This window comes from Ornithorhynchus anatinus, chromosome 2, assembly GCF_004115215.2.
Source record: "Ornithorhynchus anatinus isolate Pmale09 chromosome 2, mOrnAna1.pri.v4, whole genome shotgun sequence".
Lineage (NCBI taxonomy): Eukaryota > Metazoa > Chordata > Mammalia > Monotremata > Ornithorhynchidae > Ornithorhynchus > Ornithorhynchus anatinus.
This window is the reverse complement of record NC_041729.1, coordinates 137128932-137198503: the sequence shown is the minus strand read 5'-3', so window position 1 is coordinate 137198503 and position 69572 is coordinate 137128932. Positions and strand designations below refer to the sequence as shown.

The 69572-nt window shown below is 47.5% G+C and overlaps 1 protein-coding gene and 1 long non-coding RNA gene across 3 annotated transcripts; one reads left to right on the top strand and one right to left on the bottom strand.

Annotated features, from left to right (window-relative positions):
• Positions 1 to 20714: 20714 nt before the first annotated feature.
• LOC103166088 (immunoglobulin alpha-2 heavy chain-like) lies at positions 20715 to 35133 on the bottom strand. The gene is made up of 9 exons (XM_029046615.1): positions 35130 to 35133; positions 34835 to 35026; positions 33263 to 33564; positions 27950 to 28010; positions 25216 to 25491; positions 24757 to 24819; positions 22932 to 22994; positions 21078 to 21191; positions 20715 to 20823 (listed from the first exon to the last, which is right to left on the bottom strand). Exons 1-8 carry the CDS (start codon positions 35131 to 35133, stop codon positions 21079 to 21081), a joined length of 1074 nt encoding a protein of 357 aa, XP_028902448.1. The 3' UTR covers positions 20715 to 20823; position 21078.
• Positions 35134 to 36127: 994 nt separating this feature from the next.
• Positions 36128 to 42424, top strand: LOC114809063. 2 transcript variants are annotated; one of them, XR_003756819.2, is made up of 3 exons: positions 36128 to 36544; positions 38944 to 39034; positions 39858 to 42424. It is a non-coding gene; the product is annotated as an uncharacterized LOC114809063 (long non-coding RNA). The 2 variants fall into 2 exon arrangements; XR_003756818.2 differs by lacking the exon at positions 38944 to 39034.
• Positions 42425 to 69572: the final 27148 nt, after the last annotated feature.

Here is a 69572-nt window from a genome sequence, read left to right as displayed (position 1 = left end):
TGGAACACTTTCCTGCAGGCAGCTTCCTGCAGGCAGCCCTGTGAATAGGATAGTCCTCGATGACCTTTCACCTTCTGGGAGAACCCCTAGAGTTCCATCAAAGGGTGGTACAGTAATAGTGGTACTTGGGGAACACGGAGCAGTATGGCCCTGTACCTGTGTTAGAAGAGTGGGAGAACTGGAAAGCTTTGGGACAGAGTGGGAACTGACCAGAGTCCAGACACTCTTAAAGGGACTCCCAGGACTCCTCTGCTTGGGATTTAGTGCTGAGAATCCACAAAGATGTCACAGTCCATATGTTGGGCATCCCCTCCATATATGTAGATCTTGGGAAGAATGGCATTGGGTCCAGGTGTTTGCCATTTTTCTTGGCTCTGACTGGTGCTAGGACTTCTCCAATAGCTGGTAAAAAAGAAGGTCATGTCTTTCCATCTCCGGAGGCTTTGTTTTGCATAGTCTGGTTTTCAACAGTATAAGGCACATGGAGGAGGATGTTGAAATGTTCTTGACATCTTTTTAGGATTTTTTTCTTATTCTGTGCTGAGATGGGGGCCATTTTTACACTTCAGAGGCACTACGTTGGCATGAACAGGACCATACAATTCTTTTAGTGACCAACAGAGTTCTGGTTCATGGTGATCTGCTTAGACCTGGATGTCTTCTGTTTCATCTCACCATGAGTCATGCCTGTCCCTAACTTGATTTACAAGTCACAGAGTAGATTTCTGAAAACATAACTTTAGTGTGAGTGCTAGGGTACCACAAAGTGAAAGAGAAGCAGCACAAACTTGTATAAAGACCACGGGCCTAGGAATTAGAGGACCTGTTTTCTAAACCCGGCTCTGCCACTTTCCTGTTGGGCAAGTCACTTAAACTCTCTGTGCCTCAACTTCCTCAACTGTAAAATGGGGATTCAATACCCATTTTCTCTTTCGCTGAGACTGTGAGCCATTTTTAAATGGTATTTTTTAAGCGCTTTCTTTAATGGTATTTTTCAGACACTGTACTAAGTGCTGGGGTGGCTACAAGCAAATCAGTTTGGACACAGCCCATGTCCCAGAAGGGACTCACAGTCATAATTCCCATTTCACAGATGAAGTAACTGAGGCACAGAGAAGTTAGGTGACTTGTCCAAGGTTACACAGCAGATAAGTGGTGGAAACAGGATTAGAACCCAAATCCTTCTGACTTCCAGGCCTGTGCTTTATCTACTGGGTCATGTTGCTTCTTTAGCCATCTGTGAGAATGTGACTGTGATTTGGGCAGCAGAATGAAGTAAGACTGGAGTGAAGAGAGAGGAGGCAAGGAGGTCAACAAGGAGGCTAGTGCAGTAGTCAAGGCAATCGGTAGTTGATAAATGCTTGAATCACCATAGTAGCAGTTTGGATTGAGATGAAAGGGCAGACTTTAGTGATGATGTGAAGGTAGGACTTACATGATTTAGTGGAAGATGGAATATATCAGTTAAATGAGAGAGATAAGGATACTGGAAAAGTTATGGGGTTGTGAGTCACAGAGAAGAGTAGTGTAATCTACAGGGATGGGAAAGAAAGGGGAGAACATGTTTCCCTGCCTCTGTACCCTTTCTAATTCAATTATTATATTTGCTTCCCAGAGGTATTAACCAAAATTGTACTCAGCAATTCATGTGTGGGAAGACCTTGGAGCCCGTTGTTGGGTAGAGATTGTCTATATCTGTTGCCAAATTGTACATTCCAAGCACTTAGTACAGTACTCTGCACATAGTAAGTGCTCAATAAATACGATTGAATGAATGAATATATTCAAACCTTCAAGCAAACCCAATGGCAGGATAAAAGATGTTTTGCACATGTGCATTTGTGGACAGGAAAGAGGGCCACGCAGTAGTCTTTTCGGCCACACACACATAAGTGAACGTCATGAACGTCTAAACTGCCTCCTTCAAAAAGTACCCATTCTTCCTCTAGTGTGGAAACTGTTTTCTTGTAAAATCCCACGTTGAATAACTCACTTTGTATTACTTACCCCAAGTTCAAACCCACATTCATGCTCAGACCTGGTTCTCTAAAGATTGATTGCATTGTATGTTTCTGAACCAGTCAATTACTGGGAGAAGATTTCTTAAATTCCTAAAAGCATTCCATCTATAATGCAAACTGAGAAAAGGTACGTTAGGGTTAGGACCAAACGAGTGTGCAAAGAACTATTTTATATTCAGCTACAAGTTGGCAACTTCCACTAGGTGTCACTTCTGTTCCAAGTATCCTCATTTGCCAAAATCCAGTTCATTCATTCATTCAATAGTATTTATTGAGCGCTTACTATGTGCAGAGCACTGTACTAAGCGCTTGGAATGAACAAGTCGGCAACAGATAGAGACAGTCCCTGCCGTTTGACGGGCTTACAGTCTAATCGGGGGAGACGGACAGACGAGAACAGTGGCAATAAATAGAGTCAAGGCGATGTACATTTCATTAACAAAATAAATAGGGTAATGAAAATATATACAGTTGAGCAGACGAGTACAGTGCTGAGGGGATGGGAAGGGAGAGGGGGAGGAGCAGAGGGAAATGGGGGGAAAAGAGGGTTAAGCTGCAGAGAGGTGAAGGGGGGTGGTAGAGAGAGTAGAGGGAGAAGAGGAGCTCAGTCTGGGAAGGCCTCTTGGAGGAGGTGAGTTTTAAGTAGGGTTTTGAAGAGGGGAAGAGAATCAGTTTGGCGGAGGTGAGGAGGGAGGGCGTTCAGGGACCATGGGAGGACGTGGCCCTGGGGTCGATGGCGGGATAGGCGAGACCGAGGAACGGTGAGGAGGTGGGCGGCGGAGGAGCAGAGGGTGCGGGGTGGGCGGTAGAAAGAGAGAAGGGAGGAGAGGTAGGAAGGGGCAAGGTGATGAAGCCTAGAGTGAGGAGTTTTTGTTTGGAGCGGAGGTTGATAGGCAACCACTGGAGTTGTTTAAGAAGGGGAGTGACATGCCCAGATGGTTTCTGCAAGAAGATGAGCCGGGCAGCGGAGTGAAGAATAGACTGGAGCGTGGCGAGAGAGGAGGAAGGGAGGTCAGAGAGAAGGCTGACACAGTAGTAGTCTAGCCGGGATGTAATGAGAACCCGTAGCAGTAAGGTAGCCGTTTGGGTGGAGAGGAAAGGGCGGATCTTGGCGATATTGTAAAGGTGAAACCGTCACATTTAGTAGGCGTTGTATTCTGTGAAAGCCTATCAATTTCCAGGTAAAAAACACTATTTTAAAGTCCCTCCATCCACTTTCCCACCCTTTCCCTCTCCTTTGTCCCCATCTTGCATTGCTCGTAGGCTGGAGGGAGGAGACTGGAGTAAGAGAAAGGGAAACAACGAGGCCCAGTGGTGAGAGACGGGGCCTGGAAGTCAAAAGGATGTGGGTTCTAACTCCAGCTCTGCCAATTGCTTGCTTTGTGACCTTTGAAAAGACACTTACCTCTTCTGTGCCTCAGGTTTCTTCAACTGTAAAATGGGAAAACCTGTTCTCCCTCCTGCTTAGACTCTGAGTCCCATGCAGGACAGGGACTATGTCCAATCTAAATAACTTGGGCCTAGCTCAGCATTTAGAACAGTGTTTCATACACAGTCAGTACTTAAGAAGTACCATAAATAAAGAGAAGGTGTCAATTCCAGCAGTGTTGAGAGAGGGATTCATTTCATTCCTATTGGGTTTAATCTGTCTAATTTGTTTCAATCAGTCCATATAATAATAATAATTTAGGTATTTGTTAAGTGCTTACTATGTGCCAAGTGTTGTTCTAAGTGCTGGGTAGACATAAGGTAATCAAGTTGTCCTACGTGGGGCTCATATTCTTCACCCCATTTTCCAGATGAGGTAACAGGGCACAGAGAAGTTAAGTGATTTGCCCAAAGTCACACAGATGATAAGTGGTGGAGCCGGGATTAGAAACCACGACCTCTGACTCCCAAGCCTAGGCCTAGTGTACTTAGCACTGGGTGGATACAAGCAAATCAGCTTGGACACGGTCCCTTTCCCACATGGGGCTCACAGTCTCAATCCACAATTTACAGATGAGGTAACTGAGGCACAGAGAAATGAAGTGATTTGCCCAAGGTCATAAAGCAGACAAGTGTCAGGTCAGAATTAGAACCCATTACCTTCTGATTTCCAGACCCATTCTCTATCCACTACACCATGCCCTCCTCCAACTTTCCGAACCATTTCATCCCACTTACACATACATTCCTTTTTCCTTTCTCCAACCCTACATTGCTTCTTGGGGACTTCAATATCTCTGATGACCTTTCTACTGCCCATTTCCTCTCACTGCTCAACTCCAGTGACCTCCTGCCCCACTCCACCTCTCCCTTAAAACAACATGGGCACACATTTGATCTCATCTTCTCTAGTTACTGTACAATATCTTCCCTTACTGACTCTGAAATTCCATTATCAGACCATAACTTCCTTACTAGCTCTCTCTCACATACAAACATCCCACAGATCTGTCATGTTCCCTCACAGAGACCTCCATTCTTTTGAGTCCCTCCAATATTATAAAGTCATCATGCTCCATTTGATCTCCTTAGCAAACCACTTTCTCACCGCACAAAATGATACCCTCAACACCACCCTCTCTGCTGAACTCAACTCTCTGGCTACCCTACCTCTCCACCAAACTTATATCACTAACCCACACCCTGGATCGCTTCCACAGTTCCGTTTCCTTGGCTCCTGTGCTCATACAATGAGCACTGCTGGCAGAAATCCAGACCCCTGGCTAGCCTCATTGATCTCAATTTATCCTCATCTGCTCTGATTCTACCATCTCTTCCACCTGTCAACAGTACTTATCCATCATAATTTTTATGGCATTTGTTAAGGGCTTACTATGTGTCAAACACTGTGCTAAGTGCTGGAGTAGATATACAATATAATCAGGTTGGACACCGTCACAATTCTCATTCCCATTTTACAGATGAGGGAACCGAGGCACAGAGAAGAGAAGTGAGTTGCCTAAGTTTACAAGGTAGACAAGTGGCAGGGCTGAGATTAGAACCCAGGTCCTCTGATTCTCAGTCATGTGCTCTTTCCACTAAGCTTCTCATCACTCTGACTTTCATTCCTATTGTCACCTCAAGTCATTCCAGACATTTAACTGCCTCCTCAAATGTGCTGTCTCCCTTCCCCTTATCTCTCCCCTAGTGACCTAGCCACATTCTTAATTGATAAATTGAAGCAACTAGACTGTGAGCACATAGTTGGGTAGAGACTGTCTATATCTCTTGAATTGTACTTTCCAAGTGCTTAGTACAGTGTTCTGCACATAGTAAGCCCTCAATAAATAGAGAGTGAATGAATGAATGAAGTCCCAGCATCTTGCCTGCTCTTCTCCAATCCCTCCCTCCTCCTGTGCCCTTTTTGACTGTCCCAATTTTCCCAGGGTGTCTCAAGAGGAACTTTCTCATCTCTTCTCAAAATCTAGTCCCCCCACCAGGGCCCCTGACTTCATGCCTTCATGCTTTCCTAAACACCTCTCCTACCTTCTTCTTTCCCTAACCACCATCTTCAACCATTCACCCTCCAATGGCTTCTTCTTCACTACTTTCAAACCCTATCCTAAAAAACTCCTCCCTTTTTTCCATGGCTCCCTCCAGTTATTTCCTCATCTCCCTCCTACCATTCCTGTCCAAATTCCTTGCTGCTGTCTCCTCTTGCACTCCTCCAAATGTCTCTGTGATTCCCTTTAATCTGGTCCTGCCTCCTGCCCCCTTTCATTCTGTGGAAACTGCCCTCTCTAAATTCACCATTGATCTTCTTCTTGCCAAATTCTATGGCCTTACTCCATCCTGCTACCTTTGACACTATGGACCATCCCCTTCTCCCTGAAATATTATTGAACTGTAGCTTCAGTGACAACGTCCTCTCCTGGTTCTCCTCTTATCTCTCTGTCCACTCCTTCTTATTCTCTTTTACAGGCTTCTCCTCTGCCTCCCAGCTTCTGATGGTGGGGATCTCTCAAGACTCATTTCTGGATCACCTTTTATTTTTCACTTAAACTCACTACCTTGGAGAACTAATTAGCTCCAATCAACAGGATGGCAACAAAACATCATCAAGCCAGGCAATCAGAAAGGAGAGGATCTTTTTGAGCTGAATCTCCTAGAAGAATGTAAGCTAATGTGGAAACAACATCAATCCTTCAAACAAATCTAACGGCCTGACAAAAGATGGCCTTTGTGTGTGCACAGTGTGGACAGGACAGGGGGACACACATTGGCCTTTTCAGCCACACAAACACTCCTAAGTGAATGTCACTGTCTAAACCACCTCCTTCAGAGAGAACCCATTGTTCCTCTAGTGTGGGAGCTGCCTTGTAAAATTCCACTGTTCTAGTGTGGGAGCTGCCTTGTAAAATTCCACTGTAAGAATAACTCACTCTGTATTACTTATCCCACGTTCAAACATACATTCGTACTCAGACCTGATTCTCTAAAGATTGATTGCATCGCATGCTTCCAAACCAGTCCATTCCAGATGGCATTCCATCCATAATGCAAAGTGAAAACATGCATTAGAGCTAGGGCAGAACCGAGTGTTCAAAGGAGAACTCTATGTTCAGCTACAAATGGGCAACTTTCAGTAGGTGTCACTTCTGTTCCATGTAACATCATTTGTCAAAATCCAATTGTATATTCCAAGTGCTTAGTACAGTGCTCTGCCCACAGTAAGTGCTCAGTCAATATGATTGAATGAATGAATTTAGTAAACATCTCACTTTATGAAAGCCTATGAGAATCAGTGTGACTTAGTGGAAAGAGCATGGGCTTGGGAGTCAGAGGAAGTGGGTTCTAATCCTAGCTCCTCCACTTATTAGCTGTGTGACTTTGGGTGAGTCATTTAAATTATCTGTGCCTCAGTTACTTCATCTGGGCATTAAAACTATGAGCCCCACGTAGAACAACCTGACTACCTTGTCTCTACCCCAGTGCTTAGAACAGTTCTTGACACATAGTAAGCACTTAATACATGCCATCATTATTATCACTATTATTATTATCAATTTCTAGCTAAACAACATTCCACCTACTTTCCCACCCTTTCCCTTTCTTTGTCCCTATTTTGCATTGCAGGTAGCCTGGAATAAACTGAAGTAAGAGAAAGGGAAGCAATATGGCCTAGTGGAGAAAGCAGAGGGCTGGGGGTCAAAAGGATGGGATTTCTAATCCCATCTTTGCCAATTGCTTGCTGTGTGACCTTTGACATCTCCCGGTGGCATAGAGGTCATCAGGGGCTGGTCTAGCACCCCCTTTCTAGCACCCCCTTCCTGGAATTGGCAGCAGGAAGCACATGGGCAAGGCACTCCTTCCTGCCCACACTACCCAGGTCACATTTCTTCCTGAAACTCAATTCCTAGCCACTACTGCAGATCTTGGTGCCTTTACAATATTCAATATATACCCAATTTAGTGTAACTACCAAAACAAGTTCAGGTTAAACCTCATCTCCCTGGATCTAACTCTGCTCCTCACAGGCTTCTCTTTACTTTCCAGTAGGTGTCCCAAGGCTCACATTCTTCTCCCCCTAAGGGCAGAAGCCTCAGTCTTCCAGAGTTTTGATTGCTGGATTCCAAACCCCTAGAGGTCCTCTCTGATTCCTCCATATGTCTTATATCTACCCAGGGTACCCAGAACAAGTTCTCACCTTGTACTGCTGTCCAAGGAACACTGCTCACTTATGCTTTCTCCTTTTTTGAGGTTCTCCTTTTTTTCCCAACCTGCTTCCTTCCCAATACTAATAATAATAATGGCATTTCTTAAGCGCTTACTATGTGCCAAGGACTCTTCTAAGCACAGGAAATCAGGTTGTCCCACATAGAGCTCACAGTTTTAATCCCTATTTTACAGATGAGGTAACTGAGGCACAAAGAAGTTAACTGGTTTGCCCAAGGTCACACAGCAGACAAGTGGCGGAACCGGGATTAAAACCTGCGTCCATTGACTCTCAAACCAGTGCTCTTTCCACTAAGCCATGCTGCTTTTCTGAATGACTCATCTTACGCTAAAGGGGAAGGGCACAGAAGAGTGATTCTTATGGCATCCTCCTTCCATCCTAAGCATGAGAACAAGTAGAACTGGTCACCACATCCTTCCCCACAGCTTTCAAACAAACCCATGTATCCCCTTTCCTACAAGAACTTTCCCTTTACCACACAACACCTACAGTTATCAACCCATCTCCCCCCTGCCATTTCTCTCCAAACTCCTTGAATAAGTTTGTGCCTGCTGCTTCCACTTCTCCAATTTTCTCCTAAACTCCCTGAATCTTATTTCTGCCCCTTCCACTTCATATAAACTGCCCTCTCTAAAGTCACCAATGACCTCTATACTTGTACTCTTTTTGACATTAGTGATGTGAAGGTTGAACCAACAGGATAGATTGAATATGTGAGTTGAATGATAGAGATGATTCAAGGATAGTATCAAGGTTATGGGCTTGTGAGAAAGGAAGAATGGCAGTACTGTCTACGGTGATGGGAAAATCAAGGGGAGGATAGGTTTGGGTGTGAAGATAAGGAGTTCTGTTTTGGACACATTAAATTTTAAGTGAGAGTAGGACATCCAAGTAGAGATGTCTTGAAGGCAGGAGGAAATGTGAGATTGCAAAGAGGGAGAGAGAGAGGGAGAGAGAGAGAGAGAGAGGGAAATCAGAGCTGGAGATGTAGATTTGGGAAACATCCACATACAGGGGGTAGTTGAGCGAGTGAGCTCTCCAAAGGAGTGGGTGTAAATGGAGAATAGAAGGGGATCCAGAATTAAACATTGAGGGACTCCCACAGTTAGTGGGAGTTAGGGACTAGGGATGATGAATTGGAGAGGGTAAGGTAGACAGAAGTTTAGTGGAGTAGAGGAGAGGAATCAGGCAGAGGAAAGGCCATCGGGAACAACCACATGGATAATGAAGTCCCCAGGGGATCAACTTAGGGATTAATTAAGAGAGAAGGAATTTGAGAAAGGGATCAAAATGTTTCAGAAAGTTGGATGTCGGGCCTTGAGGGTGGTAGCTGATCATGGCAAGTACCTGGAGTGGGAGGTTGAGGTATATGTGTGGACTTCCAAAAAAAGAGAAAGACATAGATGAGGGAGGAGGGATGGGGCGAAAGTGTCATTGGAAAATAAGAAGGAAACCAACTCCTCACTCTTTCCCAATGAGTCTTGGGAAATGGAAGAAGATGAAATTCCCTCTGGTGAAAGTGTCAGCAGAAATAGTGTCATCTGGCGTGAGCCAGGTTTCAGTAATGACAAGAAGGAGCAGTGATTGTCAGGAACAGCTCAAGGACGAAGGGACCATTTCTATGATGGTGAAGGGATTCCACAGACAACACTTGGCTGAGGCTGGGGTTGAGATGGGGTGGGGGTAGGTATGCAAAAGATGGGTATGCAAGGGGTGTGGAGGGGTTTGATAGGAGTGAAATGAAGGGGGTGGCACAGGGGGAGGGCAATAAGGAAGGATAGGGATGGGGCCCGGGAGGGGGTAAGGGATGTTGGAGATGGGGGAGGGGGTTAGATAGAGGGAGATAGGGGTGCTGGGAAGGAAAGACAGAGATGGGTTGATGAGAGAGAAGGTGCTGAGGGGATATGAGATCAGAGAAATTTAAGAGTTATAGGAGAGGTTGTCAACAACAATAACTGCTTAATATGGTGGTGGAATAATGTGGGCAAGGGGTCAGCAGTGAAAGAGATGAGATTGAGGTACGGTGAGTAGGTTGGTGCAAGAGTGAAGAGGGTGACCTGGGCTATAGTAGATAGTAAGGTAAGGTAGGAGGGAGGGAGCTGGCTGAGTGTTTTAAAGCAGATAGTAAGGAAGAGGGAGAAAGGATTTCCATTAAACTCTCTAAGAGGAAGGAACACGTGTGGGAAGCGGACTGTCTAAGGGTGATGTGTGCACTTTCAGTTTCCTCTGAAACTGAAGTGTGTGGGGGTGAAGGGGAATTCATGTATGAGGTTTCCTCTCCTGGACAGAGAGGAGGCAGAGTGACTGCGTGGGTGAAGGGGAAAGTGAGTGATGGCAGTAATGGCTGGATCGGGGATAGAGGGAAAGCATTTCTGGCTCCTCATCATACCCCAAGAAGCTCATGTTTGTTTTCTTTCTATTTTAAAAAATGACAAAAAATAAATCTCCAGGGATCAGCAGCAGTCCATGGGAGGGGTGAACCCCTGGCTGATGTGCAATTCCTGGGAGGCCTCCATCATGGCTACAAGGGTGAAAGCAGAGGGTGAGTTCTAGGAGAATGTCAGGCTGTATCTTATTACTGGCAGGGTGAGGTGGAGTCATGCAAGAGAAGCAGCGTGGCTTAGTAGAAAGAACATGGGCTTGGGAGTCAGAGGTCATGGGTTCTAATCCCGGATCCACCACTTGTCAGCTGTGTGACTTTGGGCAAGTCACTTCACTTCTCTGTGCCTCAGTTACCTCATCTGTAAAATGGGAATTAATTAAGTTCACATGAGACAGCCTGATTACCTTGTAACTACCCTAGTGCTTAGAACAGATCTTGGTACATAGCACCTATTTTCCCCCCCTTCCCCTCTTCTCAGCACTGTCCTCATTTGTATATATTATTTATTACCATATTTATTCTGTTAATGAGATGTACATTCTCTTGATTATATTTATCATGATAATGTTGTCTTGTTTTTGTTTTGTTCTGTTTTGCTTTGCTGTCTGTCTCCCCTGATTAGACTGTGAGCCCATCACTGGGCAGGGATTGTCTCTATCTGTTGCCAAATTGTACATTCCAAGCACTTAATACAGTGCTCTGCACATAGTAAACTATTGAATGAATGAATGAATGCTGGGTCATAGTTCAACTCTTTCTCCTCGAGAGTGGTAGAACTCATAGGACACTTTGACAAATTAATAAGTTCAACAACCACCTCTCGTGCAAATTTCCTCCATGTCCCAGATCTATCTCTGACATTGAGCCCTGCAGACTTCCCAGTCCCAGGGAATTCCCTGCAGAACTACGTCTTTCATCTCAGGGGCCTCAGAGCACAGGCTGGGGCAGGATTTTTGTTATGCCGTGTACTACTGGGTTAGGAGAAAGACAATAATGTGAAACTAGTTTTCTGAACTGGAAAAGAAGTTACAGTAGAACCAAGTAAGTGACACATTTCATACTGTTTCTTCAAGATAAGAAAGTCACTGGGTAGCACATCAATGAGAGGCAAAAGCACTTTGCAGTCAGTTTTGAGCTCTTTATTTCATTCCAAGAGTACCTAGACTTCAGAAGACAGACATGGTCAGTCCCGCACAGACCTCTCTTCTATTCCCCCCTCTAGTCTTCCCAAGGAACCTCAACATTCAAGCTACAGCTGTGATATTATCCCCCTGCAGCCTGATTTTGTTCAGGTCCTAGGCCTGTGGGCCTGGGCTGATATGCTTGCCAGAGGATTTATTTGGCTTGACTAGAAAGTTTCTTTAAGAACCCATCCTGAAACTCCTTGAGGTCCAGGAGACACTGGCCAAGTGGTAACCAGTTTAATCTGGCTGCAGAAAGAGGGTCAGAGCGCCCCCTCTACCAGACTGTGGCAGCGGAACTCAATGTAGGGGCAGAGCTGTGAGCTGGGAACTTGGGGATGCAGCTTGGATTATCTTCTCTCCATCCTTCTCCTCATATTCCTTGCCACACCTGGCAGGGTGTGAACTGTCTACAGCAGGACCCTGGTCCCAGATTCCCTCTCCACAAATACCCTGGAGAGTTTTCTAAAAATCTTCCTTCCTTCCTAAACTACCCAAGGCAAAGGGCTGGAACTGAAATCCTGAGAGACCTTTCTCCTCTTCCCCTTCTCTCTGAGCCCCATCCCTCAGCTCCCTTCTCCTTACTGACTCTAATCACTGATTAATCTCCACAAATGCCCAAGAGATTTTTCCCAGGGAGAACCTGCAGCTCTCACTTCATAATGCCTGACACAGTAGTTCTCCTCCCTCCACCATTATTATCATCACTGTCTTCACTCTCACCAGTACATACTGCATGCTTATTGTGTACTCTGTACTGAGTCCCTACTAAGTGCAGAGTTCTGAATTGGACTCCTACTGTGTGCAGAGCTCTGTACTGAGCTTCTACTGTCTACAGAGCTCTGAACTAAGCCTCTACTGTGTGCAAAGCTATGCACTGTGTACAGAGCTACGTACTGAACTCCTGCTATGTGGAGAGGTCTGTACAGAGCTCATACTTCATGCAGAGGACGGTACTGAGCTTCTACTGTGTGAAGAACTCTGTATCGAGTTCCTACTGTGTGCAAAATGCTGTCCTATATGGACTTGAGAATATGCAACTGAAGTAATATGCACAGTCCCTTACCCTTGAAGAGCTTACAATTCCCAGTGCCTAACTCTGGGATTTCCTCCCTGAAATTCAAGCTTAGCATCTTACAAGGTGTATCAGGAGAAATCACGAATAAAAAGGTAAAGAACTGAATGGTGATATGGGAGAGTACAGGGGAACTTGTCAGAGGTATTCAGCAACAAGGCCTAGTGGAAGGAGAGTGGGTCTGAGAGTCAGGAGATCTGGGTTCTAATCCTGGCTCCACCACTTGGCTCCTGAGTGACCATGGGCAAGTCACCTAAATTCTCTCTGTCTGAGTTCCCTCATCTGCAAATGGGGATCCAATACCTGTTCTCCCTATTACTTACTCTGTGAGCCTCATGCGGGACCTGATTATCTTGTTTCTACTGCACTGCTTAGCACAGGGTTTGGCACATAGTAAGCATTTAACAAATACCACAGTTTTTAGGGGGGCTTAAGCAAGCTTGAGATAGGGCAAACAAGGGGCTGTGGAGACGTTCGGTTCGTTTGCACCGTTACTGAAGGATTGCCACATCAGAGGGAAACCTCACCCAGCAGCTCCTGAGAAGAGCCTCGGGCTCAGGCAGCAGGGAGATAAAAAAGATTCCTCCCCCAACCCGGAAGCCACCCAGAGTCACAGGAGCCTTGAAACTGGCCTGTGGATGGCAGGAGGTTCAGGACTTAATCGGCCCCAGGTTTGGGCCCCAGGGATGGGACAGGCAAGGTAGGGTGGGGCCAATGGTCAGAACTGGGCTGGGTGGTGGAGTGGACAGAATGAAATCTGCTTCCTCCTGGGAACCTCTCCAAAATGACTATATTTCAGGAGCTCAAGCCAAATCCCAGCCCAAGGTCTTCATCCTGAGGAACCAGAGCTTCACCGCTTCCCTGGTGAAGGATTTCTACCCCAAGGAGCTGTGTTTGACTCTGTCGGCCCCCTGTCCCCCACTCATAGAACCTCCCTAGTCCACAGCCCCCTCCTCCCGGGGAACCTACAGCACTGTCGGGATCGGACAGTTCGGCAAGGAGGATACAATGACCTGCTCTGTGCGACATGGCTCCATGCAAATAAAGGTGACCAAAGGGCAGATAGCAGCCCCAGGTGTGGTTCGTGGATGGAGGGCTGGGGTGTGAGACTCATGGTCTTTCGGCTGTCCATGGTGGCTGGGCCTGACACAGAGCCCCAACAGACAACCTGTCGGGATCTCTGGAGCAAGGCATTGATGGGGGAGATGCTGATCACTGTAACCCAGAAATTAGGGAAGCTCCCAAGTGGTCACCTCCTCTCCTTCCTCCTCTTCCTCCTCCTCCTACTGTCTCCCACACCCCAGAGACACCTCCATTTCCTCACCCAGAGACTCTCAGGGACTGGATCCAGGCCAGTGTCTCAACGGGCTCTGACACAGGATTCCTTCCATTAGACTACTCTGGGCTGAAAGAGGGTCTCAGGCTGAAACCACCAGGAATCTGATACTTTTCTGGTTTCAGTGCACACTGGTTCAGAAAATTCCCTGAAATCTGTCCCTACCAGTCCAGGATATAGCATCACAGGTGAATTATAACAGAAATCTCTTCACGGATGGAGACTCCATCTCCTCCCTGGTCACCTGACTCTGGATTTTACCTGCTTGACAACTCGAAAGGTCTTCCTTTGTGTTAATTAAAATCTCTCCTGCTTCCTTTTCAACCAATTTCTGTGGTTCAGTGTTCTCTGGAAATGAAGAACGACTGGCCAGCCTCTTCCCCAAAGAAATCCTTTACATGTGTCTCCCCTTAGCTTCCTCATCTCTGGACTAACACTTCCATTTCCTCTCATCTCCCCCCCCAGCACCCTTTTTCTATCCCTTTCATGATGCCTCTTCTGACCTTCCCAGTTTCTACACATTCTTTTCAAAGTGATTCAAACAAGACCCAAGGGACACTCTAGGACTGAATCCAAGCCAGTGTCTTCTTGTTCTGAAGATCAGGAGGTCCCAGGGTCAGAGACAGGATCCAATCAATCAATCATATTCATTGAGTACTTACTCTGTGCATAGCACTGTACTAAGAGCTTGGGAGAGTGGCGGAGCTGATAGACACATTTCATGCCCACAACAGTTCCTAGCAGGAGGAAGCTCTGGGCTGGAAGAGGGTCTCAAGCTGAGAACACCTGGAAACTGATGATATTTTTCTGGTTTCAGCACATCTCGGCTCAGAAAAACTTCAGGAATCTATCTTGGCCTGTTTGGAACAGAGTTTCATAGGTGAGTTACACCTGAGGAGCAAAGATAGGTGTATTTTTTTCCCTTCAAGACATTCCCAGACGGAATCGCCATCTATTGTCCGGTCACCCATTTCTGGATTTTATCACTTGATATCCTGGAAATTTCCCTTGAAATCTGAAGGGAAATCTGAAATCTCTCCTGCTTCCATTTCAGCCTATTTCCTCTTCGCTTCTCTGGCTCAGTGGAAAGAGCCTGGGTTTGGGAGTCAGGTGTCATGGGTTCTAATCCCGGCTCCGCCGCTTGTAAGCTGTGTGACCTTGGGAGAGTCACTTAACTTTCCTGTGTCTCAGTTTACATCAGCTGTAAAATGGGGATGAAGACTGTGAGCCCCACATGAGACAACCTCATTACCTTGCATCTACCCCAGCGCTGAGGACAGTGCTTGGCACATAGTAAGTGCTTAACAAATACCAACATTATTAACATTAGTATTATTATTCTCAGTGACATATATTGAATGTTTTACTGGAGAGGAGGCTGAACAGTTGTTTTCCACCCATACACTGGAAAAACCCTTTGAGTAGAATATAGCCAGCTTAATGTATGTATTACACTTGAGGGGAAGAAGTTCATGGTCATAGAAATACCCCAGAAGGAAACCTCATTAGAACTCACAGCCTTCTGTTTATTTCTATGACCATGAACGTCTTCCTCTCAAATGCAATATATACATTAATTTTAAAGCTGGCTATATTCTACTCAGAGTAGACAGTTGACAGCTTCAAAGCTCCTTCTCAGCAACCCAGGGCGGGGTTTCCTTACTCAGATTTCAGTCCCTCAGCCCTTTCAGTCCTTTCATTAAGAATAATGAATGCTACTACTAGTTTTACTGCCTTATGTCGTAACCAAAGGAGAAATCAGGCCAGTGTCTGAAAACCAAACAGTTCTATTTTACTCCTTCTTTTTTTAAATATTAATTTCCTCTTTCTCTCCAATGGCTAAGTCAAACCCCTTTCCTCTGATGGGGCCTATCTCTGATTACCCAGAGCAAATAGGTGATAGCCAATGCAAGTTCTCATTTGTGGATTCTGTTCCTCCAAATCCTCAATGACCTGGGCCTGCCACTGAGTGTTGCTTTCAGGAAAGGGTTTTCTGGGATTTTTTATTTCTCAGCATGTTCCTCAATCAACATAACCCCCCTGTAACTAGGATGGAATTATTCCTTTCCCAGAGGTCTCAATGTGTGTGGGATGGAACTTCGTTTTTAAATCATTGTCCTAATTTCACTTTTTCAAAATCTTCTTTATGCATAGCCTTCAACTCTCACCCTGAGAAACAGCCTGAGGGAAGCAAGAGGCCTGGAGCTGTCCAATCATAGAGGGAAGGGTCAGGAACTGGGGGCTTGGGCAGAGAGGCCTGTTCAGGCTACAGGGAAGGGCTTGGTCAAGGTCTCAGAGGCCGGAGAGGCTGCTGCTGGTCTCCATCTATGAGGTGCTGGTCCGGAGGCTTCAATTCTGTTTGCAGAGAAACTGGGGTCTGAACTCTTGTGGTAAGCAGATGGAAAGTTCCCAGCCACCCAAGACCATCTATAGATTGGGGCCCCAGAACTCCCTGGTGAGGCCTGATGCTACTCTGCCCTCCACAGGAGACCGTGAGTGGGGCAACATGCTGTGTACTGTCATTCTGGCACTGAGAGTCCTGCTTGTGAAAAACATCGTACTCAACCTTCTCCTGACAGTCCAGGCCTCTTCTTGCTGAGGTAAGCTTTGGTCTCTACTACCTTATCTCTTCTGGGGAGCAGGCAGAGACCCCTACAGTCAGGGGAGATACAAACCATCCCAATCAACCAAACTGAATGCCCCATGGCACCCAATTCTTTTGGCTCAGGCAGTGGGTGGGGGTGAAGTTGCTGGGAAGACATGAAACAGCAATGAGCTGTGTCCCCGAGAGTCCCTGGGTAGTAATAATAATAATGATTCTGGTGTTTGCTAAGTGCTTACTATGTGCCAGGCACTGTATTAAACACTGGGGTGGATACAAGCAAATCGGTTGGACACAGTCCCTGTCCCACACAGGACTCATAGTATTCTACCCCATTTTACAGATGAGGTAACTGAAGCACAGAGAAGTGATATGGCTTGCACAAGGCAACAGAGCAGACAAATGGCAGAACCAGGATACAGGGCTGAGCCCTAGGAGCTGGATTGACCTGGATTATTTCTCTTCTAGCTGCTGGAGCCTCCTGTCCGGAGACCCTCACCTGCTTTCCTTCATTTCCTCTGGCCCTGAATTCATTACCTCCCCAGTATCTGAAACAAAGACCTTTTGCTGACACATTTCCTGGGCATCTACTATTTGGATTTGGTGGATTGGGAAACTGGGAATTATGGGACTGGGGCTTGTGGTTCTGCCTGGAACCAGATTCCTTGTCCAAGGATTCTTTTCTGAGACACAACCTTGTGGGCATCACAAGTTTCATTCTGTGGAGCCCCTTGTGCCTCTTATCAGCTAGGATTGGGGAGCATGGTCCTGAGTTCGGGTGAGTGCCCAGATCATAGCTCCAAGGATCTAGGTACGGTTAGGGGCATATCTAATCCATCCCTCTCTTCTTCCCACAGCACTGGCTGCAGATTTCGCCCAGCCCCAGAACCAGGGGATGACTGCCTTGTGCCCAAAGTCCAGGGAGCCCAGGACTGTCTGGTGTCCCTATAGTTCCTGCAATAGGGGAAAGGGACATGAACATTCCCCAGGGATCCTCTCCCCAGCACAGGAACATTCCCTAGGGATCCTCTCTCCAGCACAGTAGGGAGGAGTAACTTTCAGTCCACATGGGTCACATGATCGCTTGTTATGGAAGAACAAGGTTGGCACCAAACACCTCTACCCCAACACCCCAGCATTCTTCTTCCCACTCTCCCCAACACCCTCCATTCTACTCTCACTCAATCCAGCTCCCCTGACCTCCCCTACCAGGGTGACTTTACTCTTGGTGAAAAACTCCTTGTGGGCAAGGAATGTGTCTATTGTTATACTGTAATCTCCCAAGTGTTTAGTATAGTGCTCTGCACACAGTAAGGGCTCAGTGAATACAACTAATAGACAGGCTGACTCTGGGGCCTCAGAGCTCTCAGGGGGACCTTAAACACCATCCTGTAGTCTCCCAAGTTTCCCCACAACTCACCTCTTCCTTTGGTGACAGCCACTGCTGGGCTTCAAATACCACTGCAACATCAGGGAGAGAGTGTGTACAAGGAGGTGGGTGGGCAATGAACCAGGATTTGGGACCAAATTTCTTCTTGGGAGGCAGACCCAGGCCCACCACAGTGTTAATCTGGCCCTGCCTCATACTATACTGAGCTTTCCAAGATCTCCTCCCCTGCTATGGGGCCTCTGGCTGTCTCCCACTGCCCCTTGGTGAACCTCATTGTGCAGTGATGAAATACTGACCCGGGACAGGAGCAGAGGAAACTTTATGACATTTCTGTCCCCGCTCTCAGAGCAAATGATCTTCTCCCAGAATGCCTCTGTACTTGTTCTGAGGTTTCCCCTAGGGGAAGTAGAAGCGGCCTTCTCAGAATTCTGCCTTTCTTGATGAACCCTGGTGTTCACACTCATGGCGCTTTGACATTTTCTCTGTCCTCCCTTCCCTGGGTTGCTGTATGGGGGCACAGTCAGTGTCTGTGGGCTATTTCACCATGCGTATCTCTGCCGACCACCTTGAGGTCTGTCCTGAAGTCCATAATGATGTGGTTTACAGAGCCTTGTGAGGGCCATAAGTCTGGGTCTCTCACGTGAGATTTTGCAAGCCAAAGAGCCTGAAAAGAAGTGGCAATGGATGATGGGTCAGGGTGGATCAGGGTGCTGGGCTAGGATGTTCTGGGACCAAGCAGATTCTCCTAGGAAACACCTGTTGAGCCAGTCAGTGTGGGCAGGGATTGTCTCTATCTGTTGCCGAATTGTATATTCCAAGTGCTTAGTACAGTGCTCTGCACATAGTAAGTGCTCAATAAATACTATTGAATGAATGAATGAATGGTGATGTTCTGTTTGAACCGTTTCTGTGGGATTGCCACATCAGAGGGAAACCTCACCCTGCAGCTCCTGAGAAGAACCTCGGGCTCAGGCAGTTGGCCTTCCCTAACTAAGCACTCATTTCCTTTTTTCCCACTCCCCCTTTGGGTCACCTTGATTTGCTCTCTTTATTCAACCCCTACCCGACTCACCCCCACTTATGTGAATATCAGTAATTTATTTACTTATATTAATGGGGTGTCTCCCCTTTTAGGCTGTAAACTCCTTTCAGGCAGGGAATGTGCTTTCCAATTCTGTTGCATTGGCAAGTCACATAACTTCTCTGGGCCTCAGTTACCTCATCTGTAAAATGGGGATAAAGACTGTGAGCCGCACGTGGGACTCCTGATAAACTTGTATGTACCCCAGCGCTTAGAACAGTGAATTGCACATAGTCAGCACTTATCAAATACCATCATAATTATTCTCATTATTATTATTATTAATGTGGTAGCAGTTTGAATAGAGAGGAAAGAGCAGTCAAGGAAAGAGATGGAGCTGTGGTGGAGCTGTCTGGAGCTAACATCGCCAAGATCCGCCCTTTCCTCTCCATCCAAACCTCTACCTTGTTAGTCAAATCACTCATCCTATCCTGACTGGATTACTGCAACAGTATTCTTTCTGATCTTCCAACCTCCTGTATCTCCCCACTTCAGTTTATACTTCACTCTGCTGCCAGGATTATCTTTCTATAAAAATGCTCTGAGCATGTCACCCCCCTCCTCAAAAATCTCCAGTGGTTGCCTATCAACCTCTGTATCAAGCAAAAACTCCTCCCTATTGTCTTCAAAGCTCTCCATCACCTTGCCCCCTCCTACCTCACCGCCCTTATCTCCTTCTGCAGCTCAGCCCACAGACTCCGCTCTTCTGCTAAACTTCTCACTGTGCCTCGCTCTCACCTGTTCCGCCGTCCACCTTGGCCCACTTCCTACCTCTGGCCTGGAATGCCCTCCCTCCTCACATCCACTAAACTAGTACACTTCCCCTTTCAAAGCTCTACTGAGAGGTCACCTCCTCCAGGAGGCCTTCCCAGAATAAACTCCCCTTTTCTTCTGCATCTCCTTCTCTGCCTATTGTCCTGACTCCCTCCCTCTGCTCTACCCTCCTCCCTGCCCCACAGCACTTGTGTATATATGTATGTATTTGTTATTCTGTTTATTTTATTAATGATGTATATATCTATAATTCTATTTATTTATATTGATGCTATTGATACCTGTCTACTTGTTTTGATGTCTGTCTCCCCGCTCTAGACTGTGAGCCTGTTGTTGGGTAGGGATTGTCTCTATTTGTTCCTGAATTGTATTTTCCTAGCACTAGTATAGTCCTCTGCACACAGTCAGTTCTCAGTAAATATAATTGAATGAATGAATGCATGATTGAAGACAATAGAAGTCCTTAGAATGGCAATAAATACGATTGAATGAAATTTATGAATAAAGGGTTCTCTGAAGGCTTCTGTGCCCCAGAGAAGGTGCCTCCGGTAGCCCAAGGGTAAAGCGACCCTGGTAAGTGAGGTCTGGAGAGCTGGTTGCAGTAACAGTAGGATGGGAGAGTGGTGGGGGAAAGAAGAAAAGAGGTTGATGTTGGGGTGCTGGGCTCAGGTATTGAGGTGTTCGGCTCAGCCTTTGGTCTCCCATCACAAGTGACTATGTGGGTTGAAAGCCACCCCTCCCCTTGAAACATTGAATAGAAGATCCTTGTTGGGGGTGTTGTGCCAGCCTCTCCTGCTGCAGCAAGTATAAAGACATGCCTCATCTCTAGGCTCCCTGGACTTTGGGCACAGGACAATCATCTCCTGCTCCCGAGAGTCTGTAGTCATAGTTATGGGAGGAGGAGAGTGATGGATAGGATGTGTCTTCAGTCACACCTAGATAGTTGGAGCTATGACCTGACTGTTCACCCTGGCCTCAGGACCCTTCTCCCCAGTTCCTAGAGGCACAATTGGCCCCTCGGAGTGAAATTCATGACACTTTCCACCTTGTGTCACAGATTAGAATCTCAGGACAAGGGATCTGATTCCAGCCTGAACCATAAGCCTTAGTTCCCCAGTCCTTCCCCAGCACAAAAAGTCCCTACATGTGGTGATGAAACTTCTCCCAAACCCCAACCCGAAACCCAAATAATAACTGCCAAAGAAATGAGTCAGCAACAGGTCTTTGTTCCAGACACTGGAGAGGGAAGTGATTCAGGGCCAGTGGAAACAAAGAGTAGCAGGTGGTGGTGTTCCAGACAGGAGGCTCCAGCAGCCTAGAAGAAAAATAAACCAGGTTAACCAAGCCCCTGAATGCAGAAAACACAGGGCCCACCCCTACCCCCAGCCCTGAAACCAGGACTATCAGCGGAACTGCTCACTAATGCTTCATATCTTCCTAGCATCTTCACCTCCACCCGCTGCCTGAGCCAGAAGACTCATGTGACATGGGGGAAGCAGTTTGCTCGATTGGGGTGCTTTATGTCTCCCCTACCTGAAGGGGTCTCAAGTAGGAGGGGACAACGCTTACCTCAGCAGCACGAGGCCTGGACTGTTAGAAGAAGGTTGAGTGCTACACTTTTCACGAGCAGAACTCTGAGCGCCAGAATGAAAATGGACAGTGTGTTGCCCCACTCACGGTCTCCTGTGAAGAGCAGAGTAACATCAGGCCTCACCAGAGAGTGCTGGGCTCCCTATCCACACTTGATCTGGGGCAGCTGAGGACTCTCCAGCTGCTTACCTATAGGGTTCAGACCCCAGTTCCATTCCAAACAGAAATAAAGCCTTGGGACCCATGCCTCCTAGTTTGGAGACCAGCCTCTCTGGCCTCTGAGCCCTTGACCAAGCCCTTCCCTATAGCCTGAACGGGTATCTGTGCCCCAGTCCCTAGCCGCAGCCCCCAGCTCCTGTCCATCCCCTCGGATAGGGCAGCTCCAACTTCCTGCAGCACCACCACCACTACCCCCAAGGCTATTTCTCAGGGAGAGGAAAGCAGAGTTGAAGGTTGTGGGTAAATAAGACCTTGATGAAGAGCAATTAGAGGACAGTGATATTAAAACCTGATTTCCATCCCATATGCATCCTGACCTTGGGAAAGGAAGAATTCCATCATAGCCACAGGGGGGTTAAGTTGACTGAGGAACAAGCTGAGTAAAAGAAAATCCCAGGAAACCTTTTCCAAAAACAATACTCAGTGACAGGTCCAGGTCAAAGACCATTTAGAGGAATGGACTCCATAAAGGAGAATTTGCATTAGCTATCACATATTTGCTCTGAGTAATCAGAGATAGTCCCCATCAGGAGAAAAGTTTGTGAGATAGCCATTGGAGAGAAAAAGGAAAATAATATTTAAAAAGGAAAGCAGAAAAAAGGAATCTTTTGGGTTTCAGACTATTCTGATTCCTAATTTGATCTCAATGTTAAGGTAATAGTAGTTGTAATAGTATTTGTTACTACTAGTACCTAAAGAACTGACTCGACTTAGAGACTAAAGTCATGACAAGGGAACGCTTCCCTGCGGTGCTGCATAGAGACAGTGGTGCTATCAGCTGCAGCCTTGGATAGTGAAGAGAGGGAAAGTCATAGAATGGAAGTGTCTCTCTTATGCCTTCAAGTCGTCTCTGACCCATAGCGACATCAAGGATACATCTCTCCCAGGATGTCCCAACTCCATTTGCAATCTTTCTGGTAGTGGATCCATGGAGTTTTCTTGGTAAAAATATGGAAGTGGTTTACCATTGCTTCCTCCTGTGCCGTAAACCTGAGTCTCTGCCCGTGCCACTGCTGCCCAGCACAGATGAATTTTGACTTGTAGCAGATTGCTTTCCACTTGCTAGCCACTGCCCAAGCTAAGAACGGGATGGGTATGCCTCTGTTTGACTGTCCCTCCCATAGTCGAGACTGGTAGAGTACTGAAAGCTCTCCAGATGTGACCCTGAGAGAGAAATGGAAGTGAAAACCATGGGATATGGGGTGTAGCCAAACAAGATTGGGTCTAGGGCCAGGGGATTTAGCGGGATTTACTTCTGAATTGCTCCTATGACCAAGAACTGTTTCTACTCTTGTGCAATATATATGTTAATTTTAAAGCTGCCTATATTCTACCCAGGGTGCTTTTACAGACAAGCCTCATTATGAATGGAAAACACTGCTCAGCCTTCTAACCAGTGAATATTTAATAAATGTCACTGAGGATCGAATAATAAGAAATTGGTTGAAATGAAAGTAGGAGAGATTTCAGTAGGACAGAGAGGAAAATTTTCAGACCGTCTAGGTGATAAAATCTAGAAACAGGCTGCCACCATGGAGGAGAGGGAATCTCTGCACATGGAGATCTTTAAAGACAAGAACAGACACCCATTTTTGCTCCTCAGTTATAACTCACCTGTGATGCTTTGTTCTGAACAGGTGAGGACAGATTCATCAGGATTTTCTGAACCAGGATGTTCTGAAACAAAAAAAGTATCATCAGCTTCCAAGTATTCTTGGCTTGAGACTGTCTTTCAACTCATAGCTGCTTCCTGTTGGGACTACTGCCTCTGGGCCATCAGACCACCTGACCACTGTCTCATTTCCAGTCCCAGAAACCCTCTGGGAAAGCGGTACATGAAAACCTTTTGACTTGCAAAGTTATGATTCTCTCAGAAAGTCCCAGAATGAAGGCCAGTAGTAAAGCTTTAGTCTAGGACTGGGGAGTGGGGAGGGAGGATCTAATTGGATTTCTTTTTAGGTTTTCACCAGAGTCATGGCAGGCAGTCATTTTAGTATGATGTACATATTGATTTTAAAGCAGGCTACAGTCTAATCAGGATATTTAGAAATAAAGTAGAAAAAATGACACCAACAGGACTGTGAAGGCATGACTGCAGAATATAAATAGGGAAGGAAGACTGGCCCAGTCTCCCTGCTCTAGCAACAGCAGCCCCCTAGAACTGGATGTCCTGGCTATGCCACTGCTGACCCACTTGCCTGAAGGTGGGGATCTAATTTGATCCAGTCCAATGGTGGTGACAGTGATTTCATGTTGAGGGAAAGGGGTACCAAAGGACACGATATCTGGACTCAAATTCCCACTATGGTAATCATGTGCCTTTAAGAGGGGAGATGAGAGAAACTAGTGCAGAACAAAGTCAAAGGGCAAATGATTCAAAAACTTCCTCATAAAATTACCAGAAGACTCTAAATCTGATGGGTTTTGAATGCTTTGAAAGGCAGGGAAGGAGTTTAAAGAAACTCAGACAAAATGGATCAAGTGTTATAAATTACAGTGCCAAAAAGGGCACATAGGAGCAAAGGAAGAATATGACAAGTACAGGCTGGGAAGAGATTAGGAGGGCACAACTCATGACAATCAATCAATCAATCAGTGGTATCTATTGAGCACTTACTGTGTGCAGAGCTCTATATTAAACATTTGGGAGAGTACAATGCAACAGAGCTTGCAGACCTGTTCCCTGCCCTCAGTGAGTTTACAGTCTAGAGGGGAAGATGGCAAAATGAATTACAGATATGTATATATTTTGTGAGGATGAGGATGAGGATGAGGTGAATATCAACTGCTTAAAGGGTACAGATCCAAGTGCATAGGTGATGCAGAAAAGAGAAGGAAGAGGAGAGTAAGGGCTTAGTGGGACAATGTTTGTTGAAGGAGATGTGGTTTTGATAAGGTGAAGGAAGGCTTCAAAGGCTGTGATCAGGGAACCATGGTTGAACGTAAACTGACTTACATGCATCAGCAATGTAGGGTCCCTTTAAAAAGGCAGCAGAGTACCCAGAGAAGTTGGGCCAAGATTATTCCATTATGGTCTGTCTTGGTCAGACCCTTATTAGTTCCCTGGGTGTTGTTTTGTTTGTTTCGTAGAGGTTGTAGAGAAACCAGAAAGGTCAGAAGAAGAGTGACAGTTATATTGAAATGGGTGGAAAATAGATGCTACAAGGAAAGATTGAGATGAATTGGAGGTGCTTAATCTAAAAAAGAGAAGACTAAAGGTTGATGCCTATTAAAGATATTTATGAGGAGGAGGCTGGTCGGTTATTCTTCAATGTACTGTGAGTGTTAAACCATAAGAAACTGGTTGAAAAGAAAGCCCAAGACGTTTTGGTTACAACAAAGGCAGGTCTTGCAGGCTGCCACGGGAATAAAATCCAGAAGCAGGTAATCAAGGAGGCATTAAGCATCTTTGAGGAAAACCCCCATAGCTATAATTCACCTGCACATCTTCTTTCTGGATGGGAGGCGTCAGACTGCCTGGACTTTCTTGAACCGGGTTGTACTGAAACGAGAAAAGTATCATCAGGTTCCTGGTGCTCTTGTCCTGAGTCCATATTCTAGCCCAGAGCTGCTAACTGCCAGAAATCGTGTCTCTGGGCCCTTAGACTTCCTGACCTTCTGATCAGTGAGGAACTGCTTATCCAGTCCCCAAGAGCCTCTGGATGAGGAGAAAGTGGTACCCCAGGGGAGAAGGAGGAGAAGGAGGAGGTGATCACTTGGGAGTTTTCCTAATTCCCAGGTCATGGGAGCTCTCAGAGGTCGATGTTTTCCCCAGAACTGCCCTGCTATGAAGATCATATGACACGCTGTCTGTAGGGGCTTAGTGTCAGACCCTGCCACCATGGACAGCCTGTGCTCTCTGGGTCCCACATCCCAGCCTTCCATCCCCAAACCCCACCTGGGGCTGCATCCTGTCCTTCGGTCACGTTTATCTGCACGGAGCCGTGCCGCACAGAGCAGGTGACTGAATCTTCCTCGCTGAACTGTCCAATCCTGATAGTTGTGTAGGTTCCCTGGGAGGAGGAGGCCGTAGCCTGGAGAGGCTCAGTGAGTGGTGGGCGGGGCGCGGACAGAGTCAGGCTCAGCTCCTTGGGATAGAAATCTTTCACCAGGCAACCACCGAAGCTCTGGTTCCTCAGAATGAATACCGTGGGCTGGGATTCAGCTGGGGCTCCTGAAACACAGTTGTTTTGGAGAGGCACCTAGGAAGAAGCAGATTCTGTCCTGCCCCCTGCCCCCACTACCCCCAGCCCTCCTGCCCCCTGTCCCCACCCGCCTCTGCCTCCCCCACCCCTGCTGCCTAAACCCAAGGCCAGTTAGGGCCTGAACTTCCCTCTGTCCACAGGCTAGATTTGAGGCCAGCTGGCTCTAGGTGGTTTTCAGGTTGGGAGAGGAATCTTTCCTCTTGTCTCCCTGCTGCCTTTCAGGAGCTGCAGGATGAGGTTTTCCTCAGATGTGGCAAAGCACACAGTAACGGTGCAAGTGGAACATCACCGCAGCCCCTTTTCTGTCCTACCTCATGACTGCACAAGCCCTCCCTGACAAGCTCTCCTGCCCTCTCCCTTATCACTGTTCATTTCTTTACCTTTGTATTTAAGATTTCCCCTGACACTCCATGTAAGACCTTGGAACAAGCTCAGGTTTATTTTCACGAGAAAATCACAGTTAGGAGCAGTGGATTGTAAGCTCCTCGAGGGTAGGGGACTGGGTGTGTTACTTCAGTTGCATATTCTCAGGTCACCATAGGACAGCATTTTGCACATAATAGGAGCTTGATGCAGTCATTTCCTCAAAGTAGGGGCTCAGTATAGAGTTCTGAACACAGTAGAGGCTTAATAAAGAGCTCTGCACACAGTGGGGGCTCAGTACATAGCCTTACATATAGTAGAGGTGTTATTCAGAGTTCTTTCTACAGTTCAGGCTCAGTACAGAGGTCTGCACACACTAAGAGCCCAGGACAGAGCTCTGCACACAATACGCATGCACACAGTAAGCCTGCAGTATGTACTGGTGAAGGTGAAGACAGCGATGATGATAATGGTTAGGGGAGGAGAACTTCCAGGTTAGGGGCTCTGAGGTGGAAACTGCAGGATCTCCCTGGGGGACATCTCCTGGAAATGTGTGGAGAGACTTGAGCCAGAGAGGGGGAGGGAGCTGAGGGATGAGGGTCAAAGAGAAGGGGAACAAGAGAGAGATCTCTCAAGATTTCAGTTCCGGCCCCTTGCCTTGTTAGCTTAACCATTCATTCATTCATTCAATAGTATTTATTGAGTGCTTACTATGTGCAGAGCACTGTACTAAGCCCTTGGAATGTACAAGTCAGCAACAGATAGAGGCAGTCCCTGCCCTTTGATGGGCTTACAGTCTAATCGGGGGAAACAGGCAGACAAGAGCAATGGCAATAAATAGAGTCAAGGGGAATAACATCTCATAAAAACAATGGCAAATAAATAGGGTGATGAAGATATATACAGTTGAGAGGATGAGTACAGTGCTGAGGGGGTGGGATGGGAGAGGGGGAGGAGGAGAGGGAAAGGGGGGGAGAAGAGGGTTTAGCTGCGGAGAGGTGAAGGGGGGTAGAGGGAGCAGAGGGAAAAAGGGGGGAGCTCAGTCTGGGAAGGTCTCTTGGAGGAGGTGAGCTTTAAGTAAGGATTTGAAGAGGGGAAGAGAATTAGATTGACAGAGGTGAGGAGGGAGGCCATTCCAGGACCGCGGGAGGACGTGGCCCAGGGGTCGATGGCGGGATAGTCGAGACCGGGGGACGGTGAGGAGGTGGGCAGCAGAGGAGCGGAGTGTATGGGGTGGCCAGTAGAAAGAGAGAAGGGAGGAGAGGTAGGAAGGGGCAAGGTGATGGAGAGCCTTGAAGCCTAGAGTGAGGAGTTTTTGTTTTGAGTGGAGGTTGATAGGCAACCACTGGAGGTGTTTAAGAAGGGGAGTGACATGCCCAGACGTTTCTGCAGGAAGATGAGCCGGGCAGCGGAGTGAAGAATAGACTGGCTATTCCTAAGAATAGCTTAGGAAGGAAGGAAGATTTTTAGAAAACTATCCAGGCTGTTTGTGGAGAGTAATCTGGGACCAGGGTCCTGACGTCGACTGTTCAAACCCCGCCAGGTGCCCTGCGGTGAGGAGTCTGTGGGGAGGGAGGAAGAGAAGATGTTCCCAGTTGATTCTCTCAGTACCCCTGCTCACAGCTCTGCCCCTGAAATGGCAGATGGAGGGGTAGTTCTGACCGGATTTCTGCAGCCAGATAAAACTGGTTACTACTTGGCAGTGTCTCCTGGATCCCAAGGAGTGCCAGGATGGCCTCTTAAAAAACCTGTCTAGCCAATCCAAATAAATCCTCTGGCAAGGATATCAGTCCAGGCCCTCGGGTCCGGGGTCTGAACAAAATCAGTCTGCAGGGGGATAATACCACAGCTCTAGCTTGGATATTGAGGTTCCCTAGGAAGACCAGAGGCAGGGATTAGAAGACAGGTCTGTGAGGGACTGATCAAATCTGTCCTCTGAATTCTAGGTGCTCTTGGCATGAAATTGAGAACTAAAAACATACCACAAAGTGCCCGTGGCTCTCAGTGATGTGCTACCCAATGCCTTTCCTACCATAAAGAAACAATATTGAATGTGTCACTTACTTGGTTCCACTGTAACCTCTGTTCCAGTTCTGAAAACTAGCTGTGGACTATTGTCTTTCTCCTGTCCCAGTGACACATGACATAACAAAAACCCTGCCCCAGCCTGTGTTCTGAGGCTGCCTGAGTCAGGCCCCTGAGTTGAAAGACACAATACTGCAGGGGACTCATCTCTCTCATTCAAACTACTTATTCAATATAACACTAAATCCTCTTGGCTGAACTTGTACAACATCACTAAAATCTGCCCTATCTTCTCCATCCTAACTGCTACCATGTTAATCCAAGCACTTATCCTATCCTGTCGTGTTTACTGTTTCAGACTCCTTGCTGACCTCCATGCCTTCTGTCTCTCCCTATTCCAGTCTACTCTGGAGCCCAGTCCAGTCTTCACTGGGCAGCAGATCACTTTTATACAAAAACATTCAGTCCATGTTTCCTCACTCCTCAAAAACCTCCAGTGCTTGCCCATCCACCTCCCCATCAAACAGACATTCTTTACCATAGGATTTAAAGCACTCAATTACTGTGCCTCCTCCTACTTTACCTACTACAAGCTAAGCTGTACACTTCTCTCCTCTAATGCCAATTTACTCACTGTTCCTCCATCTCGTCTATCTCACTGCCAACCTCTTAATCCACGTCTTGTCTCTGGCCTGGAACGCCCTCCCTCTTGATAATCAACAGACAATTGCTCTCCCATCTTTAAAGTCTTACTGAAGGCAAATTTTCTTCAAGAGGACTTCTCTAAGTCCTCATTTCCTCTTCCACACTCCCTTCTCCATTGCCCTTATTTACTTCCTTTATTCACCACTCCCACTCACCCCCAAAGCGTTTATGTAAATACCCGTAATTTTAAAATTTATATTAATGTCTGTCTTCCATTTGTAATGGATTTCCCAGGTCTAGCAGATGGAAAACACCACCCTGCAGTACAAAGAACGCAGGCCAAAAAATGGTGGAATATAATCATTTAATAGGGGAGAATACTCACAACCCAAGCTGTGCAGGAAGATCCCGTGAAGCTGCACAGGAAAGCCATGGGAAGCACAAAAGATGGTCTGCATGTTTGGCCCATCATGGGTATCTTTTGGAGCCCCCCAAATATATAGTATGAAATAAATGAGCCTATGTATCATGCCATGATATTGGTGTGAGGGAAGAGCATAGCAAACTAATCTATCCACAACTCAAGGCCAACAAATGCTCCTGGGGCTTCGTGCTTCAGCAACTCCTCCACTCCTTGAAGCTGGTACATTTCACCCTTTTCACTGTTAGAACCTCTCAGTAACTGGTACGGAGTTCAAATGCTAATTCCTCACCTCCTCGTTGTTCTTCTACGCCCAACCCTGTAACACTCCTTGGGACTCTGAGCTCCCTGTGGACAGGGAATGTGACTACCCACTCTAATAATGTTGGTATTTGTTAAGTGCTTACTATGTGCCGAGCACTGTTCTAAGCACTGGGATAGACATAGGGGAATCAGGTTGTTCCACGTGGGGCTCACAGTCTTAATCCCCATTTTACAGATGAGGGAACTGAGGCACAGAGAAGTTAAGTGACTTGCCCACAGTCACACAGCCAAGTGGCAGAGCTGGGATTCGAACTCATGAGCCCTGATTCCAAAGCCCGTGCTCTTTCCACTGAGCCACACTGCTTCTCTAACTGCCAGCTGCTCCTCCGCTCCTTGAAGCTGGTACATTTCACCCTTATCACTGTTGGGATTCTTCGGTAACTGGTACGGAGATCAAATGCTAACTCCTCACCTCCTTGTTGTTCTTCTGTGCCAGACCCTGTAACACTCCCTGGGACTCTAAGCTCCTTGTGGACAGGGAATGTGACTACACACTCTGTGATACTGTCATATTGCACTCTCCTAAGGGCTTAGTATAGTGCTTTGACCACAATAAATGCTCAATAAATATGACTGATTTATCGATTGTTTGTCACTGCACAATCTGTACCTCCACCAACTCTGAAATTCGTCTATCTGACCACAACCTCCTCACTTACCTTCTCTCCCAAAAGCCTACTCCCAACAGATCTGTCCTGTCCCAATACAGAGACCTTCAGATGCTTTAACTCGCTCCAATTTTGTAAAGTCACTTTGCCCCATTTAGTCTCCCTAACCAAACTACCTTCTATTGACACACAAATCAATGCTCTCAGCAGCGGCACTCTCTCCACTGAACTCAACTTCTTCACTCTCTTGTCCCTTCCTCAATCTTGTACCACCAACCCACAACCCTGAATCACCTCCACAGTACTCTTCCTCCACTTCCTGTGCATGAGTTACGGAATGCTACTGATGGAAATCCAGACACCAGGCCAACGTTATGCATTCCAAGTTCACCCTCAAAGCCTTTAACTCAGCCTGGATAGTTTCCTAAAAATCTTCCTTCCTTCCTAAGCTATTCTTAGGAATAGCCAGTCTATTCTTCACTCTGCTGCCCGGCTCATCTTCCTGCAGAAACGTTCTGGGCATGTCACTCCCCTTCTTAAACACCTCCAGTGGTTGCCTATTAACCTCCACTCAAAACAAAAACTCCTCACTCTAGGCTTCAAGGCTCTCCATCACCTTGCCCCTTCCTACCTCTCCTCCCTTCTCTCTTTCCACTGCCCACCCCGCATGCTCCGCTCCTCTGCCGCCCACCTCCTCACTGTCCCTCGGTCTCGACTATCCCTCCGTTGACCCCTGGGCCACGTCCTCCCGCGGTCCTGGAATGGCCTCCCTCCTCACCTCTGTCAATCTAATTCTCTTCCCCTCTTCAAATCCTTACTTAAAGCTCACCTCCTCCAAGAGACCTTCCCAGACTGAGCTCCCCTCTTTTTCCCTCTGCTCCCTCTACCCCCCCTTCACCTCTCCGCAGCTAAACCCTCTTCTCCCCCCTTTCCCTCTCCTCCTCCCCCTCTCCCATCCCACCCCCTCAGCACTGTACTCGTCCACTCAACTGTATATATCTTCATCACCCTATTTATTTTGTTTATTTTGTTTAATGAGATGTACATTACCCTGATTCTATTTATTTGCCATTATTTTTATGAGATGTTCTTCCACAGTTGAAGATGGCTGATAGGGAGGGAAGCACGGAGGGAGCAAATGTTTTGATAGGCATGAAGAGGTGGGATTGGAAGCAGAGGTGGAGTGGGTAAATTTTGAGAGGAGGTGAGAGATCTCTTGAGAGACTGCCGGAAATGATTGGAGAATCCAGGAGGGAACAGGAGAAGAGTGGGACTGGCGAAGTCCAGGAGATATTTTGCAGAGATTTTAGGGTAAAAAAGGAGGGGATTGAGGGGACATGATAAAATCAGATCATTTTAAGAATGAATGTGCAGTGCAGTGGCAGCTTAACTTGTAGTTTCTGGTGATTAAGTCGGGGAATGAATTGCAGGTTCTTCAGGTGGGTGAGAATGACCACACCTATATCTGCTTCTAGAGGCCTTCTTTGACTAATACCTCGTTTTTCCTACAATTCTCCCTCCCTTCTGCATCACTACACACTTCGGTTTGTTCCACATTAATCACTTTAATTCTCTCTCCAGTTCGAACTTCTGCAGCTTTTATGCTTGTTTGGGATCTTTCTCTATTTTAGGGGCCTCTTACAGGATGCACCATGGCCCAGTGGATAGATCACAGACCTGAAAGTCAGAAGACCTGGGTTCTAATCCCAGGCTGCCACACGCATAAAAATAGTGGTATGTGTTAAGCGCTTACTATATGCCAAGCACTGTTCTAACTGCTGGGATAGATAAAAGGTTAACAGGTTGTCCCACGTGGGGCTCACAGTCTTAATTCCCATTTTACAGATGAGGTAACTGAGGCACAGAGAAGTTAAGTGACTTGCCCAAGGTCACAGAGCTGACAAAGTGACAGACCTGGGATTAGAACCACATCCTCTGACTTCCAAGCCTGTGCTCTTTCCACTAAGCCATGCTGCTTCACATGTATGCTGTGTGACTTTGGGCAAATCACCTAACTTCTCAGGTAACTCATCCATAAATGGGAATTAAGAAGGTAAACCCCATGTGGGACAGGGACCACGTTCCACCTGATTTGCCTACATCCTCCCAAGTGCTTAGTAGGAAGCCTGGCACATAGTAAGTGTTTAACACATACCATCATCATTACTATTACTATTATTATTATCATTAGGAACTCTGCTACACTGTTGTTATGTGGTAGTAGTCAGCAACTAATTCACTGATTAATTGGAGTGTTCCATTTTGTAATGGTATTTGTTAAGTGCTTACCATGTACCAGGGACTGTATTAAGTGCTAGGCTAGAAGCTAGATAATCAGGTTGGACACAACCCATATCCCAAGTGCTCGTTCCGGTAGGCCACATTCCTCCTTTTTATCATTTCTATCTATACTCTCAATCTTAAACCTCCTGAAGGCTTGTATTTTTTCTCCACCTGACTCCCTTAGAAGAATCACTCTAAGTATTAGCTTGTCCCACGTGGGGCTCACAGTCTTAATCCCTATTACAGATGAGGTAACTGAGGCACAGTGAAGTTAAGTGACTTGCCTAAAGTCACAGAGCTGACAAGTGGCAGAGCTGGAATTAGAACGCACATCCTCTGACTCCCAAGTTCATGCTTTTTCCACTAAGCCACGCTGCTCACTCTCACCCTCACAGATTTTTTGTGCAAATCCTCCCCTTACAAGTAAGTTATTTTAGTGTCCGATTTCCCTGCTAGCCTGTGTCTTGAAAGTAGGGCTTGAGTCTTGTTACTGTATTGTACTCTCCCAAACACTTAGTACAGTGCTCTGTATACAGTAGGCACTCAATAAATACTATTGATTGATTGATCCTACATATTACTTCTGTTGCTAATTTCCCAGTGCTCAGTTCAGTGCTCTGCACTGAGTAGTTGCTCAGTGGTACCCTGAATGACTCCCTGCCCTACTGTACTCTTCAGGGGAATGGTAGCATTAAGTACAGTTCTTGGTACCCAGTAGGTGGTCAGTCAGCAGTAGTGGTTATGAGGTTAATGATGATGAGGAGGAGGAGGAGGAAAAAGAGGAGGAGAATGAGATGGTTTGTTTTCAGGGGAGCAGAATCAGAGAAGTGGGAGGAGTCTGGGGACCTGGAAGCAGAGACTCCAATCCTTAGCTCTTCCTTTATGTTGCTGTTGCTGCTGGGCCTCCAGCTGCCACCAGACCTAGGCAGAGCCCCACCTCTCAGTCGTTGCTGTTGGGAAGATGGGTTTCCTCTGTGGTTTTGTGCCACAGCAGCCCAAGGCTCAGCTCTGCCAGGGTCGAGCAGGAACAGAAAGTGGTTTGTGTGGGGGCTCCCAGTCCCTTCCCCTCACTGTGAGTCTCACACAATAATACCGGCCGCTGTCTCCAACTTGCAGATTATCCATCTGCAGGTACAGTTGGCCTTTGGTGTTGTCTCTGGAGATGGAGAAGCGGCCCCTCACGGCCTCTGCGTACCACAAATTTGTCCCGGAGGGGTCAATGTGAGAGACCCATTCTGGTTCTCGCCCAGGAGCTTGCCGGTACCAATCCATCTCAGAGTTCCCAAAGATGAAGCTGGAGGCTGTGCAGGAGAGACGGAGAGATTCCCCAGCTGGTTTCACAGCTCCCCCAGACTCTACCAGAGACTCAATCCCTGTCAGGAAGAAACAGAGAAGCCAGAGCTATTACAGAACTGCCTGGAGGGTGGCCAAGCATTGCACATTTTGGAATCTGAATAGACCACTCTTCTAGCCCAGGACATCTCAAATAATGTCAGAAAAACATTAGGTAACTGATCCAAAAGAGCATCTGCCATGCAAGCTCACTTCTCTGGGATGGGTGAGCTGAAAACTGATGATCAGATCCAGCCTGTTGCCCACAAGAGCAGATAAATGTTCCTGCCAGGTTTCTGGTGTTTGGGAAGGCTGGTTCCTAAACCCAAGTGCAGCCATGGAATGGTGGACACTCGAGACTCTGAACACGGGATGGGGGTCAGCTTGTGAGCAGAGCAGACCCCAGGGCTTCAGTCTTTCACCTGGAGGAGACAACTGATGGTACAGAGAGGGATTTACTGTGAGAGCCACTCTGGGAGCCAGGATTGGGTCACCAGGAGGGAGCTGGGCTGCAGCAACTGGCTAAGGAGGTTGGGCAGAGGGATGGAAGAAGAAGACAAGAGGAAGGAGGGCCGTGACGGGACCAGAAAAGGGAAAAGAAGGGACCTGGAGAAGTGGGAGAGGCTTTTGGAGCTGGGAGGGAAGGAAAGAAATCAAGATCATTGAGTGTAGAGGGAGGCTGAGGGGGCAGAATCCCGGCTCCCATGATTCTGGGGTTGGGAAGAAACTGTTCTTCCAACCCTATTGAGGGAGCCACCTGGCCTTGCAGAGTGAAGGACTGAGGAAGACTCTGCGGAACTTTCTGATACAGAGGTCTTTTAGACCATTGAGTGAGTGACTGAAAGCCTCTCCTCTGAAGGTGTTAAGAAAAAATCCTAATCTGCCTGGGATGACTAGGTGTTGTTTTGTTGAGAGGCAGATGGCCCCTTCAGATGACCCCCTCAGTGTTCATTAACTGGCACAATCCCTCCTAAGAATCCCCCAAAGATGGGAGGGTTAAACACAAAACCAAACAGAAGGGATTAGAGCCCCACTATTACCCCAACCCTGAACTCTCTGGTTGAGAGTGACTGGTTCCCTCCACCCCTACAAGCACAAGACCCTGAAAACCTGCCTGTGGGACCCTCACATTGCTCCTAAACAGGCATATCTCCCCTAGGATGGTCACTGGCTCGTGAAACTACAGTTACCCTTGATCAACTTAATTCCCAACCTGGAAAGAACAAGTATTGCAATCTCCACCAAGTGAACAGAATTTTACCAATTTTCTTTCTCTCTGTGATGAAACAATGTAGTAAATTGGTTACTTACATGGTTTTACTGTGACTGTTGTCCCTTGTCCATAGATGTCTCGATAGCACAGTGACACATAACATAACCAAAACCTCCCAGGCTCCCCAGGCTCCTCTTCGTAGATGTTTGGCCAATGAGAGACACAAAGAACCTCTTCAAATGTTACTCTGTTCTGGGCAGCTCCTAAAAGTGCTAGTTTGGCTACCAATACTTTTGACACAACTATTTCTTTTGATTTTTATACCCTTCCTGATGTTGCTCACTATTGTCCTATTTTTTTTTTCTTGCCTTATTTTGCTCAGACAAATTGGACCCATGATTAAAAGACCAGTCTGGATAAAACACAGAAAGAGAGACTATTTGAAAGAAAGAGGAAAAAAAAGGGAGAAGGATATCAAGGGAACTGAGGATCAGAGAGAAGGGGAGAAGGGTAACGGGAAATTGGTGGAAAGAAACTCCTTACCATCAGTTTTAAAGATCTCAGCCACCTTGCCCCCTCCTACCTTATTAGTTCACTGCTATCCTACTATGTGGGAAGCAGCATGGCATATGGTGGCTAGATCATGGGCCTGGGAGTCAGAATATCATGGGTACTAATCCCTGCTCTGCCACTTGTCTTCTGTGTGGCCTTGGACAAGTCACTTCACTTCTCTGGGCTAAAGTGGTGATTAGGATTGTGAGCCCTATGCAAGGCAGGGACTTTGTCCAACTCGATTTGCTTGTAAGCACTTTACAAATACAGTTATTACTCTTATTATTATCTCAGCCCCCACACTTCAATCCTCTAATGTTAACCTGCTCGCTGTACCTCAATCTCATCTATCAAACCACTGACCTCTCACCTACCTCCTGCCCCTGGCCAGAAATGTCTTCCCTCTTCATATCCAAAAGATGATCACTCTCCCCACCTTCAAAGCCTTATTGATTCATTCATTCATTCTGAAGGTACACCTTCGCCAAGAGACCTTCCTGAGCAATGTCTTCATTTTCTCTTCTCCTACTTCCTTATGGGTCACCCTTACATTTGGATTTGCTCCTTTTATTCACCCTTCCCTCATTCCAAATTGAGTGGGATAAAATGGCTGACCATAGTGTTGAGGTATCCTCAGTTAGCTGAAAATGGTGAAATACTAGACTAAGGTTACATTCCCCCCCACCGAGACCACCTGACCATTGGAAACACAAACTAGGCAAAAATTCCCTAATAAGGAAAGGAATTCCGCCCAACCAATGAAAACAAAAACCAACAGGAGATGGGGGGGTGGGGGTTCTTCGTTTTTTCTCTATTTACCTAGCTGCTCTGCTTCTGTAAAACGGGCACTCCTTGTTCCGATTCGTCGGAGCCGGGAATGTCCCCACTTCTTGCAAGAACCGTAATAAAACTCTTTTGATTGTTACCTTGAGACGACTCCGAGCATTTATTTTGAATAAGGGTCTTGGTATCCCACACAGTTTTGGGGGCTCGTCCAGGATCGATTTCTCTTTGGGAGGACGGTCTGAACCCCCGCTGAGAGGCAGGCGACCCCCGCTGAGAGGCAGGCCATACCCGGGAATTTTACTCCTGGGAGCCTTTGATAAGGAGAGGTCAGGGACCTCCACTCTCTTCGAGAAGGTAACCCGAAGCGGAGGAACTCGGTAGCAATCAAAAGCATGGAGGCAGTGAATTGAGAGAAGACTGGCCGGCAGACGGGAGAACAGTCAGGTAACTTATGCACGTATAACCTGAAGGTAAGCGCTCTTTGGTCTGGGAAAGGGGGGAGAGCAAGTATCCCTTTTTCTGGGAGAAGAGACCTCAGAGTAGGCTTCCGGGTGACTGACGGTGAGTGGGTGACCCTCACCACCCTAGTAGAAGTAGAAGGGGGGAGAGCAAGTACTCTCTTCCGGGATCTAGGGACAGAAGGGGGGAGAGCAAGTACCCCCTTCTGGGATCCAGGGACAGAAGCGGGGAGAGCAAATACCCTCTTCTGGGATGCAGGGATCTAACATGGGAAAAGAACAGTCGAAATCGCAAGCCTCCAAGAAGGACGTAGATGTCCTGAATATCCCCAAAGATAGTCCTTTAGGTAACCGGTTACAGAATTGGAATTATTTACCAAAATATGTAGGAAAAGATTAAAAAAAAAGAGAGAGAAAGATTAAAAAAAGGATAAAATATTGTTGCTTTGTTTGGGGGGAGGAAGATTTGGGAGGAAGATTTGGCCAAGGTATGGCTCCTCCGAGGACTGGGTGTGCCAGAAACTGGTTCTTTATGTGAATGACAAAAAACCACCCAGTCCTGAAGAAAGCATGTATGCCTGTTTCTGGCTACCGGATATTAACCTTTTCTTTGCAGTGACAAAACCCTCAAAGAGTAAGGAAATCCGGGCGTTAAGAAAAGACGAGGAGAGGGATAAGCCCCCGCATCCATGGACCCCCAACCTCGTCCTACCTTCTCCCTACATCCCTCCCCCCCCCCCCCCCCCCCCCCCCCCCCGCGGTCGCGACCTGTTTCACAGGCGCCGACCGTCTCTCTCTCGATCCCGGGAGCGCCCCTCCCCCCCATTAATCTCGAAGTAACTGGGGATGCGCCGCCGACCGTCTCTCTCTCGATCCCGGGAGCGCCCCTCCCCCCCATTAATCTCGAAGTAACTGGGGATGCGCCCGCTGGAATTTTGAGCAAGGAATTGAGACAATTGAGAAGGGATCTCACTTTCCGCTCCCTGACCCTGTCTCCCCTGGGGCCAAAATGTACCCCCCCTCCGGGAAGTGCCCACTGCAACTGGGCATATCGGTTATGTAGGGGCTCCTGTGAGTGGTATGGAAGTAAGGAATTTCAAGAAGGATTTAAAATCCCTCCGAGAGGATCCCGCGGGAGTAGCAGAACAATTGGATCACTTCTTTGGCCAAAGTTTGTACCTGTGGGGCGAGTTAATGCACATCCTTAGTATGTTATTTAACCAGGTGAGAGATCCCAAATTAGAGCAGCAGCTATGACAGAACGGGGGTGGAATAAAAATGACCCAGCCCACCCAAGGCAGATGCAGGATCTGAGAGATTTGATGATAGCGGGAATTAGGAACGCTGTTCCCAGACCCCAAAATATAAAGAGAGCCTTTGAGATCACACAAGGAAAGGACGAGTCGCCAGCCGCGTTTTGGGGGCGGCTAAGAGAAGGGATCCGCAAATACTCAGATAGACTCAGAAAGTGATGAGTTAATCCCTAGCCTAAAGTTACATTTTGTAACTAACACCTGGCCGGTTATTGCCACAAGGATTCAAAAGATAGAGGGGTGGAACAGGAAGGAAATTAGAGATTTGCTAGATGAAGCCACCAAAGTCTATATGAGGAGAGATGAGGACAGTAATTATGGGATTTTTAAATGTACATAGGTCTGATAAGCCAATCTAGGAAAACAATGGGGTGAAATTGGAATTGCAGAATCTTATCATTTGACCTTCCTCTTTGAACCAAACTAATTGAATGTAAATGTTCCCAACTTTATAACCTTTGGAAGTACAGGAGTTGATTGAAATTGTACCCTTTTTTTAAAAAAAAGGTGCAAGTGCAGTTTCTTCAAGTTGTTTGTATAGCAAAATGTTCACTTCCTGAGCTTTGACAAGCCTGTTTATTCAGGAAGAGGTTGGGTACTGTCTTTAGTGGAATATTCACAAGGAGAAACTCATTTGCATTAAGCATCATTGTAAGTTTGAAATGTATAGTCTTACCACAGAGCATTTAGTTTAAACAAAGTTCATGTGGTGGTGGTAGAAAAATTCTTGAAATGCAAAGCTGGATAATTCTTGAAAGGCAAAGATGAGTATCTTAACCTGCAGTACTTTGTAGTTGTACAAAAAGCTGTTTGGGAAGATATGGGAGGAAAGAGGACTGGTTAATAGCCAGGGTAAAGATTTAGCTCATGGGACTTTAGTAACAGAAGTTCTAAGTAAATTTACTATTGCCCGAAGTCATTTCAGTGGTTCATGTAAAGGGACACCAGGCTGGGTCTTCCTTCAAGGCCCAAGGCAACCGATTGGCTGATGAGGAGGCTAGAAGGGCAGGGGAAAGGGAACTGAGGCAAGTCGAGACAATAATGGTGTTGATCCCCACCTTATCCTCTAATCTCCCTTCTCCATCCTTTACTCCTGAGGAACAACATAAAGCTACCCAGCTGGGTGCCCAAAGAAGGGAAGATGGTCATTGGTTTCTCCCGGATGGTCGAGAGGTACTAACCAAGGCAGGTATGAGACGTGTGCTGCAATATCTACATCAAGGTAGTCACTGGGATGCTCAGAATCTATGTGATGCAGTACTGATTAGGTACGTGTCACCTGGACTGCACACCCTGACCAGACAACTGGTGGAGGGTTGCCTAATTTGTCGAAGGACGAATAAGTCTGCCCTACGCCGAGTCAGGCCAGGAGGCCGACCCCCAGGTTACCGGCCTTTCCAGAATGTCCAGATAGACTTTACTGAACTCCCACCAGTAGGACGTCTCAAATACCTCTTGGTTGTAGTGGACCACTTGACTTCATGGGTTGAGGCCTTTCCGTTGCCCTGAGCTACGGCCCCACTGGTCAGCAAAGTACTCCTAGAACAAATAATTCCTCGGTATGGGCTGGTAGAATGGATAGACTTAGATCAGGGGACACACTTCGCAGCGAAAACCCTCCAATCCCTGTCCCAAGCTCTAGAAATTTCTTGGGGATACCATACTCCTTGGCATCCCCCGTCTTCGGGTAAAGTGGAATGGAAGAACTAGGAGATAAAAAGGCAACTGACCAAATTGGCCATTGAGACTCAGCTGCCCTGGACAAAATGCTTGCCTCTGGCCTTGCTAAGAAGAATAAGAACCAAGCTGAGGAGGGACATTGGGTTGTCGCCATATGAACTGATGTTTGAGCATCCCTACCCAGGAGTCAAGGAGGGGAAAGTGGACCCAGTATGGGAGACTAAGGATAGATTTATTAGAAAATATGTGTTAGCTTTGACTAAACATTTGAAAGAGTTGAAAATTAAAGGACTTATTACTCAGACCCCTCCCCTCGGATTCCCGATTCATAGGTACCAACCCGGAGATTGGGTCCTGATAAAGACTTGGAAGGAGAAGCTGACGCCCAGCTGGGAGGGACCCTTCCAGATCCTTCTGACATTTGACACCGCTGTCCAGACTCAGGAGCAGGGGTGGACCCATCACACTCGCACCAAGGGACCTGTGGACGCTCTGGAGGCCTGGACCGCAGTTCCAGATCCGGACAACGAACTAAGACTGCACCTCAGGAGAACGTAAGATCTCCCCGATGGACAATTCCTCACCTCTGCTTAGGAGGTGAAGGATCTTCGGTATTTCTCTCTCGATCATAATACCATAGTCACTCTTTTGTTTTGTAAGTAGTGTAATTGCATGTATTTCTAGAGGCCCCCACATCCAATCCATCCATCCCCGGCTGCACTAATGGTGTCACTCCTTGGGGTCGACCAAGGTGACCTAGGGGGCCTTAAGATGATGGGCTTGCTGGGAGGATCGAAAGGACCAACTCCGGTATTGGGGATGCTCCTGTTGGCCTCCAGCGTTTGCTCAGCCTTGCCCATCAATCCCTCTCCCATTGGAGAAAACTAGTTCCAGCAATTAATCCAGATGGTTGCTGTAACATTTAATCTAACTGCTGGATCTGTGGTGGGCCACAAGGCTCAACCCAATGGCCTTGGGTATCCGTTGCCCTCAGCCCCGCTGGGATTCTGAGTAATCGGTCACAAACACATAATGGGACAGGGTTCTGGAAAGCAGAGGAGGAACACGAATGGGCCTTAGCGGCATCCCCGGAGAATAAATATTGCCTAAATCAGATGGGAATAGGGAGAGGGATGGACATTAGCCACTGTGATTAAACTTATACAAGGAGGACCATTCTCAAAACCATCAACTGTTCATAGTATAAGGATCAATGGAAACAGACCCATGTCAAGTGCTCTAACGGAACCTGGGTGTCATGCCTCGATCACCCTCCTAACGCCCCAGATGAGTTGGCTAATAGTTCCTCATGCCACTATAACTTAGGAGGAGGGGGCGCAATTAGGGGCATGTGCAAAGGGAACTTAGATCATGCCAAGTGTAAGGCAGCAAATCAAACTGGTGATTGGACAAGGGTCCATTATGAATGGAAGTGGCAAAATCAGACGTGGAGAGGGGGACTAACTCAGTTTTGGAGTCTTCAAAACAAAACAGGGGCAAGTTGTGTAGGACAGTGTGAGTGGAAGGGCAAACAAAAACTTTGGAAGTACCAGTACGATCACAACTACGGAGCGGGACCTTTGGGGCTAGTGGATCAGCAATATTATCCTAATATACGAGACAACGAAAATTGAACTCGTATATTTAAGGAAAAACAGCTGGCCCTAAAGGGACACTATTGGATTTTTGGAAAGACAGCATACACCCATCTTCCTCTAAATTGGACTAGGGTTTGTTATATAGGATTAATTCGGCCCAAATTCTCCTTCCTACCAGAACAAGCTGGAAAGCATCTGGCCATTCCATTATATGAAGAAATGGGGAGGCTGACAAGAAGTATAGACACCTCCCTTACCCAAGCTGGAAACACCAATGGGCGGAGAAAGGAGTGGCCCCCTGAAAGAATAATTAAAGAATATGGGCCTGCGACCTGGGCTCAAGGTGGAAGTTGGAGATATAGAACTCCCATCTACATGCTGAACAGGTTAATTAGGCTACAAGCCGTTGTGGAAGTCATCACCAACCAAACAGCTAAGGCATTGGACCTGTTAGCAGACCAAGTGACCCAGACACGGGAAGCAGAAATACAACATAGATTAGTGGAAGTAGGAGGAGTCTGTGGGAAACTTAACCTTACCAATTGTTGCATGAAAATCGACGATAATGGAAGACTAGTCAAAGAGATAACACAAGACATCAGGAAGATAGCTTACGTCCCTGTTCAAACATGGAGCTCCCCCTATAATAGTTCATGGTGGGCATGGTTTGGAGGTAGTTGGTGGAAGTAGGTTCTATGGTTTGGTCTGATTGCTCTCAGTGGAATTGTCCTCCTACCCATTTGCTGATTACAGGGATCGTACAAAGTTCCTTATCCAGAACGGTCAAGACAGAAGGAAATGTTCAAATGATGATCATGAAAAGCCAGGGATGGCTCCCAATAGAACGGGTTGACCCTGACAGGGATGATGTCGACGTCCAGTGCTCGGTGGCTTTGAGAAAATTTGAACACAAGTAACTTGTGAGGAACCCTCAAGGATTTCCAAATATATGAGGAGGGATTGAGTGGGATAAAATGGCTGACCATAGTGTTGAGGTATCCTCAGTTAGCTGAAAATGGTGAAATACTAGACTAAGGTTACATCCCCCCAACCCCCCACCGAGACCACCTGACCATTGGAAACACAAACTAGGCAAAAATTCCCTAATAAGGAAAGGAATTCCGCCCAACCAATGAAAACAAAAACCAACAGAAGATGGGGGGGGGTTCTTTGTCTTTTCTCTATTTAGCTAGCTGCTCTGTTTCTGTAAAATGGGCACTCCTTGTTCCGACTCGTCGGAGCCGAGACTGTCCCCGCTTCTTGCAAGAACCATAATAAAACTCTTTTGATTGTTACCTTGAGACGACTCCGAGCATTTATTTTGAATAAGGGTCTTGGTATCCCACACAAAATGAAGTACATATCGATGTGGCTCAGTGGAAAAAGCACGGGCTTTGGAGTCAGAGGTCATGAGTTTGAATCCCAGCTCTGCCACTTGTCAGCTGTGTGACTGTAGGCAAGTCACTTAACTTCTCTGTGCCTCAGTTATCTCATCTGTAAAATGGGGATTAAGACTGTGAGCCCCACGTGGGACAACCTGATTCCCCTATGTCGACCCCAGCACTTAGAACAGTGCTCTGCACATAGTAAGCGCTTAACAAATACCAACATTGTTATTATTATTATTATTAATTTATTTATTCATATGAATGTCAGTCAGTCAATCATATTTATTGAGCACTTACTGTTTGCAGAGCACTGTGTTCACTGTTTGGGAGAGTACAATAGAGCAATCTAACAAACATATTCCCTGCCCGCATGAGTTTACAGTCTAGAGGAGCTAACAGACATTAATATGAATAAATAAATTACAGATAGGACAAAAGTGTGGTGGGGCTGGGAGGGGGATGAGTAAATTGAGCAAGTCAGGGCAAAGCAGATGGAAGTGGGAGTTGAAGAAAAGTGGAGCTTAGGCTAGGAAGACCTCTTGGATGATATGTGACTTCAATAAGGATTTGAAGGTGGGGAGAGTGATCAGTGTGGCTCAGTGGAAAGAGCATGGGCTTTGGAGTCAGGGCTCATGAGTTCGAATCCCAGCTCTGCCACTTGTCAGCTGTGTGACTGTGGGCAAGTCACTTAACTTCTCTGTGCCTCAGTTCCCTCAACTGTAAAATGGGGATGAAGACTGTGAGCCCCACGTGGGACAACCTGATTCCCCTGTGTCTACCCCAGCGCTTAGAACAGTGCTCTGCACATAGTAAGCGCTTAACAAATACCAACATTATTATTATTATTATTTGATCATCTTTGCATATGAAGAGGGAAGGCATTCATTGCCAGCAGCAAGATGTAGGTGAGAGGTCAGTGGCAAGATAGATGAGAATGAGATACAGTGAGAAGATAAGCATTAGAGGAATGAAGTATGTGGGCTGGATTGCAGGAGAGTAGTGAGTTGAGGCAGGAGGAGGAGGGTGATTGAGTGTTTTAAAAACATTGGTGAGAAGTTTCTGTTTGATGCAGAGGTGGATAGATAACCACTAGAGGTTTCTGAGGAGTGGGGAAACATGGCCTGAGCGTTTTTGTAGAAAAATGATCCAGGCAGCAGAAATGTCTGTCTCTCAGTCCAAACTGCAAGCTCAATGTGGGCAGGGAACATGTCTACCAACTCTGCTTTACTGTGCTCTCCTAAGTACTTAGTAGATAGTTCTGCACACCGTAAGTGCTCAATAAATATGATTGTTTCACTGATTGATCATATCCCCAGGAAAGTAAAAATTTGCAGAGCTATTGTGCTGTCCAACCTTCTCTATGGTTTAATAATGATAATAATGTTGGTATTTTTTAAGCGCTTAATATATGCAGAGCACTCTTCTAAGCACTGGAGTAGATACAGGGTCATCAGGTTGTCCTACGTGGGGCTCACAGTCTTAATCCCCATTTTACAGATGAGGGAACTGAGGTCCAGAGAAGTGAAATGACTTGCCCAAGGTCACACAGCTGACAAGCGACAGAGCCGGGATTAGAACTCATGACCTCTGACTCCCAAGCCTGGGCTTTTTCCACTCTATGTGTGTATGTGTGTGCCACTGAAACCATGTGAATCATTTGACCCTGTATTCAGACATCAGCCTAATGTAGGAACGTTGTCCTCGAGGAGGAAAATATGGGTTTAACCAGAGGAATGTGGGGTGTTATGTCTGAGTGCTGCCCGCATATTCTGTGGGACCAACACACTTTGAGTTCTGTCCTTACACAAAGGCACTAAGCCGTCCTGCAGACATTTGAATGGACACAGACCTAGGATGGGAGGCAATTGAGAAAAGGTACAGAGAGGTAACAGGCTGATAAGCCTCAGTGGCCCAGCTGCACATATAAGCTGGACAGCCAAATGGTATATAAGACCACAGGAAGATCTAAGGAGTTGAGCCTCAGCCTTGGGTCCAGAAATGCCACAGCTGATGCCAGGCAACCCAAAACTATGTGAGAGCAGAAGGTCCATTTGAGAATCCAGGGTTCCCTCAAGCCCGAAAGACACTACTATGGTATTATGGTATTATTCCTCCTTTAAACCTATCTCTTTATGACCTGTTCTCCTAACTCTACATATATATGGATTGATTGCAATTATCCTAGTGAATTCTGCTTGCATCCTTGTAGTGGTGATATTCTAAAGTCAAATGTTTGCTTAACTGTATTGCTTGTATTGTGATCTTTGCACCTCCACCTCGCACATACAGTACTTCAGAATCTAAGTAACCCAGGGTCTTTTGACCCTTATTTCAAGACAGACCACAAAGACAGTGAGTGAAGACTGAGAAGATTATAGGATCCAGAAGAGAGCTTTAAAAGAGTTTCAGGTTTTGGTTTCCTACTGAGACCAATGACTTCTATCTAATGCCTTTTATTTCTGTTTCAGTCTTTATAGCTCTACTTTCCTTCGCTAGAGCTCCCAGTCTCTCTACTTCTCTCTTCCTTTCTTGTCTCCATCTCTTAAAGTCTTATTTCTCTTTGCCTCTCTCTCTCTCTGATCTCTGAGCCCCACTCTCTCTTTGTCTCTCAGTGTCCATGCATCTGTTTCTGAATCTCCATCTGTTTTGATCAAGATTTTTCTTTACCTCTGTTCTTCTTGGAACCTTAGTTTTTGTCTGACTCTGTATTCCTGATTTTCTAACTCTTGTTCTCTCTACTTCTGTGCTTAACAAGCTTTGTCACTCTGACTCTCTCTGCCCTCCCCCCTTCTCATTTATTTATTCATTCATTCACTCATTCATTTAATAGTATTGATTGAGCACTTACTGTGTGCAGAGCACTGTACTAAGAACTTGGGAAAGTACAACAATAAACAGTGACATTCCCTGCCCACAGTGAGCTTATGGTCTAGAGGAAAGGAGACAGATGTCAGTACAAATAAATAAAATTACATATATGTGCATAAGTGCTGTGGGACTGGGAGGGGAGAAGAGCAAAGGGAGCAAGTCAGGGTGATGCAGAAGGGAGCTGGAGATGAGGATAAGTGGGGTTGGGTCTGGGAAGGCCTCTTGGAGGAGATATGCCTTCAATAAGGCTTTGTAGGTGGGGAGAGTAATTGTCTGTCGGATATGAGGTGAGAGGGCATTCCAGGCCAGAGGCAGGACATGGGCTAGGGGGTGGTGTTGAGTGTTGAGACAGGTGACACAGTGAGAAAGTTAGCACTAGAGGAGTGAAGTATGAGGTCTGAGTTGTAGAAAGAGAGAAGTGAGGTGAGGTAAGAGGGGGCAAGGTGATGGAGTATTTTAAAGCCAATGATGAGGAGTTTTTGTTTGATACAGAGGTGGATGGGCAACCATTGGAGATTTTGGAGGAGGGGGATGACATACTGAATGTTTTTAAGAAAAATGATCTGGGCAGCAGAGTGAAATATGATCTGGAGTGGGGAGAGACAAGAGACAGGGAGATCAGCAAGAAGACTGGTACAGTAATCAAGGCGGGATAGGATAAGTGACTGAAATAATTTGGTAGCAGTTTGGACGGAGAGGAAAGGACGGATTTTAATGATGTTATGGAATTGGGACCAAAAGGATTTGGTGATGTATTGAAGAGGTGGGTTGAATGACAGAGAGGAGTCAAGTTTAACACCAAGGTCACAGGCATGTCCGGGAAGGATGGTGGTGCCATCTTCTCGAACCAAAATGTTAGGGAATGCCCTTCCCTTCCATCTTCTGGGAAAGTAGATGAGGTCCTGGGAGGAGAATAGGATACCCCAGTCCTGCTGCAACTTGCGGAGCAAGGTGGACAGAGCCTGGCACAATGGTAGCTCGACTTGGCTGTCACTTTGGAGTCCTCTGGTATAGTGGAAGCATGTCGCACCCTCTCACATCTGCTGATTTTTGCACAGAGCCTTGCTGAGGAAGATTCACTGTGGTTCCAAGAATAACAGTGATACACCATCAACCTCCCAGCATGCAGTACTCAGGGTAACTCATGGTGGGGTCATGTGGCAGATGGGGGTGGGCTATAGGTAAAGGTGCTCTGAAAGCTGCCAATGTTTATCGTTTTCCTTCAGCATACAGACCCTGAGAATCAACACAAATCTGCGTGAATCATGGGCAAGTGTTCCCCAGGATAAGACATTTCTCTACCTACTCATCCTCAGTCACTCCCAAGTCATGCCTCCCTAGAAGAACTGGTGATGGTGGCCTGCTGAGGCTCAGGGTGGTCTGGTCTGAGAGGCAGACTTTTTCCCTCTCAATCTCTTCCCCACTGAGTTCATCCTTTCAGCTTCTGATAGGAAATGGAGCTCCACAGCTCTGCCCTCTCACACCCTGACCTTGGTCCACAGCAGGGATTCTAGACCCTGGCCTTCCCTTGCAACGATCAAAAAACAAACCAATGGTGTACTAATATTATGATTTTATTTAGTGACTCTATTTCCAAAGCACTTTCCAATTACTTAGGTCATTTTTACCCTTGCACCAGTCCTGAGGTAGGGAAAAGCAGGTATCATTATTCCCATTTAGCAAATGGGAATACTGAGGAGCAGTGTGGCCTAGTGAATAGAGCACAGGCCTGGGAGTTGGAAGGACTTGGGTTCTAATCCCGGTTCTGCCACTTGCCTGCTGTGTGACCTTGGGCAAGTCACTTCACTGCTCTGTGCCCCAGTTACCTCATCTGTAAAATGGGAGCTCTGAGCCCCAAGTGGAACACAGACCTGTGCACACATGTAGAGTTTTAATTCATTTATCCTTTCTAGTTCTTACCTCCAACATTTTCACTGGTGGGCAAACATCTCCACTACATCTGTCATCTTGGATTCACGTGGCCCAGCGGTTGTGAGGCGGATGGGGAAGAGGGGAGAAGTGCATACCCTATACCAAGGTTTTGGGGAAATACTAGACAATGGGACCAGTTCCATTCTTCAGTGAGGTGTGGGATGGCTGCAGGTGTCCTGAGTTGGCAGTGACTCCAGGCATTGCTGTTGGGTTGCATTCCAGGACAGTGTTGGGGAACACATTTTGACATGTCATCATTGGAATGTGTATGTGTGCTTAGTACAGTGCTCTGCACATGGTAAGCGTTCAATAAATGCTATTGAATGAATGAATGTGTGCATATGAAGGGAGTGATGGTTCTGGGTTGCTGGATCAAGTGTTGCAGTGGAGTTGGATGCCATGACTTGTGATGATATGGAGGAGGTGGGCTATGAACAAGGGCGCTAGGCAGCTGCCCTGTAGTGGTGTTCCAGAGAGGCAGCAACTCTACCAAGTGAGGTCCTTGGGTTGTGCTGTAGATTGGGAGGGGGGGACCTGGACCTGGATGTGGTGAGGGCATTGGTTCAAGGTGGAAACAGCTCAGAGCTCCTTCTTTGTACCACAGAGCTCACCCTGAGCTATGGGGATGAAGAGAGGTAAGGTGAAAAGAGAGGGATCCTGGAGGATTGCTTGCATCAGCCTGGGGGCATCCCACGGGAGTATCAGCTTCATGTGTGGGACTTCATGACACCTGAGGTTGGGGAGGAACAGTTGGAGGGAGCTGCTGGCATTGGCTGAAATAGCTCGAAACTCCTCTGTATGGAGGACATGAGGAAGATTATGGCAGAAGCCTGAGGGTGTTTTGTGGCTGCAGAGGCTCCACATTTGGGACCCCGGGGAACCCAAGATTAAGGTAAGGACTGGGGTTAGCTCCATGGTGGAAACAGCTAGGAGTCACTGACTCAGGCTTGAGCCCGAGGAAGGCAAGGAAAGTAATAACAAATTTCATTCTTTATTAATTACATGAAATACATTTTTCCCTGTCAATATACATGGAGGCCTCAATGAAGTGAAAGGAAAGAGCCAGATAGAGTAACTGACATTGAATGATTGAAACATATCAAACAGATTAAACACAATAGGAATGAACTAAATCCCTCACTCAGTACTGCTGGAACTTACACTTTCTCTTTTTTTATGATATTTGTTAAGTTGTGTATCAAACACTGTTCTAAGTGCTGGGAATGGTATAATCGAGGTCAGACATAGCCCCTCTCCAGCATGGGGCTCACAGTCTAAGTATGAGAGAGAACAGGTATCTCCATTTTACAATTGAAGAAACTTAGGCACAGAGGAAGTGTCTTGTCCAACATCACACAGCAATCATTTGGTAGAGCTGGCATTAGAACCCATATCCTTCTGATCCCCAAGCGCTGGCTCTCTCCACTTGCCCACACTGCTTCCTTTTTACCTCTATTCCCTGCAGCCTACGTGCAATGCAAGGTAGGGACAAGGAAAGGGAACAGGTGGGAAAGTAGTTGGAGGGATTTTAAAATAGTGGTGTTTGCCTGGAAATTGGTAGGCATTCATAGAGTGTGATGCTCACTAAATGTGATGGTGAAAACGGGATTTTGACAAGTGAGGTTACTCAGAACAGAAGTGACACCTAGTGGAAGTTGCTCACTTGTAGCTGAACATAGAGTTCTCCTTGGAACACTCAGTACTGCCCTAACACTAATGCACATTTTCACTTTGCATGCTAGATGGAACACTGTTAGGAATTTAGGGACTTTTCTTCCAGCAATGAACTGGTTTGGAAACAAACAACGGGATCAATCTTTAGAGAATCAAGTCTGAGCATGCATGAAAGTTTGAATATAGGGTAAGTAATATAGAGTGCATTATTCTTAACATGGGATTTTACAAGAAAGCAGCTCCCAACTAGAGGAAGAATGCGTATTCTTTGAAGGCGCTGCTTTAAACAGTGACAGTCCCTTATGAGTGCTTGTGTGGCTGAAAAGTGCAACGTGTGTCCCCTAACCTGACCACACTGTGCATACACAAAGGCCATCTTTTATCATGCCATCAGGTTTGTTTGCAGGACTCTTGCTGTTTGCACTTTAACAAAAGTTCTCTTGGGAGATTCAGCTCCAAAAGAGCCTTTCCTTTCTTGATTGCCTGACTCTATGCTGATCTGTTTACACCCTGTTGGTTGGAGCTAATGAGTTCTCCATGGTAGTGGGTGTAAGTAAAAAATAAAAGGGGAGAGATTCTGCACTGTCAGATGGTGGGAGGCAGAGGAGCCTGTGAAAGAGATTGAGAAGGACTAGAGAGTTACAAGGAGAACCAAGAAAGAACAACATCAGGGAAGCCGCAGTTGGATAATATTTCAGGAAGAAGGAGATGGTCCAAGTGTCAAAAGTAGCAGGATGAAGTAGAGACCAAAAAATTTGTCAAGAAGAAGGAAATTTGGAGTTCCTCCCTGCACTTCTCCTGTATCTGATGCACAGCAAAAAATCAAGAGCTTGAGAGCATCCAGTTGACACAATATTTTAGCAGCCAGTATGGAAGTCCTCTGGCTTAGACCATGCCAGCATGGGACACTTCACTTATTGCTGCAATCTGATTTTTGGCCTTTCTTCTTAAAGATGATGATGATGGTAGCTTCTTGGAGATCTTGTGATATTTCTTCAGTAGTCTATAAGAACTGCACCAGGTACTTGGGAATTTAAAATGGCATAAAAATTGCAAACAGTCCCTGCCAAAAGGCACTTACAATCTAAGAAGGTAGAAAAAAATGGAGAAAAATACAAATAAATGACAAAACTTACCTTAACCCTGCTCGCTCCCATTACCAGAATATGACAAATTTCCCAAACACCACAGTATCTAGGGGTATTGTGACCCTGCTCTAACTGTCCTCCTGCAGAGGGTGGGTGGTGCTTGGAGTTAGGACTCTGGCCTTTCCTCAGAGAGACCACCAGGTGGAGGAGAGAAAATGTTGATCTCACTGTTTGGGTGGTTAGTCCTAGAAAATTATTTGTTTCTTTATGGAATTTGTTAGACAATTAATATGTGCTAGGCACCATACTAAAAGCTGGTGTAGATGCAAGCATTAGAGATGAATCCTAAACTCATCTATCACCATGAACAGCTGCATCTATGGTGAGGAGCATGGGAAACCCTAGGTTTTGGAACCATCAATGCTTTGCTTACCTGAGTTTCAGATGTTGGGGGCTTGGGGCATAGTGCCCAGGCACTGGAAACTCAAGCAACCAGAACTAGGGAGCAGGAAAGCAAGAGCCCCAGGCAACAAGACCAGACTTAGATCAGAGAGGAGGGGAGATGAGTAAAACAGAGACATGCATCATAGAGAAGACAGAGACAACAGTCTGTTCCATGTCAGCCAACTTGAATCTTTCTCCTTCCCAGGTGGTCAGCAATGGTTGCTGATCCAGGTATTGAGCATGGCCCATGTACGCATGCAGGTTTTTAATATAACCATCTGTTCTTGGTCTCATTTCCAACATTCCTGCTGGTGGGCCAACTCCATAGGAACTGCTAACAACTCCACTAGATCTGCCATCTTAGATCCACATGGCCCATAGGTTGTGGGGGTGGATGGGGGCAGGGTGGTATCCACTCAATACCAAGGTTTTGGGGAAAAACTGGATAGTAGGATCAATTCCATGGTGGAGTGGCTGGAGGTGTCCTGAGGTGGCCGTCACTCCAGACATTGCTTTGGGGCTGCCTTCCAGAATAGTGTTGGGGAACAAATTTTGGCACATCATTTTTGAGACGTAGGTGTGTATGTGGTAAGGGAGTGATGCTTCTGGGTCACTGGATCAAGTCTCACAGTGGACTGGATACCAGGACTAGTGATGAGGTGGAGGAGGGGCATTATTAGCATGGGCTCTAGGCACACTCAGTGCTGTGGTTCTCCATCAATGCAGCAGCATCCTCCATCAAGGGGATGATGTGAGGTGAGGGGAGAAGAAAGGGAGCCTGGAGGATTGCTGCATCAGCCTGAGGGCATCCCACAGGAGTACCAGCGCACCTTATGTGGGTTCCATGGCATCTGAGGTTGGGAAGGAACAGGAGGAAAGGGGTGCTGGCATTGGCTCTATGTTTGAAATGGCTCAGAACATCTCTGTACGGAGGAGTTCATTTTGGGCAACAGGGATGAAACAGGGTGAATACAAAGAGTGAGGAAGATGGTTTCAGGAGCATAAGGATGTCTCATGGCAGCAGAGACTCCACATTTGTGACCCTGGGGCACCCAGACTTAGGGTAGGGCCTGGGTTATCTCCATGGTGGAAACAGCTAGGGGTCACTGACTCAGGCTTGAGCCCGAGGAAGGCAAGGAAATTAATAACAAATTTCATTCTTTATTAATTACATGAAATACATTTTGCTGTCAATATACATGGAGGCCTCAGTGAAGTGAAAGGACAGAGCCAGATAGAGTAACTGACATTGAATGATTGAAGCAAATCAGACAGATTAAACACAATGGGAATGAACTGAATCCCTCGCTCAGAACTGCTGGAACTTACACTTTCTCTTTTTTTATGGTATTTCTTAAGTACTTACTGTGTATCAAATACTGTTCTAAGTGCTGGGAATGGTATAATCGAGGTCAGACATAGCCCCTCTCCAGCATGGGGCTCACAGTCTGAGTACAAGAGAGAACAGGTATCTTCATTTTACAATTGAAGAAATTTAGGCACAAGAAAGTAAGTGTCTTGTCCAAGATCACACAGCAATCATTTGGCAGAACTGGGATTAAAACCCACATCCTTCAGACCCCCAGGACCTGGCTCTCTCCACTATCCCACACTGCTTCCTTTTTACCTCTATCTATTCCCTCCAGCCTACTTGCAATGCAAGGTAGGGACAAAGGAAAGGGAAAGGGTGGGAAAGTAAATGGAGGGATTTTAAAATAGTGTTGTTTCCCGGGAAGTGGGTTGAGTGTGATGCTTACTAAATGTGATGGTGAAAACTGGATTTTGACAAATGAGGTTACTCAGAACAGAAGTGACACCTAGTGGAAGTTGCTCACTTGTAGCTGAACATAGAGTTTTCATTTTGCATGATAGAGGGAACACTGTTAACTTAGGGGAATTTCTTCCAGCAATGAACTGGATTGGAAACAAACAATGGGATCAATCTTTAGCAGGTCTGAGTATGCTTGCAGGCGTGAACATGGGGTAAGTAATACTGAGTGCATTATTCTTAAAGCAGGATTTTACAAGAAAGCATCTCCCAACTAGAGGAAGAATGGGTACTCTTTGAAGGAGCTGCTTTTGACAGTGACGCTCCCTTATGAGTGCTCGTATGGCTGAAAAGTCCAATGTGTGTCCCCCGAACCTGACCACACTGTGTACACACAAAGGCCATATTTTATCATGCCATCATGTTTGTTTGCAGGACTCTTGATGTTTCCATGTTAACACATATTTTTCCAGGAGATTCAGCTCCAAAAGAGCCTCTCCTTTCTTGATTGCCTGGCTCTATACTGATCTGTTGATACCCTGTTGGTTGGAGCTAATGAGTTCTCCATGGTAGTGGGTGTAAGTAAAAAATAAAAAGGGATGCAGAACTGAGCCTTGAGAGATTCTCCACTGCCAGGTGTTGGGAGGCAGAGGAGGAGTCTGTAAAAGTGACTGAGAAAGAGCTGAGAGATAGGAGGAGAACCAGGAGAGGACAATGTCAGAGAAGCCACAGTTGGATAATATTTATGTGAGAAATGTCAAAGATAGCAGGATGGATTAAAGGCCATAGAATTTGGTTAGAAGAAAGTCATTGGTGAATTGAGAGGGCAGGATCCATGGACTGAAGGCGATGGAACCAGATTACACGGAATCTCAGAGAGAATTGGAGGAGTGGAAATGGAGATAGCAGCAAGACTTTGGTAAAAAATGACAGGAGGGAGATGGGGCAATAACTGGAGGGAGCCATGGAGAAAAGGGAGGAGTTCTTTAGGGTAAGGGTTACATGAGCATGTTTGAAAGCAGTGGGGAAGAAGCCACGAGAAAGTGAATGGTTGAAGATGTTGCTTAGGGAATGAAGATGGCAGGGGCCTATGTTTAATAATGTATGAAAAGATGGAGGCAGGGTCCATGGTGAAGAGGGCAGGTTTTGGGAGGAGGTGAGAGATTTCCTCTTGAGACAATACTGGGAAAATTGAGAGACTCAAAAAGGGCACAGGATGAGGGAGGGACTGGAGAAGAGCAGTTGAGATTTAAGGGAGTTCACACATGATGGTTTCAATGTATCAAAAATGTGGCTAGATCATTCGGGGAGAGATAAGGTGTTGGGGTACAGGACATTTGAAGAGGTAGTTTAACATATGAAATGGCTTGTAGGGGCAATGGGAATGAGAGTCAATTAGAGTCATAGAAAGCAGCCTAGCCTAATGGAATGAGCGTGTGCCTGGGGGGGTCAGTGGACATGATTTCTAATCCCAGTTGCACCACTTTTCTGGCTTGTGATTTTAGACAAGTCACTTCACTTCTCTGTGCCTTAGTTTCCTCATCTTCATTCATTCATTCAATAGTATTTATTGAGCGCTTACTATGTGCAGAGCACTGTACTAAGCGCTTGGGATGAACAAGTCGGCAACAGATAGAGACAGTCCCTGCCGTTTGACGGGCTTACAGTCTAATCGGGGGAGACGGACAGACAAGAACAATGGCACTAAACAGCGTCGAGGGGAAGAACATCTCGTAAAAACCGATGGCAACTAAATAGAATCGAGGCGATGTACAATTCATTAACAAAATAAATAGGGTAACGAAAATATATACAGTTGAGCGGACGAGTACAGTGCTGTGGGGATGGGAAGGGAGAGGTGGAGGAGCAGAGGGAAAAGGGGAAAATGAGGCTTTAGCTGCGGAGAGGTAAAGGGGGGATGGCAGAGGGAGTAGAGGGGGAAGAGGAGCTCAGTCTGGGAACGCCTCTTGGAGGAGGTGATTTTTAAGTAAGGTTTTGAAGAGGGAAAGAGAATCAGTTTGGCGGAGGTGAGGAGGGAGGGCGTTCCAGGACCGCGGGAGGACGTGACCCAGGGGTCGACGGCGGGATAGGCGAGACCGAGGGACGGCGAGGAGGTGGGCGGCAGAGGAGCGGAGCGTGCGGGGTGGGCGGTAGAAAGAGAGAAGGGAGGAGAGGTAGGAAGGGGCAAGGTGATGGAGAGCCTTGAAGCCTAGAGTGAGGAGTTTTTGTTTGGAGCGGAGGTCGATAGGCAACCACTGGAGTTGTTTAAGAAGGGGAGTGACATGCCCAGATCGTTTCTGCAGGAAGATGAGCCGGGCAGCGGAGTGAAGAATAGACCGGAGCGGGGCGAGAGAGGAGGAAGGGAGTCAGAGAGAAGGCTGACACAGTAGTCTAGCCGGGATATAACGAGAGCCCGTAATAGTAAGGTAGCCGTTTGGGTGGAGAGGAAAGGGCGGATCTTGGCGATATTGTAGAGGTGAAACCGGGAGGTCTTGATAACGGATAGGATGTGTGGGGTGAACGAGAGGGACGAGTCAAGGATGACACCGAGATTGCAGGCCTGCGGGACGGGAAGGATGGTCGTGCCATCCACGGTGATAGAGAAGTCTGGGAGCGGACCGGGTTTGGGAGGGAAGATGAGGAACTCAGTCTTGCTCATGTTGAGTTTTAGGTGGCAGGCCGACATCCAGGTGGAGACGTCCCGGAGGCAGGAGGAGATGCGAGCCTGAAGGGAGGGGGAGAGGACAGAGGCGGAGATGTAGATCTGCATGTCATCTGCGTAGAGATGGTAGTCAAAGCCATGAGAGCGGATGAGTTCACCGAGGGAGTGAGTGTAAATGGAGAACAGAAGAGGGCCAAGAACTGACCCTTGAGGAACTCCAACAGTTAAAGGATGGGAGGGGGAGGAGGCTCCAGCGTAGGAGACCGAGAATGATCGGCCAGAGAGGTAAGAGGAGAACCAGGAGAGGACAGAGTCCGTGAAGCCAAGGTGAGATAAGGTATGGAGGAGGAGGGGATGGTCGACAGTGTCAAAGGCAGCAGAGAGGTCAAGGAGGATCAGAATGGAGTAGGAGCCATTGGATTTGGCAAGAAGGTCATGGGTGACCTTAGAGAGAGCAGTCTCGGTAGAGCGGAGGGGACGGAAGCCAGATTGGAGGGGGTCTAGGAGAGAATGGGAGTTAAGGAATTCTAGGCATCGATTGTAGACGACTCGTTCTAAGATTTTGGAAAGGAAGGGTAGTAGGGAGATAGGACGATAACTGGAGGTGGAAGTGGGGTCAAGAGCGGGTTTTTTTAGGATGGGGGAGAGGTGGGCATGTTTGAAGGCAGAGGGGAAGGAGCCCTTGGAGATTGAGTGGTTAAAAATAGAAGTTAAGGAAGGGAGGAGGGCAGGGGCGATGGTTTGAAGAAGGTGAGAGGGAATGGGATCCGAGGCGCAAGTGGAGGGGGTGGCGCTTGCGAGGAGGGAGGAGATCTCCTCTGAGGATACTGCAGGGAAGGATGGGAAAGTAGGAGAGGGGGCTGTTGGGGGGGAGGGGAGAGGCGGAGGGGTGACTTTGGGGAGCTCAGACCTGATCGTGTTGATTTTCGTGAGGAAATAGGTGGCCAGATCATTAGGGGTGAGAGATGGGGGAGGGGGAGGAACAGGGGGCCTAAGGAGAGAGTTAAAGGTCCGGAACAATCGGCGGGGGTGACGGGCATGAGTGTCGATGAGGGAGGAGAAGAAGCTTTGCCTGGCGGAGGAGAGGGCAGAGTTAAGGCAGGAAAGGATAAATTTGAAGTGTGTGAGGTCGGCTTGGTGCTTGGACTTTCGCCAGCAGCGCTCAGCAGCTCGAGCATAGGAGCATAGGAGGCGGACGGAGGAGGTGATCCAGGGCTGTGGGTTAGTGGAGCGAGAGCGGCGGAGGGAAAGGGGGGCGAGAGAGTCGAGATGAGTAGAGAGGGTGGAGTTGAGAGCGGAGACCCGCTCGTCGAGAGTGGGAAGAGAGGACAGGGCGGCGAGGTGACGCGAGATGCTATTGGAAAGATGGATGGGATCGAGAGAGCGGAGGTCTCTGTGGGGCAGTAGCGAAGATCTGCAGGGGGAGGGAGTGTGAGAGATGAGGCAGGTGAGAAGGTTATGGTCAGAGAGAGGGATTTCAGAGTTGGTGAGTGAGGAGATAGTGCAGCGGTAGGAGATGACGAGATCGAGGGTGTGACCGAGTCGGTGAGTGGGCGCGGTACGGTGGAGGAGGAGGTCGGCAGAGTCGAGGAGGGATAGCAGGCGGGTGGCAGAGGAGTCGTCGGGTACATCCGTATGGATGTTGAAGTCTCCGAGGATCAGAGTGGGCAGAGAGAAGGAGAGAAGGAAGGTGAGAAAGGGGTCATGGTGTTGGTATTTGTTAAGCGCTTACTATGTGCCGAGCACTGTTCTAAGCGCGGGGGTAGACATAGGGGAATCAGGTTGTCCCACGTGGGGCTCACAGTCTTAATCCCCATTTTACAGATGAGGGAACTGAGGCACCGAGAAGTTAAGTGACTCGCCCACAGTCACACAGCTGACAAGTGGCAGAGCTGGGATTCGAACTCATGAGCCCTGACTCCAAAGCCCATGCTCTTTCCACTGAGCCACGCTGCTTCTCTGGTGCTGCTCTGGTGGTTGAAGAAGTCGGAGGTGGGACCGGGAGGGCGGTAGATGACGGCGACAAGTAACTGGAGCGGGTGGTAGAGGCGAATGATATGGGCTTCGAAGGAGGGGAAGGAGAGGGAGGGGGGAGGAGGGATAGTGCGGAAGCGGCATCGGGGCGAGAGGAGGAAGCCGACGCCTCCTCCCTTACCGGTGAGTCTGGGGGAGTGGGAGAAGGAGAGGCCTCCGCTGGAGAGAGCGGCGGCGGAGACCGTGTCTTCGGGAGAGAGCCACGTTTCCGAAAGGGCGAGGAGGAGGAGAGAGCGGGAGAGGAAAAGGTCATGGATGAAAGGTAGCTTGCCTGTAATAGAGCGGGGGTTCCAGAGGCCACACTTGAAAGTAGCTGTGGGTGCAAGGGGAGGAGGGGGGGAAGGGCGGGGGGAGGGGAGGGTTTGGATAGGAAGGAGGTGGCGGGGCCCTGGACGAGGAGAGGGGGATGAGGGGTGGCGGTGGGACAAGAGGACTGGGATGGGGCATGGGTGGGGAAGAGAGAAGGGGGGAGGGGGTGAAGAGGGGGTTTGGTGGGGGGAAGAGTAGGGGGAGGGGGAAGAGGGGTAGCGCTGGTAAAGTGGGGTTCTAGGGCGGGAGGGGGGGGAGGAGACAGAGGAGAGAGCGGGAAAGAGCTGAGCGAGAGAGGGGAAGGGGAAGGGGAAGGGGAGGATAGGAAGGGGCGGGAGGGGGGCGGGGGGGAGGAGGGACATGGCGAGGCCAGAGAGGTCGGTGGCAGCACTGACAACAATAAACAGTAATAAACGAAATCGGTAATGTAGCAACATGATACAATACAGTGGTGCTAATATAGCAACATGATACAGTATGATACAATATAGTTGTGTTAATAAAAGGGGTGATGTTCAGGGTCGGGGGACTCGATTAAGGGGCGACCTGATCAGATTCAAAGTCTGACGACAATAAACAATAAAAAGCGAGATCGCAAATATAGCAACATGCTACAGTAAGGCACACTACAATAGTGTTAATAAGCAGGCGATGACCAGGGTCGGGGGACGAGCCAACCCTACCCGATCAGACTCAAAGTCAAGCGGCCAGCGGCCGAGAGAGTCCCAGAGCTCATGACCAAATAACCCTGTGGCGGCGGGGGGCCCTGAGGTTGTCCGGGGTGGGTGGCGGCCGTAGGCGGCGGCTAAGGTAAGGTAACATGGTGAGAACAAGGACGTCGTCGCCCGGGGCGGGGGCGGGAGAGATAAATCACCTCAAGAGGGAAGAGGGAGTGAGGCCTTCCCAAAATGGCCGCCTCGGGCAGAGTGGGGGCTTCCCAAAATGGCCGCCTCGGGCGGAGTGGGGGAGCGGTTGGGGAGCACAATGTCCCCGGGCCCGAGCAGGGGGACACAATGTCCTTGGGGCCGAGAAGGGGAGCACAATGTCCCCAGGATCGAGAAGGGGAGCGCAATGTCCCCGGGCCCGAGCGGGGGGGGGGGGGGGCGGGTGGACTGGAAGCTGGTGGCTGGGGGTCTGTGGGGGCGAAGATCAGTAGTGTCGGAGTTCCCGAGCGGGGGTGCGGAGATCCAGGTTGTGAAAGGCTGAGGCGGGCGCCGGTCCGGACGGTCCGAGGCTCAGCTCCCCGGTGGAGGCGGAGGAAGCGCAGATGAGTCAGCGAGCGGTAGGCGAAGGGGGGCTTGTCGGGAATCGGGGCAGGGGCCGGGTGGGCCGAGGCTGCGCCTCAGGGGAGCAGAGATCCCGAGCCCACGAGGTAATGGCTCCAAGGGTCCGGGCGATGACAAGGCTCAGCTTCCCGGGAGAGGGGGGGTGGTCTCGGCGTGGATGAGTCGGCGGTCGGCGGCCAAAAAGCCGCTAAAGTCGGCGGTCGGTGGCCAAAAGGCTGCTAAAGAGCTAGGCTGGAAACGGGGGGCAGGCAGCCCAAGGAACCACCGCCTGGGAGGAGAGCTCCAGACTGTGAGTCCCATGTGGGACAGGATTTCTCTCTGACCTCCCTTCCTCCTCTCTCGCCCCACTCCAGTCTATTCTTCACTCCGCTGCCTGGCTCATCTTCCTGCAGAAAAGATCTGGGCATGTCACTCCCCTTCATAAACAACTCCAGTGGTTGCCTATCAACCTCCGCTCCAAACAAAAACTCCTCACTCTAGGCTTCCAGGCTCTACATCACCTTGCCCCTTCCTACCTCTCCTCCCTTCTCTCTTTCTACCGCCCACCCCGCACGCTCGGCTCCTCTGCCGCCCACCTCCTCGCCGTCCCTCGGTCTCACCTATCCCGCCGTCGACCCCTGGGCCACGTCCTCCCGCGGTCCCGGAACGCCCTCCCTCCTCACCTCCGCCAAACTGATTCTCTTCCCCTCTTCAAAACCCTACTTAAAACTCACCTCCTCCAAGAGGCCTTCCCAGACTGAGCTCCTCTTCTCCCTCTACTCCCTCTACCACCCCCCCTTCACCTCTCCGCAGCTAAACCCTCTTTTCCCCCTTTCCCTCTGCTCCTCCACCTCTCCCTTCCCATCCCCACAGCACTGTACTCGTCCGCTCAACTGTATATATTTCCATTACCCTATTTATTTTGTTAATGAATTGTACATCGCCTTGATTCTATTTAGTTGCCATTGTTTTTACGAGATGTTCTTCCCCTTGACTCTATTTATTGCCATTGTTCTTGTCTGTCCGTCTCCCCCGATTAGACTGTAAGCCCGTCAAATGGCATGGACGGTCTCTATCTGTTGCCGACTTGTTCATCCCAAGCTCTTAGTACAGTGCTCTGCACATAATAAGCGCTCAATAAATACTATTGAATGAATGAATGAATGAATGATTATCCCTATGTGCAACCTGATTATCTTGCATATCTACCCCAGAGATTAGAACAGTGTTTGGCATATAGTAAGCTCCTAAGAAATGCCATAAAAAACAAACAGGATGGAGAAGTATTGTTGACAGTGGAGGAGAGAATAGAGTCAGAGTAGAGGAGGATAAATTCAGATTGGTGAGGTCAGCCAGGTGTCTGGATTTCTGTCAGCAGTATTCATTGTTTGCACACAGAAGAAGAGGAAATGTACTCTGGAGGTGATCCAGGGTTGTGGGTTATTGGTATGAGATCGGTGGAGGGACAGGGGAGTGAGGGAGTTAAATTCAGTGGTGAGGGTTGTGTCGAGAGTGTCAGTTTGTGTGATAAGAGAATGTAGTTTGGAGATTAAATCGGGCACGGCTTCAACCACCACTGCTATGCAGATGACACACCAATCTCCATCTCCAGCCCTGAGCAGCCCAGTCCTGCATCTCCTCTTGCCTCCAAGATATCTCTACTTGGATGACCCCTTGTTACCTCAAACTTAACATGTCCAAAACAGAACTCCTTAACTTCCCACCCAAACCCTGTCTGCCCCTTGACTTTCCCATCACTGTAGCTGGCACCACCATCCTTCCTGTCTCACAAGCCCATAACCTTGGTGTTATCCTCGATTCCTCTCTGTCATTCAATCCACATATTCAAATCCATCACCAAATCCTGTCTACCCTGAGTTCACAACATCATTAAAATCCACCTTTTTCTTAGTACCAGCTATCATGTTAATACAATCGTTATCCTATCCCACCTGGATTACTGCATCATCCTCCTTGCTGACCACCCAGTCTACTGTTTCTGCCCACTCCAGACCATACTTCACTCTGCTGCCTGGATCATTTTTCTACAAAGGAATTCAGAACCTATCACCCTGCTCCTCAAAAAAGTTCAGTGGTTGCCCATCCACCTTCATAACAAAGAAAAACTCCACACCATTCATTTTAAAGCAGTCCATCACCTCGCCTCCTCTTACTTCACCTTGCTTCTGTCCTACAGTCCAGCCTGCACACTTCATTCTTCAAGGAGTAACCTTCTCACTGTGGCTTGATCTTGCCTATCTCGCTGCCGACCCCTAGTCCATGTCCTGCCTCTGGCCTGGAATACCCTCCCTCCTCTCCCCCACTTCAAAGCCTTATTGAAGGCACATCTCTTTAAAGAAGCCTTCCCAGACTAAACCCCACTTTTCCTCATCTCCCACTCCCTTCTGCATTGCCCTGACTTGCTTCCTTAGCTCTTCCCCCCTCCCAGCCCCATGGCACTTATGTACATAAGGGTAATTTAATTTATTTGTATTAATCTCTGTCTCCCCCCATCTAGACTGTAAAATTGTTGTGGGCAGGGAATGTCACTGCCTATTATTGTTTTGTATTTTCCCAAGTGTTTAGTACAGTGCTCTGCACACAGTAAGCACTCAATAAATATGATTGAATGAATGAATGATTACTTTAGAATACTAGATGAAATTCAAAGATTAGAGGTCTCTATGAGGGAACAGGGCAGATTTGTGGGGTGGGTGTATGTGGGAGAGAGATCAGGTGAGGAGGTTGTGGTCTGATAGAAGAATTTCAGAGTTGGTGTGGGTAGAGGTTGTACAGTGGCTAGAGACGATGAGAACAAATGTGTGGCCAAATTGGTGTGTGGATAAGGTGGGATGGAGCAGGAGCTCATTGGAGTTGAGGACTGAGAGGGAATGGACAGCGGAGAGGTCATGGGTGAAAGTCTTTCTTCATTGCTGAATTGTACTTTCCAAGTGTTTAGTACAGTGCTCTGCACACAGTAAGTGCTCAATTAATACAAGTGAATGAATGAATGAGAAATGAAGAAGGAATGTAGGAGAGGAATCAAATGGATCAGAAAGTTGGAGGAGGCGCCTCAGGAGAAAATACAATAGACAGTGATATTCCCTGCCCACAACTAGTTTACAGTCTAGAGGAGGGGAGACAGACACCAATACAAATTAACGAAATTACACTTAGGTACATAAGTGTTGTGGGGCTGGGAGTGGGGAAGAGCTCAGGAAGCAAGTCAGGGCAACACAGAAGGAAGTGGGAGATAAGGAAAAGTGGGGCTTAGACTGTTTCTACTAACTGGAGTGGGTGGTAGAGGTGGATGAAATGGTCTTCAGAGCAAGGGAAAGAGAGGGATGGGAAGTGAAAGGGAGTGAAGAACCTCTGTTCTTCTTGGCATCTTAGTTTTAGTCTGACACTGTATTCCTGTTTCTCTGTTATTCTCTCTGCCTCTGTGTTTAACAGGCTTTCTCTCTCTTTCTCTCTCTCTTTCTTGACCCACAGGGTTAAGGAACTTCCTTCCCTTCCATCTTGTGGGAAACTGGATGGGGTCCTGGGTGATCACTCTGATCTCCCAGTGCTGCTACCGTTTGAGAAGTTAAGTGGGCAGAGCATGGCAAATGAAAGGTTGGTTTAGTAGAAGCCTGTTACACGCTTGCACACCTGTTGGTTTTTGCACAGGGCCCTGCAGAGGAAATTTCACTGTGATACCAGTCTCCACAGTGATACATAGCCAACAGTAAACCTCCCTCCCCTCTCAGAATGCAGTGCTCAGGATATCTCATGATCTGGGGTCATTCATTCATTCATTCATTCATTCATTCATTCATTCAATAGTATTTATTGAGCGCTTACTATGTGCAGAGTACTGTACTAAGTGCTTGGAATGTACAAATTGGCAACAGATAGAGAGAGTCCCTGCTGTTTGACGGGCTTACAGTCTAATAGGGGGAGACAGGCAGCAAGAACAATGGCAATAAATAGAGTCAAGGGGAAGAACATCTCATAAAAACAATGGCAAATAAATAGAATCAGGGTGATGTACATCTCATTAAACAAAATAAATAGGGTGATGAAGATATATACAGTTGAGTGGACGAGTAAAGTGCTGAGGGGGTGGGACGGGAGAGGGGGAGGAGGAGAGGGAAAGGGGGGAGAAGAGGGTTTAGCTGCGGAGAGGTGAAGGGGGGTAGAGGGAGCAGAGGGAAAAGGGGGGGAGCTCAGTCTGGGAAGGCCTCTTGGAGGAGGTGAGCTTTAAGTAGGGATTTGAAGAGGGGAAGAGAATTAGATTGTCAGAGGTGAGGAGGCAGGGCATTCCAGGACCGCGGGAGGAAGTGGCTCAAGGGTCGACGGCAGGATAGGCGAGACATGTGACATCTCCCTAGCAGGCAGGGTATCTCATGATCTGGGGACATGTGACATCTCCCTGACAGGGCAGATGGAGGATGGACTACAGGTAAAGGTATTCTGAAAGTTTCCAAAGGATGTCAATTTCCCTCATCAAACAGATCTTGAGAATTAACACAAATCTGTGTGAATCATGGGCAAATGGTTACTAGGGCCAGACATTTCTCTTCCTATTCATCCTCAATCACACCCAAGCTTTGGCTCCCCAACAGAACTGGTGATGGCAGCCTACTGAGGCTCAGGGGTGGGCTCGTCTGAGGAGCAGACTTCTTTTACTGTCAATTCTCTTCACCTCTGAGTTCATCCCCTCAGCTTCTGATGGGCAGTAGGGCTCCACAGCTCTGCCCTCTCATACCTTTAACCTTGGTCCACCTGATTCTAGTACCTGGCCTTCTCTGCAACAGTCAAACAGTCAGAGCATCAGTGTAATAATACTACAATTTTATTTATTAATTCTAGAACAAGGCAGGTATCATTATTCCCATTTTGCAAATGGGGAAACTGCAGAGCACTGTTGCCTAGAGGATAGAACATGGGCCTGGGAGTCAGAAGGACTAGGGCTCTAATCTTGCCTCTGCCACTTGTCTGCTCTGTGACCTTGGACAAGTCACTTGACTTCACTGACCCCATTCCCTCTCACCTTATTAAAACCATCGCCCCTGCCCTCCTACCTTCCTTAACTTCTATTTTTAACCACTCAATCTCCAATGGCTCCTTCTCCTCTGCCTTCAAACATGCCCACATCTCCCCCATCCTAAAAAAACCCGCTCTTGACCCCACTTCCCCCTCCAGTTATCGCCCTATCTCCTTACTACCCTTCCTTTCCAAAATCCTAGAATGAGTCATCTACAATCGATGCTTAGAATTCCTTAACACCCATTCTCTCCTAGACACCCTCCAATCTGGCTTCTGTCCCCTCCACTCTACCGAGACTGCTCTCTCTCAGGTCACCCGTGACCTCCTTCTTGCCAAATCCGATGGCTCCTACTCCATTCTAATCCTCCTTGACCTCTCTGCTGCCTTTGACACTGTCGACCATCCCCTCCTCCTCCATACCTTATCTCACCTTGGCTTCACGGACTCCGTCCTCTCCCGGTTCTCCTCTTATCTCTCTGGCCAGTCATTCTCGGTCTCCTTCACTGGCGCCGCCTCCCTCTCTCATCCTTTAACTGTTGGAGTTCCTCAAGGGTCAGTTCTTGGCCCTCTTCTGTTCTCCATTTACACTCACTCCCTTAGTGAACTCATTCGCTCTCACGGCTTTGACTACCATCTCTACGCAGATGACACGCAGATCTACATCTCCGCCCCTGTCCTCTCCCCCTCCCTTCAGGCTCGCATCTCCTCCTGCCTCCAGGATGTCTCCACCTGGATGTCGGCCCGCCACCTAAAACTCAACATGAGCAAGACTGAGCTCCTCATATTCCCTCTCAAACCCGGTCCTCTCCCAGACTTCCCTATCACCGTGGATGGCACGACCATCCTTCCTGTCTCTCGGGCCCGCAATCTCGGTGTCATCCTTGACTTGTCTCTCTCGTTCACCCCACACATCCTAACGTTACCGAGACCTGCCGGTTTCACCTTTACAAAATCGCCAACATCCGCCCTTTCCTCTCCACCCAAACGGCTACCTTACTGCTACAGGCTCTCGTTATATCCCGGCTAGACTACTGGGTCAGCCTTCTCTCTGATCTCCCTTCCTCCTCTCTCGCCCCACTCCGGTCTATTCTTCACTCCGCTGCCCGGCTCATCTTCCTGCAGAAACGATCTGGGCATGTCACTCCCCTTCTTAAACAACTCCAGTGGTTGCCTATCAACCTCCGCTCCAAACAAAAACTCCTCACTCTAGGCTTCGAGGCTCTCCATCACCTTGCCCCTTCCTACCTCTTCTCCCTTCTCTCTTTCTACCGCCCACCCCGCACGCTCCGCTCCTCCGCCGCGCACCTCCTCACCGTCCCTCAGTCTCGCCTATCCCGCCGTCGACCCCTGGGCCACGTCCTCCCACGGTCCTGGAACGCCCTCCCTCCTCACCTCCGCCAAACCGATTCTCTTCCCCTCTTCAAAACCCTACTTAAAACTCACCTCCTCCAAGAGGCCTTCCCAGACTGAGCTCCTCTTCTCCCTCTACTCCCTCTACCACCCCCCCTTCACCTCTCTGCAGCTTACCCCTCTTTTCCCCGCATTTCCCTCTGCTCCTCCCCCTCTCCCTTCCCATCCCCTCAGCACCGTACTCGTCCGCTCAACTGCATATATTTCCATCACCCTATTTATTTTGTTAATGAATTGTACATCACCTTGATTCTATTTAGTTGCCATTGTTTTTACGAGATGTTCTTCCCCTTGACTCTATTTATTGCCATTGTTCTTGTCTGTCTGTCTCCCCCGATTAGACTGTAAGCCCGTCAAACGGCAGGGACTGTCTCTATCTGTTGCCGACTTGTTCATCCCAAGCGCTTAGTACAGTGCTCTGCACATAGTAAGCGCTCAATAAATACTATTGAATGAACTGCTCTGTGGCCTGGGCCTTTTTCTCCCAGAGTTCCATGGGAAGCATCGTGGAACAGTGGATAGAGAACATATCTGGGAGTCAGAGGACATGGGCTTTAATCCTGGTTCCGCCACTTGTCTGCTGCATGACCTTGGACAGGTCACTTAACATCTCTGTGCTTCAGTCCCATCATCTGTGAAATGAAGATTATGACTGTGAGTGCCACATGGTGCAACCTCATTTCCCTAGTTCTGTAGTACAAAATACTTGAGAGTTTGCTACCTAAAATTCAAATGACACAGTGTCTGCACTCGAGAAGCTCAAATTCCACTGCTTCTGTAAAATACAAGAAAATTGTATGACACTTTTGGAGCTGCCTTCTGAATGCCTTATATGTCACAAAAATCACATCCAGTGTCCACACTGTGGACCAAAGCCACATTGTGATGCTAAGAATATTGAGAAGCAGCGTGGCTCACTGGAAAGAGCACGGGCTTTGGAGTCAGAGGTCATGGGTTCAAACCCCGGCTCTGCCACTTGCCAGCTGTGTGACTTTGGGCAAGTCACTTAACTTCTCGGTGCCTCAGTTCCCTCATCTGTAAAATGGGGATTAAGACTGTGAGCCCCACGTGGGACAACCTGATTCCCCTGTGTCTACCCCAGCGCTTAGAACAGTGCTCGGCACATAGTAAGCACTTAACAAATACCAACATATATATATATATAGTTAATGACATTTTTCAGTAACCAGTTGAGAAGAACTCTACTACTAATAATAATAAAGATGGCATTTGTTAAATGTTTACTATGTGCAAAGCACTTGTTATAAGTGCTGGGGTTTATACAAGGTAATCAGGTTGTCCCACGTGGGGCTCACAGTCTTAATCCCCATTTTATAGATGAGGTAATTCCCAAAATTTAGGTGATGTATCACCCCACACTCAAGGAAGCCAGTAGCATAAAAAAAAACATAGGTATAGTTTTTACCATATTTGTTAAGTACTTACTATGTCCCAGGCACTGACCTAACCACTGGGGTGGATTCAGGCTAGTTAGGATGAACATAGTCCCTGTCCTGCATGGAATTTGCAGTCTAGGTAGGGGGGAACAGGACTTAATCCCATTTTACAGATGAGGAAACTGAGACACAGAGAAGTTAAATTACTTGCCCAAGGTCACCCAGGAAACAAGAGGCAGAACCTGGGTTTAGAATCTAGGTCCTATGACTCCTAGGCCCATGTTCTTTCCAGGAGGCCACACTGTTTCTTCTTCTGGGCAGGAAAAAAGATAAACACTGTAGCAGAATTCCAATACCTAGGAAATACACTAAGTGGAGCAATTATATGCAAGAAAGGAGAACCTTGAAACCCAAAGGCTAGCACATCTTTAAATACCATTGATTGAGAGTTAGGAAGTCTGTGAGGTAAGGAGGAGGGGAGAGCTGATTGCTTATATCAATCAGTGGAGTTTATTGAACGCTTACCCAAGTACAATACAAATACACTGTTTTATGCGTACACACCCCAGTCATCCTAGTGCCCTTATCAGATACCAGGAGCCTTGGTTAAATGTTCTTTTGGATTAATCTGTTCCAGACATTTCTTCTGCTTTCAAATTCTCTTTCCTTATCTCATTCTGTCTTCCTTTCCTTGTCTATGGGTGACTTTGACTTTGTTACACTGTCTTTCTTTTCTACTTTCCTTAGCCTGTCCCTCCTTGTTTCTGTGTTTCAGGGTCCTTCTGTTTCTCTTTCTTTCAGTTCTCCACCTTTGAAGTATTTCTCTTTCCTCAGTCCTTCTCTTACCCTCTCTAACCCTTGTCTATTTCCCTCCATTCTCATTCTCTATCACATTATGCCTTCTCTCTGCTTCTATCTCTCTTTGATTCTCACTATATGTTCTTGTCTCTTTGGATCTCTTACTGTCTTTCCCTCTGATTCTGGAGCTATATCGGCTTGGTCAATATGTTTCTCTGCCTTTTTCACTTTGAATCTGAGTCTTAGTCTCTTGATTTCTGATTTTCTCTTTCTCTCTTTGCCTCTGTGTTTCTCACACTCTTTGCCTCAGTCTTTCTGTGTTTTTCTCTATCTCTCTTTCTCATCTCATTATGTTAGGGAGCCCTATTCCCTTCTGTCCTCCAGAGGGAATTGTTGGAGTCCTGTGGTAGAGACCAGGATTCTCCCCCGAGTCCTGCTATGTTTTGGAGAGTGAGGTGGGCAGAGCCTAGCATGATTGTGTCTTGACTTGGCTGTCACACTGGAGTCCTCCAGTAGAGTGGAGGCTTGTTACATCCTCTTACACCTGTTGGGCTTTGTACAGAATCCTGCAGAGGAAGTTTCACTGTGTTCCCACATTTACCACAGTGATACATGGCCTACACTAAATCTCCCTCTCTCCTTCCCTCATGTCATGAATTCATGACATCTCATAGTCTGTGGTTAGGTGACATCCCCCTGAGAGGGCAAATGGGGTATGGATGTTACCCAGGCATATAATGACTACCTAAGTGAACCACCTGCCTGATGTTGAGGGTGGTGAGGGTCATTCAACTGAGCTGTGCTGGCTTTGCTTCCAGGCAGAACCCCAGATCCCAACTGGGAGTGTGTCCACGGTGCCCAGGAGGAAGGGGAGGAGCAGGAAGTTTCAGCTTTCCTGGGATGCAGGCATTCGGTGTCAGCAATGACAGTAGAGGATAGCCCTGCATCTAGGAGGTGGGAGGGAATGAAAGCAGACATGCGCACAACCCAGAGAGCTCAGGGTACAGCAAGGCTCACATCTCTTGCTCTCTCTCCTCAGAGATCAGACCCCTAGTCCCAGCCCTCCTCCATCTCCTTCTCCACTACTCCATACCTTCTGAAGTCAAATGGCAGGTGGAGCTTGGCCTGACTTTCACTGAGTACCTCCTACCCCTACCACTTCCCAGCCCACAGCCCCACAACAGTAGGGACCTGTGCTTCGAGCCCCTAATAATAATAATAATGTTGGTATTTGTTAAGCGCTTACTATGTGCAGAGCACTGTTCTAAGTGCTGGGGTAGACACAGGGGAATCAGGTTGTCCCACGTGGGGCTCACAGTCTTAATCCCCATTTTTTACAGATGAGGGAACTGAGGCACAGAGAAGTAAAGTGACTTGCCCACAGTCACATAGCTGACAAGTGGCAGAGCTTCTGCACTCTGCTGTTTGGGGGTGTTGGACCCAGGTGCCTTGACTTCTCCCATCACTCAGGTCTTGGTCTCTGGCCACGTAATGGTAGTAAACACAGGAGGACCAGTCCACTGATTGGATGTAATTCAGGCTCTGTCTCTTGACTGCTGGGTGACCTTGGTTGAGTCACTTAACTTCTCTGTGACTCAGTTACCTCATCAGTAAAATGGAGATTGAGACTATGAGCCCCATGTGAGACAGAGAATGTGTCCAAGTCAATTTTCTTGTATTCACCAAAGTGGTTATTACAATACCTGGCACATAGAAAGCACTTAAATACCAGAATTATTATTATAGATGGCCCAATAACAAACGGAAGGTCAGGGAGGATTTGCACCAGTGTAACTTCTGGGAGAAAGGGTTTACGTAGGTGGCCAAAAGTTATATAAGGCCAGATCTGCAGGTCACATGTGCTCAGTAACTGTACCCATGGACATGCTTTGAGACCCTCTGCGAGGGAGCGAAAATAAAGTCCCTTGGAATGGAAAAAGCTGCTGTTTGGGTGTTTCCTACTCTACAATCCTCTGAGGAGTTGGAGGAATGAGATAGAGATAAAGGGGCTTGGAAAGTTGCTGATGGATGTCCATGTCCTCTGTCGAATTGACTCTGAAGAATTAACCCAAATCTATGTAAGTCATGAGTGAATCATTCCCAGGGTGAGACATTTCTCTTCCTTTTCGTCCTTAGTCACACACAAGACTCATCTTTCTGGCAGAACTGGTAATGACGGTCTACTGAGGCTTGGAAGAGATCTGGTCTGAGGAACAGACTTCTATAACTATAGGATCTACCAGTCTCCGAGTTCATCCCCACAGTTTACGATGGACAGTGGGGCTCCACAACTCTGCTCTCTCATCCCTTGATCTTTGCCCACACCTGGTCCTCCCTGTAATTGTCAGGAGGGAGGGGAAATAATTCAATCTGGGCAGCAG

Excerpts from the sequence above, each read along its gene's own strand:
- LOC103166088 (XM_029046615.1), bottom strand. Across the intron at positions 33,565-34,834 it reads AACAGTCACAGTAAAACCAT|GGATTGAGTCTCTGGTAGAG; the intron begins GTAAGTAACCAA and ends TCTTCCTGACAG. Across the intron at positions 22,995-24,756 it reads TCCAGAAAGAAGATGTGCAG|AACATCCTGGTTCAGAAAAT; the intron begins GTGAATTATAGC and ends TTTTTGTTTCAG.